Raw genomic sequence first — 72,089 nt, 5'->3', positions numbered from 1 at the left:
ATGATTGGTTCATTGTTGTATCTTACAGCATCTCGCCCAGATATAATGTTTGCAACATGTATGTGTGCTAGGTATCAAGCTGCTCCAACTGATTTACATTTTCAAGCTATGAAACGAATATTTCGTTATCTGAAGGGTACACCCAATTTAGGTCTCTGGTATCCAAGAGATACTGGATTCAATTTAACTTCCTATTCAGATGCAGATCATGCAGGTTGTAAGCTTGATCGCAAGAGCACTTCTGGTACTTTATAATTTTTGGGTGATAAAATTGTGAGTTGGTCTTCCAAGAAACAAAATTGTGTGTCACTATCAACAGCTGAAGCTGAATATGTGGTTGCGGCTAGTTGTTGTGCTCAAGTGTTATGGATGAAGACTCAACTAACTGATTATGGTTTGAAATATGATCATATTCCCATCTATCGTGACTCTCAAAGTGCCATTGCTATTGCAGTCAACTCAGTAAATCACTCTTGATCAAAGCATATAGATGTGAGATATCATTTTCTCAAAGATCATATTGAGAAAGGTGACATCGAGCTCTACTTTGTGGGAACTGACTATCAGCTTGCAGATTTGTTCACTAAACCACTGGATGAGAAAAGATTTAACTTTCTTATTTCTAAGCTTGGCATGTTAAATCTTGAACCTTAACTTATTTTGTTCTTGATACATTCTTGAAAAACAAAATAGAAAATTTGAAAAGACAAAAATCAAATACAAAAATATAAAATTTTGAAAAATAACAAAAAGATTTTCTTAATTTTTTCCTTTTCAAAGTGGCTTGCATATATTCTGTATGCAACCCGTTCCTCATTGAGCTATTTATTTCAAAATGGCTTTTGCATACTCTGTGCATAATCCGTTCTTATTTGAAATTATTTATATTTCAAAGTTGATATAAAATGTGTTGTTATACATATAGATTGATATAAGATAACGCGGAATTGAACGCCTTTGTGTATTTCCAAGTGGTCTTATATGAATATGTATGTGTAATGGCAATTTTTCATTTGATTGAAATTGCAAACAATTCTCTTCAAGAGTCTTGATTTTGTTGCAAACAACTTCAAATTTTTCAAATGAATTTCATGTTTCAAAAAACTCTCAATTGTTGATATGAGAAGCAAAGGATTGAACGCCTTTGTGTACTCCCGAGTTGTCTCATCTTGAACAATTGATTGAGTTAAATTTGTACTTAAATGTTTTATTTGCATCCCACTTGTTGATGTAAGATGCAAAGGATTGAACGCCTTTGTGTACTCCTGAGTAGTCTTACTATGAACATTGTTGTTGACGCAAAAATTTGTGTTCATTAAAATCTTGTTCACTTTTAGACTCTTTTTGACTTCACAAAAACCAATTTTTGCTCTACCTTTCTTTGAAAACTTTCAAGATCTACCTTATAGATTAAGGGGGAGTTTGTGATTTCAAAAATTCAAAACTTCAAATGTGTTTTCAAATCATTTTCTTACACACATTTGATGATTTTCAAATGATTTTCATCAATTGAAGTTCGGTGTTTAGTTTGCACTTGAGCGATTCGTTCACTTCATGAACTTCATCATCACCGATGAGTTCTAACCCCGGAGTATTCACTTCTTTCTTTAGATTGTAAGGGTATTTTGAGTGATGATGATTTCGTGCAACTAGGATGGAGGGAGTAAAGTCGAAAAGTTAGAGGTTATGGTGATATGTTGTGAGAAAAGGGTTAAAAGAATTGATACCCTTCCCTAAAACTCTCAAATCGCCGGGTAAAACACATTTATATCGGATGTCATTTGTTGATATCTTGATTAAGACTTCATAGACCCAATGAAGCGATGCACATCTTTACCTAACCACTCAAGTGTTTCTTAACAAATACTTGTTTTATTTCTCACGGAGATTTTCACATTTCTATTGACTCTTCATTTGGAAGATGTTGATATTGAATAAGGGCGACATTCTGCTCCGGTCCCCGACTTCATTTGATCACGTTGTGTCTAGAGCTATCTTGATCATTAATTTGATCATTTTTCATTTCCCTAAGACACATTCGAGTCATATCTTTGTGATATAGTTGCTTATCTATGTGATATAGCCGAAACATTTGTAGTGATATCTTAAATGATATTCCACGATGATCAAATGGAAATCCTACCAATGCTAACATCTTTTCCAACATTGAACGTAGGTCTCATAATTACATTTCTGTAATTTTTGAGTAAACGAGAAGTCTAACAGTGACCTCAGTTCTTACCTAAACGTCTTTAAGGATAGTAGATTGTGGTTATCGAACGCCTTAGGTGACACTGACCATGATTTCTATTCTTTGAAGCAATCTCGTAGTTGAAAAGCTACAAGATCGAACTATCTTAGAAAATTGCTTTGTGCATAATTCAATGATACATAGGAAATCCGAAAATAGTCATACATTTCTTTCGGTCATTTCATTAATCCTTTTGATTTTTGAACATGTTAACGGATCATCCTTATCCGGTCTTTCATTTCTTATCTCACAAACACAAAAACCACCATGCAAGAGGTTTCTTTTAGCATTTTATCAATCAATGTTTGCATAATGACATTGGTTCCCAACTTTGTCATTATGAGGGAGAGAAAAAGATTATGATTGATTGAGAAAGAAAAAGATTATTTGATGGAGTAAAGGTGGAATGAAATGAAATGTAATTGTGATTGAAAAAGAAGTGAATTTTGCCACTGAAATATGTTCTCTTGAAAGTTTTTTTGAAGGATGAGATCGAAAATAAGGATATTGTTCAAAGATGCTCCAAAATGCTTACACTCATGAATTGAGGGGGAGCATGATTAATTCAAAGTTTTGTTCAAAAGTTTACTCTCCAAAGTGTTTAAGTCAAAATGACAAAGATCAAAGCTACAAAAGTTGAAAAGATTGATTGGAAGATTCAAGACAAAGAAGTAAAACTTCGAAAGAGTCTTCATCAACATATTTCATTCAAGATCTTCAATGTCATATAATAATACTTGATCAAGAAGATTCAAGGCATATATCAAGGGGGTGAGTTTAATTTTTTTTTTGGATACTTCATTCCAAGGAAACAAATTTTCATTCAAGAATCGAAGATTGAAGAACCAAAGCCAAATTTATACCTTCCGTACTTCAAAAGACAACTCTGATTCACGGTTCAACAATTTTCAAAGATTCTAGACTCATTCATTTTATTCTCTGTTCAAACAGAACATTGAGAATTTCATCATGTTTTAACTACAAGAAGTCCAAGACCAAGATTGATTCAAGTTCTCCAGAGACAATGAGAAAGCTTTGAAGACTTGTTTCATCACACCAATTGTCTTCACCATCAGGCTCATCAACTTAATTCCTACAAGAAAAAATAACACGTACTTCATTCATTACAATATATCACTAAGGGGGAGAATGTTAGAAATCCAAAAATAGTGATAAATTATAATTTAAGTTAGTGGACGTTGTTGTTGTTAAGACATGGTGAAATGATTTCTAAGGATGAGGGACTAGGAGTGTCAATTAGCTTAATTGTAGATTTAGACTATAAATACCCTCAACTCCTTAGAAATCAGAAGCCTTTCACCATTTTCTTAATTAATTTCAATCATTCCACTCCAATTCTCTCTCAATCTTCATCCCCAACCTCCAAACACACACAAACACCTTTTCACACACTGACACCATAATTGCACAAATCGAGCTCAAATTTATACTTTACAGAAGTTGATTGGGAAGCTTATCTATCTTACTATTACCAGACCAAATATAGCTTATTCTGTTCAATGTCTTAGTCAGTATATGCATGCTCCTCTTCAGTCTCATTTTAAAACTACCTTGAGAGTCTTAAGGTATCTTAAGTCTTCTCCAGGAAAAGGTATTCTTATTAAAAGAAATAATTCAAAAGGTTTGGCTGCATATTCTGATGCAGATTGGGATAAGTGTTTGACATCTAGAAGGTCTATTTCTGGCTTTTGTATTTTTCTTGATGGTAATCTAGTCTCTTGGAAAAGTAAAAAGAAGTCTACTGTGTCTAGATCTTCAGCAGAATCAAAATATAGGTCACTTGCTGCTACTACATATGAAATTATGTGAACTCTAAAATGCTTAATGATCTTAATGTGAAAGAGTTGTTACCAATTAAATTGTATTGTGATTGTAAACCTGCTATACAAATTGCTGGAAATCCAATTTTACATGAAAGAACAGAGAATTTTGAAATTGATATTCACTTAGTTAGAGAAAAAATTGTTAAAATTGATTCTGATGAACAGCCTGCTGACATTCTTACTAAAGATTTGAATATTAGAGATCATCATTATTTGTGTAACAAGTTGAATCTAAAAGATATGTTTACTACATAGTTTGAGGGGGATGTTAAAATTATACATTTAACTCAAACTATGTATTAGAAGTGTAAAAGGATACTTATTGTGTTGCATAAGTGTATTTTCAGGTTGTTGAGAGACTGCTTCTGTCACAAAGGAAAGTTAAAGGAAGGTGATGGCAAGTATGAAAGCTGGAGGACCTAATTGGAGCTATGGAGTATATATATAGCTTATCAACCCTCTTTAGGGTTAACACACATATTTTATGTATTATTGTTCTTGATATTCTCTCTCAATTTTTCTGTATTCTTAATAATAATAATAATAATAATAATAATAATAATAATAATAATAATAATAATAATAATAGGCTCCATTAATCGGGCCGACTAAACTTGTGTAAACCATTATAGATTCGTACAGAATGGTCATCCTAGGGGGTTAGATGATCCTTGATTTTGTTCGAGTATGCCTTATATTACTTGAATAGGTCAACTTTAGTGGAAGACAACCATTGCAGCATGTTAGTAAGGATTTGTTATTGTTGGCCTAAGATTTGGAAGCATATATGGTATGTATTTCCTTGGGGATCATATCTTTGGCAAAATGTGTATGAACAACTTAGCACTATGGCTAAACGTGGTGAAAAAAGTGGAAAATGGTCGTAGATATACTTTAAGTTGTTGGAGATTATGCCGATTGACAATGTAAGTGCCACAAATACTTATTTGAACCGGTTTGTATTTTTATTTTGCTTAAGCACGATTTAGTATATATTTTTTATATGTTGATAGGGCATGGACGAACAGCTTCTCACATTAACACCTACAAAGGATGAGGCTAAGACAGATTGGTGGAAAGCTAGCAAGCGGTTTTTTGATGGGGTAGATGACATGGAACCCTGACATTTCAGGTTCAAGGTTGGGATCAACCCAATTCACCGCTACCACGATCACCACCTCCTAAAGATAATCGTCAACCCAATTCTTCACCATCATCATTTCATCACCGTGATCAACCCTATTCTCCACCATCATCATTTCTTCACTTTGATCGACCCAATTCTCATCATCCCCTACGAGACCGAAAAAGATGCCACACATGCATTCCCCTCCTCTCTCTCCACATGGCAACCATGTAACATCCACTACCCAAGATACATGCTTTGCGGGATGACTTACGTTCTTTATGCGAGATAGTGTCACCGTTACAGAAGGAGGTGATTGCCTTATGACCATTATGGGAAGGGGTACGTTCTTTACGGGAGAAGGGTTGTGCTTTGCAAGCAGACATCAATGCTCTACAGTCGCTAGATCACATGGTTTAGTTTATTTCAACATTTAGTTATGTTTTTATATTGCAATATACGTTTATTTTGATATTTGTTTATGTACTCGACTTTACATAATTGCAGGAAATGGATGACATTTGCTATAGTGAGCCTCACCAGCCGTTTGCATTCATTGTTTGTTCTGTACGACGGCATATATATCCCAAACGTGTTGGACAACAATTCTCATGAATAGATCAACATCTTTATTATTGCTTTGCATGTAAACTTTACTATTTTTCATATAAGTTAGCCACAACTCACTTTCAACATCTAAACTTAGTTTTTTTTGCCACACGTAAAATTAAAACTTTGTAAGTTAACATTTTAACGGGAAGTTAGTGAATGATTCAGAGATGTCGGTGCATACTCTAAACTACGCTCTCACGACCCTCCATAACACAAATCTATCCAAACGGTTCTTTCCATCATTAATTACTTATATGAATTCATAAGAATATTTAATATAGAATTTTGAAAGAGAAATGAATTAAAAATGAAAAGATAGAGGTGGCTAGGTTACTTTCTTTATCTTTTAAGTGTAACAAGTACATAAAATCCAGCAAAAAATTTATCCATAAACCTTATCCCAAAAATTCAAAATCGCAAATCTGATTTGCAATTTGGGTTTTCAATATTGTTGTATATTTAAAGTGTTTTTTTGCGTAACCAAGTTATTTTTTTAAGATAAAGATAAAAATTGACTAAAACTGTAATTATACCTATTGTATTTTCGTTACCTATTAAATAATTTTTTAATAGTAATTTCCATGTTTATAACCTAAAATATTATGGTCACGTATTCCATACGTAATTAATTAATTATTGAGAATTGCAATTATTTTATTTTCATAAAATATTTCCATATGTTTACAAGATAATTAATTAATCAAATTAAATTAAATATAGTTAGTTGATAAACCTAAGATAATAAAATTAAGAAACTTATCTTATAGTTTAATGAGAAACCTGTCATTTTAAAAAAACATCATATGTCACATTAAAAATATTACAATCCTATTTTAACAAATTGATTGATAAACTAACAATAAATAATTTTATACGAAGTATATGTTAACCTAAATTATTTATCTTGCTATCTAACCTCAATAGCCAGGTGTTTTTCATTCCCAATTATGCCCTTTTAAACATGTATAAAAATATCAATTATTTGAAAAAATTCCAAGACATTCATTAGAATAATGAATGGACAAGATTAAAGTTGTGGTAGGAATACAAAAAGATTTTTTTTATTATTTAAGCACGAGGTTAAACAAGTCATTGTACCAGTTACTATCACTCTTAAGTCACGCCAAAAGCCACTATTCCCCTGCGAGTCCGGACTTGGGAACCCCGGACTCGATTTTCGAGTTTGAGTCCGGTGTTGGCAATCCCGAAATTACTGGTTTCATAATTTTATTTTTTTCATGAAAACTTGTTTGATAAAATACTCATATAAAAGATGTTTGTTAAAATTTCGGTAAAAAAACCTCAATCATATATATATGCTATATAGTTGTTCAGATATATATATATATATATATATATAGGGGTGGGTTAAATTAGGGACTCCTTATTTTAGGACTGTTAGGGACTCGATCTATACCGTTCATTTTCATTAGATCTAATCACCATTGATCATCTCCGGCAACATCTCCGACTATATTCATTTCCAGTGAGACTTAGACATGTGTAAGTACAACTTACACATGTGTAAGTTGAATAAAAATTATTATTCGGAGCGAGCTTCGCCCTTAAGGATATTCATAACCAAAGCTAGTGGGGTTGATAGGTCATTGAGGGTGATAGGTCATAGTGTGATAGGTCATAGAGGGTGATATGTCGTAGGGGGTGACCGGTGATGGATGATCTACCTAAAAAAATATGTACTTAAAAAACATGTGTAAGTTGCTTACACATATGTAAGTCTCGCCGGAGATGGTCGCCGTCGCCGGAGGATCATGGTGGTGGTCGGAGATGATCATGGTAGTGGTGGTGGTCATCAGAAATGATGGTGGTGGTGGCCGGAGAAGGAGGTAGAAGGAGTCCCTAACAGTCCCTAAAATAAGGAGTCCCTAATTTAAATTTTCTATATATATATATATAGGGTAGAGATCCTGGAAGAAGGTAACTTAAGGAGAGAAGGGAGAGAAGGTCCTATGAACCAATCAGAACGTGACACGTGTCAAAATGAAAAAAATGCGTGGTGGCATTTTGGTAAATAAATCAAACTTTTATGAAGTGGTTGGCCTGGGTTCTGATCAGCTTGGGTCTGGGTCAGCCTGGGTTCTGATCAGCTTGGTTGGTCAACTTGGTCAGTCTAGGTTCTGATCAGCTTGGGTTCTGGGTCAGCTTGGTTGGTTAGCATAATCAGTTTGGTCAGCTTGAGGTCTGGTCAGGTTAGGTCAGATTGGAGTCTGTTCAGGTTGGGTTAGCTTGACACAATTTACACATAATCTACACAAATGTAGATTATGGGTTTTGGGTCAGCTTGGGTTCTGGGTTGGGTCAGCTTAGGTCAGGTTTGGGTCAGCTTGGGGTCTGGTCAAGTTGGGTCAGCTTGGGGTTCGGTTAGCTTGACACAATTTACACATAATCTAAACAAATGTAGATTATGGGTTCTGGGTTTTGGGTCAGGTTTCGGTTAGCTTGGGGTCTGGTCAGGTTGGGTCAGCTTGGGGTTGGGTTAGCTTGACACAATTTACACATAATCTACACAAATGTAGATTATGGGTTCTGGGTTTTGAGTCAGGTTTGGGTTATCTTGGGGTCTGGTCAGGTTTGGTCAGGTTGTGGTTAGGTTAGCTTGACACAATTTACACATAATCTACACAAATGTAGATTACGAGTTTGGGTCAGCTTAGGGTTTGGTTGGGTCAGCTTGGGGTTCGGTTGGGTCAACTTGGGATGGGTCAGCTTGGGCTGGGTCAACTTGAGGTGGATTAGGTCAGGCTAGGTTTGAAGTCAAAATATTTATAAAAATGCCACCGCGCATATTTTTTTAGAGGCGACGTATTATACTCTGATTGGCCAATAGGATCTTCTCTCCATTCTCTCCTTAACACACCTTCTTATTTGATCTCGCTCCTATATATATATATATAGGGGTGAGTTATTTTGAGAACTCCTAAAAGAAAAAGAACTCAAGACCATTCTGGACCACACATTTTTTTCCTCTTTCTCTCTTTTCAATTAAATAATAAAATTCACCCAAATCATTCAAAATGTTCTAACTCACAAACCGTAAATCGTTAGACGAAACAAAAAGCATGGGTAGTCTTAAAATTTCGTCATCTTTCATTAGAGATCCAATTCGATATACTTTTGACGACTTTTTAATTTTCGTTTTCTTTTTGGTAGTTACACATAACTTACACATGTGTAGCTTGAACTTACAGATGTGTAGGTTGAACAAAAATTATGATTCGGAACGGGCTTCGCCCTTAAGGATATTCATAAACCAAAGCTAGTGGGGGTGATAGGTCATAGAGGGTGATAGGTCATAAGGTGATAGGTCATAGAGGGTGATAGGTCATAGGGGGTGACCAATGAGGGGTGATCTACCTAACGGGCTCCGCTCTTAGTCGTTATTCCTCCGCCATGGACTGGTGGGCTCCGTCCTTTGCTACCATGGCTCTCCCATGGATTGACGGGCTCCGCCCTTGACCTTCATTGTTTTGTACATATCTTCATTTACTAATTTATATGTGAAAACAATGATCTTACACATGTGTAGGATGAACCTACACATATGTAGGATGAACCTACACATGTGTACCTACACATGTGTAGGATGAACGCGATGGGAAAAAAAAACGAAAATTAAAATATCGTCAAATTTATATCGAATTGGATCTTTAATGAAAGAGGACGAAATTTTAAGACTACCCATGCTTTTTGTTTCGTCTAACGATTTACGGTTTGTGAGATAAAATATTTTAAATGATTTTGGTGAATTTTCTTATTTAATGGAAGAGAGAGAAAATATAAGAAAATGAGTGGTCCAGAATTATTCTCGTTTTTTTTTTTATTTGTGAGTTCTCAAATAACCCTTCTTATATATATATATATATATATATATCTTCTAGCTTACCATACATCCATGGAAAAGAACAATAATTGGTTTGTTGTTTTAGGCTACAACTTTTATCTCTTTCTTTTTAACTTTTATCCAAAATAATGCTCTGCGGATGGATGGAAAAAGAATAGTTGTCCATGGTGGCCAACTATTTGTTTTTTTAAAAAAAGGCAAAGTGTTGTGAGTTGTGACGATGCATATCACTCCAACAGACTCGTCCAAATTAAATAGCAAATTTAGAGATATAAAATAGTACGGAGTAGTAAATAATTTTGAGTGTTTCTGCATAAAATAAAAATAAAAAGCACAATCCTTCTCTCTCGTTGTAATTCTGAGAGTTATACTCAAGGTTTATGAACCATGGAACCAAAGGAAACAAATTTTGCTGGTTCACTTAAGGTTCCAAACGTACAAGAACTCTCTAAGGAATGCCTTTCAAGTGTTCCTTCCAGATATATTCGTCCCCATCAAGACCCGCCTTTCATATCATCTGTCTCTTCAAATCCTCAACTACCTATTATTGATATGGAGCGCTTAATGTCTTCGGATTTTATGCATTCAGAACTTCAAAAGCTACATTTGGCTTGCAAAGATTGGGGATTCTTTCAGGTACTCGTATATTTTTATTTACTAGTACTAATACCCGTACGAGTACGGATTAATCATATATTGCACAACTAACTTTTTATATGAACTATAAAATTTTAATATGTGTCTTTAGTATTTGTGATGATAACCTAACAATGAAATACATGTATTACAAAAATATTGGTCATTATCTAATATAACTTTGAATATTAATGCTATGACTATAAAACGTGGTTATAAAATGTATTTAGCTTCGCGAATTAATGAACGAGAATAGGTTGAAATGAAAATTTAATAGTTTGAATATCTCTACAAATATATGTTAGATGGCGAATCACAAAAAAAAGCCAAACTTTAAGTTTACCAATCTTTTATGTTCGAATAGAAGAAAACGAAACGAATTACAGACGTTGTTTGTTTGAATGAAAAGCAAGAAAACCAAGATCGGAAAAAGCGAATCTCTTTCATGTTCTGTGTTGGCGGACGAACGTTTTTCATTTTTCGTTGGATAAAGATCAAATTGCTCAAGGATCTTGTAAATATATACAATTTACGCTATTTGGAATTCGAAAACATATTACATAAACTCAATTTGATATTGGAAACAAATTAGAAACACTGGGTAGACCGGGCTACGAGTTCGCTAGATCCATGTAGTGTAATTTTTTTTGAAAAACGATGTATTATTTATTGATGCTACGGGTCAAACAAATATGGGATACTCGTCAATGTAACTAATTCTAAACTTTTGACAGATTCTCCTAATAATAAAACTTATGAAGACATACTTATGTAATTAAATGATAAATCGAAACTACCAAAGTGCCAAACATTCTTGAAAATCATTAAAAATAGCCAAAAATCTTGAAAAATCATTAAAAATCGTAACAAGTTAGTCGGTATCGTTATTTTATGTTGTATAAGGTTTGTCATAAAAAAATTTTGCTACCCGTCCCTCTCAATCATGGGTCCGTCACTGTATCATAGGATATATTATATATACTAAATATGGATATTTTTAATAGATATAGACATAAACATATAAGGCAACTATAAATTAGAAGATTAATTTATTTAAAGTTAAAATTAATATAAAGAAAAACACATGCCGATCGAAGAAAGTGTCACATGTCAATCAAGTAATTCATCAATCATGTTTTATTATATTGGTTGATATGTATTAAGATTTAGGACAACAAGGCCTCGATCTAGTGGAAAATTTTTTGCCTTTAGATTAGGGTAATGTTGTCTAGCTATATCCCCTACACCATTAAAGATGGTATTGAGTCGGGTATTCTACTTCACTTGATTAATATTTTGGACAAAAAATATATAATGTCACAGATTATGTAAAAAAAGAAAGTATTGATTGTTGACTTTAATTATATTAGTAAGATTTGTGCAGAAAATACAAAATGTTAATTTATACGTATATAACATGTCGTTGCAGTTAATAAATCATGAAGTTAGATGTTCATTGGTGGAGAGAGTCAAAGAAGAGACGCAACAATTTTTTAAATTGCCATTACATGAAAAAAGTAAATATGAGCAGAAGGAAGGAGACCTTGAAGGACTTGGACAACATTTTGTTGTATCAGAAGAGCAAAAGCTTGATTGGGCCGACATGTTCTACATCTTGACTCTTCCTACCAATATTAGAAACCCACACTTGTTACCGAAACTGCCTCAACCATTTAGGTCATTATCCACATTCGTCCCTAAGTAACTTGTTTATATTTTGATCAAGTAGCTAGCTTATTTCATATGTATATCTAGCCTCATTCATAGGCTCTCGGTATCCAGTCTGAATACCAGTGATCCGGTCCTTCGCTGTTCTAAAAAAATATATAGAAAATCTAGCCTCATTTTATTAACAAAACTTTTTTCAAAAAACAGATTGGTGAGAATATTAAAATTAATAGTATTTTGTTCACAGTGAAAGAAGTGCCCCATGTTGATGTTCTTTATAAACTTATTGTATACACAGAGATACCTTAGATGACTACTCAAAAGCAATGGAGAAAGTTGCCTTAAAAACACTAATGTTTATTGGAAAAGCCTTGAACATGGAGGATGAAGAGATGAAATCATTGTTTGAGAATGGATTACAAATGATGAGGATGAATTATTATCCGCCATGTCCACAACCCGAACAAGTTATCGGTCTTAATCCTCACTCAGATGGCATGGGTATCACTTTCCTTCTCCAAGTGAATCACGTTGAAGGTCTCCAAATAAAAAAGGATGATGTTTGGATCCCTGTTACACCACTTCCAGGTGCTTTCATTGTTAATGTCGGGGACATTATACAGGTGGTCATTTATTACTAATTTGCTGATTTTGAGATAATGGATATACATAACTAATTAAATAATACGAGTTGTTCAATTTCAGATTATCTCAAATGGGATATATAAAAGCATTGAGCACAGGGCAGTGGTGAACTCAAACAAAGAAAGGTTGTCCATCGCCACATTCTTAAGCCCAAATCTGGAAAGCGAGATAGGACCCGCACTGAGCCTCATTACTCCCGGGACACCGGCAAAATTTACAAGGATAACTACTGTTGATTACATGAAGAAATTTTACTCAAGGGAACTCAACGGAAAGAGCAACGTTGAACAATACTATATATGATATATATATCTCCTCATAAAAGGTATTTCAAAGTTTAAACTATATATGTGAATGATTGGATGACGTTTATAAAATAAATGTATTTTGATATGGAAGATATAAGCTATGTAATCATCATTTTCCTAATTATATTGTGTAGCATCATGCGTCAAATTAAAATTATTATGATTATCGACCGATAGTGTATATATTTAAATAAAACAGTTGGTTTAATTTGTTGGATACCTAGATTGACTATCATATTTTTACCCTTAAGAAATCCTTGTTTTGAGGTTATGTGGGAGGTATAACCGAAAAAAGTGCGTAACTTGCACTGCAATTACAATATATACGAAGTTAAAGAATGCTGATACCATTTCCGTACAAGAGCGAGAAATAAGCACATATCATCATGTTTAGCATATAAATAGGTTATTTAAAGCAAAAATATTTATAGAGGTTTAAAATAGATTTAGAAGAGAAGGTTCACTACTTTTCAAAAAAGAAAAGAAGGGGAGGTAAACTTGTCGTGCAATGACAGGTGTTCAATTATTCAAAGATAACCGTATTCGATATTCAAATATTCAAAGATCAGATATCCAAAAATCTAGAGTTTTTTTCAAAGTATGTATAGTTTTAAAAGTATTTATTATTTTTGTTAAACCTTAATTTAATTTAACTTTATTTATTAGGTCGAAAAATAAAATAAAATAAATCCCTATTAAACCTTTTGTCTTCTTCAACCCCCAACTAGCATAGTACCCGCGTAATGCGGCGACAGTAATAGGGAAGACGGTCTGCTTTATTAGGGATTTTGGGTAGTTACGTAAAGAAAAAAAATAAAAAAAGTCCAAAGGCAAATAAAGTATTTTAAAGACAGAAATATTTAATAGGGGCTAAGATTTGTTTTATTAGGGAGTAGAGATATTATAATTCACCTTCAGACTAACAAAAACAAATATTACGGCCCACAAACATATCAATTTGAAGATTTATTTACAATTTAACTTTTGGTGATTGGCTTATGATAACAAAAATTAATATTACCTATCTATCTATCTTTAATTACGTAAACACATATCGAGCTACGAAATGGAATGGAATAGAATCGACATGAAAGATGGAAAAAAGTATACTTTTTGTGGAATGAAAAACCGGCCACAATCGAACAACATGTAAATCTAAGTCTTAAAAAGTGAACGCGTAATAGTTTGAGATGTTTTGACATTCTATTTGATGTTTAGTTGTCTTTGATATTTGAATACATTATGTTTTAGATGTATTAAGGTTGGCCCATGATCAACATAAAATTTTTATGTATTTTGTTTAACATGTACTGCCATTAGAACTTAGTATTATATTCTGCAATTCTTTAAAAACATTTTGATGATGAAGGTCACAAATCAAATGAAAGTACATGAGGGGACTAATTCCATATTTTTGTTTTAGCAATGTTATATCATATTATGCAAACTCATAGTGTTGTATCATATTCTGAAAATTCATAGTAAATGTTTGATCAAATAATCGCACTATGGCTCAACCGGAGGTATGAGTTGGGTTGTGGGTGTTTATCGGCGATTCCTTTACGGTCAGAGGGTCGGAGAGACCGCTTTACGCCGGATGGTTTGATGACTAAGTCGATTCGTTCGACTTAGGGTTTTGAAGGTTTTGTTTAGGGTTTATCCGGAGGTCGAATAAACTCGTGAGAAGGTTTTGGTGTATAATTCGTACTATGTATACAAATTGTGTGGATGAATATGAATATGTCGTGAGGCTCCTCCTCTATTTATATAGAGGGTAGATAACTTGGAGAGGAGGGTAAGAGAATTAGGGTAAATCTCTTCCTCCTTTGTGAATATCTTGTTTCCTTCTTGAGGAGATTTGTGGTAATCTTGTTACCAAGCCGTGTCCGAGTATATCGAAGCTTCGATATATATTTAATAGATTAATTACGGAATAGATTGTGTCCATCCTTTGTTGTATATCTCCTCGGAGCTAGGTAATTTTTTCTTTTAGAGCTCCGGAAAGATTATGCTGAACGGAGGTCAAGCTCCGTTATGTGTATAAGTAACTTTACCTGTACGAAGATGACTTCGTATTCTACTTCTGCTTCGGGTACGGAGCTAGAGCTCCGTATGGGTATATCATCAAGCCCCCAGTCTGATGGGAGGTTTTATCTGTAAAACATCGCATTAGACTTAACAAATCAAATGAAAGGGGATACCATACCTTCGAAGATAAAAGGAACGTGCTTCGTTGTTCCGTTTCTCCACTGCTCCATTGATCTTGGTTTATTATTTAGTTTCAGGTCATAATGACTTTTTATCCTTAAGTGACAACTTGTTGGCACATCTCTCAGGGTAATTTAATCACTGGGTAGTTATTTGTGATTACGACCCATATAAATACCAACTTTTGACCATAAGGGTTTTATTGTTGCTTTCTTTTGTTGGCTCTGCTCTTCATCTCTCTCTCTCGTTTTTCCTCGATCCACCCGAAGTTAACCAGGTACACCATTTTCTTCTCCTCTTTGCTTTCCATAATGTCAAAAAGAGGAATAAAAGATATTACTAATGTGCTCAGCCGCTCTGCCTATCAGAGTTTTGTAGATGCATATTTTTCTCAAAACCCTAACTTGGTTTTTGTGGGTGTATATGTAAAAGCTTTTTCCCTTGGTAACCTTAGGATCCCATTTTCGTCTTTCTTCTTTGATGTGATTGATTATTATCGATGCCATATATCTACTGTGCATCTAACTAGGATCGCAAAGATCATTTTTCCAGGTTATTTGCTATGCGAACCATATACTACCATCTGTTGCTTTGTTTAACTTCTTTTATAAGTTGAAAGAATCTGGGGATTAGGTTACTGTGTCAAAGAATGGTGATCATGAGCTGTTTATTTCTGGTGGTGTTGGGGTTAGAGACTGGAAAAATTTGTTTGTTTTTGTTGATCAGTTGTTGGTTCCTCCTACTCGTCGTGGCTTGTTAGATAGGGGTGGTTTGAAGTATGAGCCCGTAAGTTCCCCGAGTGTTTTTGGTGTTAGGCAAGCAGATGTAGAAGTTTTGTCATCTTATAAGTTGAAATTGTGTGTGTATCCGAAGGCTGTATTGTTTAAGTCCGGGGTTGCAAATTGTTGGGAGAATGGTACTTTGGATGTTGATATTGAGTTTGATGGTTAGGGTAGGTTGACTCTTTTGTACTTCCTCTTCGTTGCCATTATTTTCCAAAGTAGACACTGACGCTTACTTCTGTTTTATTTACAGAGATGTCGTTTAAACAACTTATTGATAGGCAACCTGCGTTGACTGGCATTGTCTTTAGACCGGTGGCTCTAGCTCCTCCGCCAATTGAGCCAATTGCTCCAGTGGTTCCTGAACCTGCTGATCCTACCATGGTTCATGAGGGGCATATTCTTGATGAAGCCCTTGAAGCATCTACTCCTGCAGCTGGTGAGCAGGTGGAAGATATTGTTGATTTTTGATGGTAATGATGAAGAGGCAGTTGAGGAGGTAGAGGCTCGAGGTAACACAGTTGGTGGGCGTGTGAAGAAGAGGAGAGGGAAGACCGTGCCCAAGGGACTCGGTTGCCATCGACCGAAGAGGGTAAAGGGGAGAACAAGTAGGGACCCTTCGCAGTCAGCATGTAAGTCCATTTGCTACTTGTTTATCTTTTAGATGATTGTTTGAGATTTGGTTATTCTCCTTGTGCAGCCTTTGACCCTTTTGAAGAGTGTTTGGATGCCTCTGTTTGTCACCGCGATCTTCAGAGCATTGCTCCTCCAGGATGGGTAAACGGTTTGATGAGCCTGAGTATTCCTGAGCTCTCATCTTTCTATAGCCGTTCTATCTTCTGCAGTGCCATCATTGGCAGTGTTATGGACTCAAGGTTGCGGGAAAATTCTATAGAGTCTGGTCCCTCGAAGGAGCAATATGAGCGGTTGATGTCAGAGAAGCTTGCTTTGGAGGCAAAGGTGACTGAGCTGGAGTTGGACTGCGGGGCCTTGCAATCAGAGCTAAGCGCTGCGAAGACTGATGCGCAAAGGATCATTGCTGAGAAAGAGAGGGAGTTGGAGTCTTTGGGAGATCAGGTGCGAGAAAAAGATGGCATGGTGAAGAAGGCGCAGGATGCTCTTGCAGATAAGGCGGGGAAGTATGGTAGACTGATTGTAGAGGTCATCCCCCATGTGTGCAAGTCCTTCATCAATGGCCCAGAAGTTGGCGATCTGCTGTCCAAAGTGTGTAACTTGAATAGGGTCAATGCGGAAGTGGGATTAATGTGTGTTCTAGCTGTGGATGGGATGATCAATCTAGAGGGCCGCAATATCCCCAAAGACACAACTGCTCGTCTTTATTTCGCGCTTGATGATCTTGCCACTATTGACTCCGAGTACCTTCGCAGGCTTGTAGCTGATCCTGATGCTTCTCCCTCCGATCTTTTGCAGGTTATCCCCTAACTCTTCTGGTCTTTGTGGTTGAATGAATTGAACAATGTTCTCTTAGGCAGTCTTTATTTGGTGGCCTTTGTGTCGTTTGAACAATTTCACCTTTTTGTCTCCTTCGTGCCTTTGAACAATTATTCTCCTTGGCCTCCTTTTGTGTTGGGGGAGGTCTTCGTATATACTTGGCATTTCCTACAATATATTTAACCTACCGTTAACTTTATCATGTGTGATGACTCTGTCTTTGAGTGGTTTTTTGGCCGTTCCCTTTTTAGATTTTGGGAGGCTCTTTATGCTTCGTGAATGTCTTAATGAGTGTCCCCTTAAACATTTACACGAAGTCTTTTAATTTTATTTTATTACGCGCGTTTATTATTGTTTGATCGATCTTAGAATTTTGTTGAAAGCTTTATTTTATTGAAAAATAATTGGCAGGAGGACATTACATAGTAAAGTTCCTAGCTGCTAGCTTCCTTTTTTGGGACTTATCTGGGTAGCTAATCCGGGCTTATCCCATTTGTCTTTTCAGGGAGTTTACTTTTTGACGAAGGTCTTCATGGACCTCCGTTCTTCTCCCCGAGTCTCTGAACTTGTTTTTCTTGGCTCCTTTGCTCTGTTTGCGTCCCTTTTGCGCAAGCGATGGTGCTCTTAGGGATCTCCGTTCTGGTGGATGGCGGAGGGATTCCCACTCTTCGTTCTCGGGAGAGCTTCGCCTGTTCCCTTGCACCTTTCTTTTCAGTAGGTTTGACGACAATGTTGTTATCCCTACTTCACTCTGGAATTTTATTTGCGAGTGGATCGTTGATGCCACGATTCTGAAACGCCACATTGCTTCCCTTCCGAGGATTGCGTTGTTTCCAGAGTTCGCTGTGACGATTAGGAACGTTATTTTTTCTGTTTTCCAGTTCGGGTATTCTCTTATAGTGAATTTTGTCCGGAGCTCTCCAATAGGCCATGTTCGTTCTCCAGCGAATCCTACTAGTGGCCTGTCTACCTTGCGTAATTTCTCTCTAACATTCTTCGGTAACTCCGAGAAGTATTTCTCGTAGAGGATATCGCATTCACAACCAGCGTCTATCTGAACGTTTCTTATTATTATCCCCCCGATGTTTGCTTCGATCATGATCGATTCACTGGAAGGAATTATATCCTTCATGGGGGGGAACTGATACAGTTCTTCGTGCGGAGAGTCTCTGCACACTTCGGATCGTATTGTGAGGATCTGCGCCGGTGTTGTTTTCTCGGATTCGTCCGGCTCGTTCTTAATTTTGGTTGCTTGTCTTATCCTTTTGACAAGGTGGTCCAGTTTTCCGGACTCCACGGCTTCTTCGATTGCTCATCTAAAATTTCTACAACTGTTTGTGTCGTGTCCGTGATCTCTATGGTATTCACAGTACTTCTCCATATTTTTCTTTTTCGTTATGAGCTTTGTCGGGATCGGGAAACTTGAAGCGACTCGCTCTGTGAGGAGGATCTGCTTCGGGGCTTTGGTGAGATTAGATAGGATATCGATCCCGCTATCTCTCTCTCTACTACCCCACTGGTTGTCTTCTCGCCCGTAGCGGGAAAATCTTCCATTCCCTCCATATTCCTTTCGCTTTCTTCCCAGGGAGGAGTCACCACTTGTCGTTTCCCTAGCATCTAGCCAGATGTGAGCTTTACTTGTTAACCCGTTAAAAGTTTCGAGTAGATCGGTGCTCAGGTGCTCAATAAGCTCTACTGCCCGCAGCCCATGTATGACTCCCGAGATCCTTTGGCTCTCTGTTAATCCTCGTACTTGTTGTGTCTCATTTGTGTACCTTACAATGAAATCTCTTGTTTTCTCGTTTTCTCTTTGCTTGATGTTGTGCACGGTTATGTGGGTCTTCCTATGCTTCTTCTATATACTGAATTGCGCTTTGAATTTATTTTTCAGTGTTTCAAAGTTTTCTATGCTGGTCCTTGGCAACCCATCGATCCATTCCCGCGCATCATCAGTTAACTAGTATGAGAATGCATGGCACGTAGTCGGCATATCCCATCTCTGAATCAGAGTTGCTCCGATGAATGTTTTAAGGAATTCCTCCGGATCGCTCTTCCCATCATATTACCCCAAGTGTTGTGGGTACTTCATTTTTGCCGGCAGAGGATGGCTTTGTATGGCAAGGGAGAATGGACTTTCTGGATTTACCAGGTGGGAGAGGTCGACTGGCTCCATGTCAACCTACTCATGGAGGTCGTAGTCCTGCCGGATTACATTTCTCCTGGCTCGAGGGAATCCCAGTTGGGTCCTCCTTGGCCTGTCTTCGTTCTGCCATGCTTCCGGATGCATCTCCGGGCCTCTGTTTAGTGAGCGTCCGCGGGGTTGCTCCCGGGTTGCCCTTTCCCTGTGAATCGTTGGGGCTGGCCTTTCTTCTACTCGTGCCTCTATCCTCCTGGACGGGGCCATGTTTGTTTGAGGCCCTTGCTCTTGTTGGGAGGTTATACCTCCGGTGGCCCTCCTTGGTGGAAGCTCTGCTTCGATGTACTCGTCCACTGAATCGGAGTCGTATTCGTTCTCAAGATTCCTGGTGACACCGCGGATTTGGCCAGCTGTCCTTAGACGATTCATGATTATACTTAGTACGTCAAAATATTCTCGTACCTATGCATCATTTATTTCATGTGTTGCAGATGTCGATGCTCCATTGTTCTCTAACGGAAGAACCTGTGTCCGTTAGGTTATGTGTGCGAATCCTGGCCTGCTTCGATCTGGGTCGTGCCTTGGAGATGAGTTGCCACGAACCCACTGTTTTTCGGAGGGGTGGCTGCGAACCCACTGTTTTTCGGAGGGGTGGCTGCAAACCCACTGTTTCCCGAAGGGGTGGCTGCGAACCCACTGTTTCCCGGAGGGGTGGTTGTTGGGCCCCTCGAATTTTGAGGACGTAACGGGGCACCGAACAGGCCGTGACTTTGTTGGGTTGGCCTCTCGACCCCCAAGTTTCACGATGAGGGTGTGAGTCCGCCCGCCCCTGTTGGAGATCCCTCATGAAGACGCCCATCTTCAACAGGACGTTCTTGGGCATGTCCTGGCATTGTAGTTCTACCGATTGTCTGTTCTTTTTCAGGGATGTGTCCCGTCACGCGGTCCTGTGACGGAGACCTGTTTTGGTGTCTTTCTGGAAATATCCTCTCGGATCTATTCCGATCTGGGCTCTGGAAGTCTGATCTTCCTATGGTGCTTTGAACATCCAATGTTTCACTAGGACCTGCACCGTAGCCGCCTGGTATGGTAGAGTGGTGACTTAGCCTGGGTGTATCGAAAGAGAACCCGTCTTGGGGATCCGGCCTTCCCTATGCTGATCTCGGTATCCCCGAGTTGGGTGTCATTGGGGATTGTTCTCCGTCGGCCATCCTGTTTTGATTATTGTGATCGTGGTCGGGGTTTCACTCTGCTTGTTTATGTGTCTGGTGGTCCCACGGATGGCGCCAATTTGTTTGATCAAATAATCGCACTATGGCTCAACCGGAGGTATGAGTTGGGTTGTGGGTGTTTCTCGGCGATTCCCTTATGGTCAGAGGGTCGGAGAGACCGCTTTACGCCGGATGGTTTGATGACTAAGTCGATTCGTTCGACTTAGGGTTTTGAAGGTTTTGTTTAGGGTTTATCCGGAGGTCGAATAAACTCGTGAGAGGGTTGTGGTGTATAATTCGTACTATGTATACAAATTGTGTGGATGAATATGAATATGTCGTGAGGCTCCTCCTCTATTTATAACTTGGAGAGGAGGGTAAGAGAATTAGGGTAAATCTCTTCCTCCTTTGTGAATATCTTGTTTCCTTCTTGAGGAGATTTGTGGTAATCTTGTTACCAAGTCGTGTCCGAGTATATCAGAGCTTCGATATATATTTAATAGATTAATTACGGAATAGATTGTGTCCATCCTTTGTTGTATATCTCCTCGGAGCTAGGTAATTATTTCCTTTAGAGCTCCGGAATGATTATGCTGAATGGAGGTCAAGCTCTGTTATGTGTATAAGTAATTTTACCTGTACGAAGATGACTTCGTATTCTGCTTCTGCTTCGGGTACGGAGCTAGAGCTTCGTATGGGTATATCATCAGTAAGGTTTGAGCGAATGAAAAAAAAATGCGAGTGAATAGATGCTACATAAGTGCTGACAGTTCCTTTTCTTTAATTGTTATATTTAATGTTTAATTAAGGTTTAACTAAAATGGTAAATATTATTAAAATTATACTAGTTTGGTAAATAAGTACGTTATTTAGGATGTAATATGAAATTATCAAAAATAAGTTTACCTAACACGTTATTTTAAGTTTCAAATCGCAATGTGTTTTTGATATCACATAAAAACCAAAAAAATTGTTCAAACACACTATAATTTGAAACTTAAAATAATGTATTTATTGGAAAACACATTGTGTTAAGTTTAGATTAAAACGTGTTTTGACCAGTTTTCTAATTTGAGCTAATTGCTTGCAAAGTACTTCAACTTTGACACTTTTGTTTTTGTGCGGCTCCAACAAAAAAAGGTTTTATTCAAAGGCGTGAAACCGGATAAAACGGCTTTAGTGGGGCTCCATACAGGTAGTCAGTCCGTTTTTAATTTCAATTAAATTTAAAATTATTTAAATATACCAAATTAATGATGTGTTTTGCCACCAAGTCATCACTCTGTACACATCACCTAAAACATCAAATCCTTTGACTTTACGTATAAAATGAAAATAACCATATATCAAAACTAAATATAGATATTCATCCATCTATTCAGTATTTACATTTATATCTATCAATCAGTATTTACAAACATCCATCTATCTCAATGGAATGAAAAAAAATAAAATGGATTTGATGTTTTAAAATCCACCACCTCTATATTCTTGATCTGAATGATTTTGTATAAGACAATGAGAAAAGAGCGAATAGCTTCCATACAAAGAAACCTATTCAAAATCAAAATTGATTTTGCGCATACATAGTGAAAAACCAATACAAAATCATATATGATTTTATGTATCACATTAAAATGAGTTGCATAAAAAGAAACCTGTTTAAAATCAAAAATGATTTTAAACATACAGTGTCAAAACCCTATACAAAATCATATATGATTTTATTCATAAATCTAGACAAAATCATATAGTTTAGGGTTTGAAGTTGTACGGTTAGCCGTTAGGCTAACCCTACGATTTCAAACTATAAACTAAAGCGCGGGGCCGAAGTCCCCCGTGATAAAGCTTTAGTTTAGAGTTTGAAGTGGTGGTTAACCCTACGACTTCAAACCCTAAACTAAAGCGCGGACCGCAGAATTCAGACCCCCGTAATCACACGTCCCCCTCGGATTATCTTTTAGCCCCCAAGGGTTTAGCTTTTAGGGTTTTAGTATGCAACTTTTCTAAAATGTATGCATAAAATCATAAATTATTTTGCATTGATTTTTAACATTATACATGTGAAATCATTTTTGATTATAAGTTAAGCTTTAGTTTAGGGTTTGAAGTTGTACGGTTAGCCGTTAGGCTAACCCTACGACTTCAAACCATAAACTAAAGCACGGGCCAAAGGCCCCCGTGATAAAACTTTAATTTAGGGTTTGAAGTGGTATGGTTAGCCGTACGACTTTAAACCCTAAACTAAAGCGCAGGCCACAGGCCCCCGTAATCACATTTCCCCCACTGATTAGTTTTTAGCCCCCAAGGGTTTTGCTTTCAGGGGTTTAGAATGCAACTTTTCTAAAATGTATGCATAAAATCATAAATGATTTTGCATTGATTTTTAACATTATACATCTGAAATCATTTTTGATTAGAAATTAAACTTTAGATTAGGGTTAGCATAACGGCTAACCTTACAACTTCAAACCATAAACTAAAGCGCGGGGCCGAAGGCTTTAGTTTAGATGTGATAAAACTTTAGTTTTGAAGTGGTAGGGTTAGCTGTGATAAAACTTTAGTTTAGATGTATGAATAAAATCAAATATGATTTCGTATGGGTATTTCACACTGTATGCTTAAAATCATTTTTGATTTTGAATAGTTGATTTTGAATATGTTTTTAGACTTTATGAGTAAAATCAAAAATGATTTTGAATAAATTTCTTTTTAAGGAAGCCATTTGGTTTGACTCAATGTGCTACACAAAATCATACTCCCTCCGTCCCAATTTAAGTGTCCACATTTGACTTGTTGAGTCTTTCTTCTCTAACTTTGACTTTAAGTATTTTTGTTTGTATAATATAATACTTAATGAAAGTTATATCAATGAAAAGTACATCCAAAGCTCAATCTATTCATATATTTTACATCAGTTATGGCTCAACACACACGAAACAATTTACGGTCAAAGTTACGAAAGAAAGACTTCAAAAGTCAAAATAGGACATTTAAATTGGGACGAAGGGAGTATATGATTTTGTATATTTTCTTGGCAATGTTTGCGTAAAATCATATGTGATTTTGTATAAGTTTTTCACACTGTTTGCATAAAATCAAAATTGATTTTAAATAGGTTTATTTGTATAGAACTCATTTGCCTTGTCTCAAATTTATACGTAAAATCATATATGATTTTGAATAAATTTTTATAGTGTATGCTTAAAATCAATTTTGATTTTGAATAAGTTTATTTGTACGGAAGCATGTACAAAGTCATATATGATTTTAAATATGTTTAATGATACCGAACTCATTTTTTTTTGTCTAAATGTATGAATAAAATCATATATGATTTTGTATAGCGTTTTGACACTCTATGGGTAAAATCATTTCTGATTTTAAATGGTTTTCTTTGTATGGAACTCATTTGAAGTCCGAAATATTTGAAGTCCAGTTGCAATGAATAGTTTATGCAACTGATGACTTCCTCCAGTTGAGATCTGAAGAACAACATCTGAAGATATTCCAGTTGAAGTCAAAGACAACAAGTGGAAGAAAGAGAAAGGCAATGGCAGTGAAGCCCAGTTGACTTTCTGATCAGATTAATCAACTGGAGATCCTCCAGTGTAAATGCTCTTACAAAACTTTACACTGATTACGAAGAGGACCTTTTACACTACATCCTTTTACCCGGATAATAATCTTGTCTGTGGATAAAAGTGCAAAGATGTAGAGTGGTTGAATAAAGTAACCTTTTGTCTTACTTTATTTAGCACATACACAAAGAATTATTTACTAATACTTTTGTGTGTTGTCAACCATATTTGTACGTCGAAGTTGAGATCCCAATGCTCAATCTTTTACTATAAATAGAGGTCCTTGCACAAGCTTTTTCACAACTTTGCAAAAACACATATACCTGTAATATCGTTGGTGAACCTGTGCATTATTCTCTCAATCGCTAAAAGGAACATTTCACAACTCTGTGTTTCGATTGTATAAGAGAATTTCCAAGTATAGATCAATTGTATTTCATAGGTTGTTAGGATATTTACATTCGTGTATTATCTTGGTTCCGCAACAACCTTGTATTTTATTTAACAATCTGTAAATAAAATATACTTGAAAAATTACATATTGTCTCACCAATTTACTTTACTTGTACTTTACATTATTGCTTCGTATTTACTTATTTGTATTGTCACCTTAATAAGTAACTTCTAGTTAACCTGGTACAATGTTCACTACAACTGGTCACGTCCAGATACAGTGAACGTGTTGCAAAGTAAACTCACCATCGATATAAAAGTGTCTTCAGTACTCATCTAGTAATAGTTGGGACTTACATAGGGGAATGAGATAATGTGTCAAGTTACAATATTACCCCTCTGCGTGTTTTTTTTTAAACATGGATCGTTTTATATCTTTTATTTTAAAACTTTTATCCCTAGTAATCTTTCTTTTTAAAGTACAATACTCTTTTACTTTCTCAAATTTCAACTTTTATCCCTTAAGTTTTAAATCTTTTAGCTTTTAACACCAAAAGTTTTATCTTCCAACTTTTTCCTTCATCAAGTTTTTGTTTTTGGTTATTAGACACCAAACTTTTGGTTTTCATATCTACATCAAACAACTTTCATACATTTACACTTTTACTTTCAAACATTTAGTTTTGATTAATTTCTTATATTTCATATATATAACGATTTTTAAGTTATAATAATTTGCATTATTTTTACATTTTATGTTCATGTAACATTTAAAGCAAGACAATATATTAAATCATTGACATGAGAGTGTCATTGTTCGCATTAATATAGTTATTATTTTGTTTTATGTTTTTATACATCTTATTATTATTTATATATCTTATTTTTATTGTTTCTACATGTATTGTTACACTGATACTAATATTTATTATTTGTATCCTAAATTTTATTATGTAAAATCTGTGTTCCGTAACGTGCGGGTAAAATGACTAGTTTGATCTGTAAACTGATTGGTATTTTTTATAAGGGAATTTGATCATAATTAATTTACTAGATTTTAGACCCGTGTCCAACACTGGACACGGGGTTTACAATATTATTAATATTAGATATTCATACATTTAATTTATAAAATCTTATAATTTTGAAGATATAAGGTTCTAAGTGTTATAATGTGCAAGTTGTAGTACAATAATCGCATTCTCGTCGCTGTCATTATTAGCTGAGACATATTCATATAATTGTTTGACGTAGTCATTCCACACGGCACATGCTACAATAATTTCCTTATTATAGAATTTTTTGAAACCAGTTGTACTTATAATGTGATATTATTATGAAAGATGATTTAAGAATTAAAATATAACTATACTTGTGATCTTGTACTTGACATTCAAATATATGTATGTGGTCATGATGCATGCTCTTTTTCAATTAGCCGTCTTATGGTATTTAGATAACAATTATGATTGTTTTCATTTTATTTGATAACAATTAGGACTCTTGATTTGAGTGACAATTGTAACTTAAAAATTAAATATAAATAATTTTTGTAACTGTTTATTGAAAATAAAAAAAAATATTCTCTCAAGTTGGTGGTTAAAAAATAAATTAAATTAAATATTGAGGGCTAAAAAGTGTAAATTGTTGATGGAAAACAAAAAAGAGTAAATTAATGAGACTTTTTCTACAAATTAATATAAATAATATTATAATAATATATTTGGATAATTATTATTAGGATTTTTAATTTATAATTTATTTAAATGATGACATAAGTGAAAGTCAATTTGATAAAATTAAACGATTTGATTGGTTAATAAGTTATTAGTTTAGCTGTCATATAGTATATATATTAAGATTAAGATTAAGATCTTTATCTTTACTAAAAGGCAACTGATCAAACATTAATTAATCAATCACAATTCTCAATTTCTCTAAATTATCAAATTAAATATGTGACTTTAAAAAAAATAAATTAATTACACTCGGGCTCAAAAAAAATAAATTAATTACCACCCGTAATTGACCCATATTTATTACTTTTGACTTTAAAAACATACACAATGTAACATCATTTTGCAAAACACTATCAATGAATCAATTATAAAAAGTTAAAGGGGAAAATTTATCACTCAAAATGTATATAAAAACCAAATTTGTCACTTATTTTCTATAATATATTAATAAACAAATTACTTTTTCCTTTTTCAACTCTCTATCTTTAATCTATCAAATATATTCTTAAAATATTTTGAACCCATGTTTATCCAAACTATTTATCTTCTTTATTAATTAATTTAAATATTTCCACCTAATATCTTTATAATATTCTTAATAAAGTTATTTACAAAAGATACATCCCTTAACCATAAAATAACTACACTACCATTTACGTCAATTACTTTTAGATTAATAACCACATGGTTACCACTATCGCCACTAGCACCACCCGTTGCCGCCACCGCCGCCGCATTACGCGAGTACCCATCTCACTTTTAAAAGATAAATTTAGCACTCAAAATACATGTAAATTGAGCCTGAAACGCATTTCCTTTTAAACGCATAGCATTAGATTTAACTTAAGTTTTAAAATGACAATTTTAGTGGAATATTCAGAAGGCATTAGCATATTCCCATGACTCTTAACACTATTAATCAAATCATGATCAACATTAAATGATTTTCCTCTAGTAAATAGTAAGGGAAATGACTAATTTTTCCAGTATAATTGTTTAAAAATCTTCTTAACTATTAGATCATGACATATGAAAAAAATCAGAGGCAAGATAAGAAAAAGATTTTTTTTTTTTTTTTTTGAAAGGTGTATTTCGACTCAGACGTGGCTGGAGACAATTTTAACCAACTATCGTTGAACTTCGCGAGATGCTGAGCATAAGCTGCACTCTCTCAGCCCCCCTCCTTGTGGAAAATTCCTAGATGGGAAACCCATGGATTGTGTGTGACAACCGTCATCTGAGCGAACTTTTCTGAAGTACTTTTCCGGTCATTTTTAGTTTATTTCGTCTATGTACGCCATTAGACCTTAAGACTTTATCATGGAATAAATGAATTTATGTTTGATTCGGGCTTTATGAGCATTTAGACTTTAGAAAATTGTACGTGGACTTGAGAACAGGAGGAATACTAGTTGTCTTGTGAAAATGCCAAATTAAGTAAAATACTTAAAATTAAATCAGTTTAGGATTTAATTATTAAATATGGTCGTGCTTATAGTCGTTTGAAAGCTATTTAAACGTTACAAATAATTATGACGACAAAGTAAACTAATGAGTCTTGGGTTTTCGTTAAGTGTCGGGTCAAACGAGTTTCTTCAAAGTCAAAGAAAGTCAAAATTGAGTCAAGGTTTGGAGGAACTATAAAAACCCTTAAATCCTCCAAAATCTCACAAATTCTCTACTTCTTTTCTTTCTCCCTTTCTTTTGGCCGTCGACTCCATCCCCAAATTCTCCAAAATTTTGATTATCACATTATCATCAAATCATCAAACTCTTCTCAAGATTTGTTAAGGTAATCAAAGGATTTTGATTTGGAATTACTTGTTTTATGTAAATCTCATCATATATACATATATATTACGGTTTTATATATAAATATATACATATTTTCGGTTTATATATATAAAAATATAGATATATTTGGAGTCATATATGTAATATATGTATACATATGTATTGATTTTTAAGAGTTTTAGTATAAACCTAGACTAGATACAATTGATATATGTGTTATGAATCTTAAAAAGGGATGTTGTTCTTCTTTTTCTCTCCTATAAGTCAATTAGGGTTCTAGGTAAAATAAAGTCTCTGTTCTTGAGGAATTTACAAACTCTTTGGATAGTTCACCAAATAAACTCTTCAAAACTTAGTTCTCTGGATCGTTCATGCTAGAGTTCTATGGTTAACTTCTCTACTTAAGTTCTCTAGATAAACTCTCTGTTTTTTTCCGAAGAACTTAATAACTCTCTGTCATACCGTTCGTGGCTTACAAATTCGCTGGAAACAAACTTAGATAAGTCTGTGCCATAAACTCTCCACCATATAAACTCTCTAAACAAATTCTATACAATAAGTTCTCTGTCTTTTAAAATAAGTCCTTCGCCTAAACTCTTTGAACAAGTTCTCCAAGGATAAGTTGTCTGGAAAATTAATTCTCTGTTTAAGTTCTTCAAATAAATTCTCTGCACAAGTTTATCAGATAAGTTCTTCAAACAAGTTCTTCACAATAAGTTCTCTAAATAAATTCTCTACCATAAGTTCTTTGCAATTAAGTCCTCCGAAATAAGTTCTCTGAAGTAAACTCTGTGAAAACTAAGTTCTCAATATAAATATACTCCTTGATTCAGTGGTCAAAGACAAAACTTTAAGTCGTCGACATTTCAAGTGTTTCAAGAACAACTAAGTTACTATATATATAATACGACATTATACAAGACATAATGGCATTTCTTAAGACACTAGTATAGGACATAGACGTGTACAATTGAGTGAGTACTTACCGGTTGACTTGTGGACAGTGTAGGACTTTTGGACAGATAGTGTACGTGTTTCGGGTGTACTTGACTGTTCGTGTTCTTGTTCGGTGATTTTAGTGTGCTTGTATTTATGCTGCTATCAGGTGAGTTTCGTAGCTCCTCTTTTTACAAGTTTTGGGGTGGAAAGTATACTTATTTTCAAACAGTTTTGTCGATTTCTGTTTTATGTTCAATACTGAGCATGTGCGTATAGAGTTACTTGTGCCATTTGACGTGCCTTGATCTTGTTTATATGTGTGTGATTATGTGTTTGTTTGTTGTGCTTTGGACGTACTTATTGTATGAGTTGAGACTTGAGACTTTGGACTAAGGTAGGTACCGTAAGGCCGGACTTTGAGACATTGAGGCGTTTGGACTTGTTATGGCGTAACTCTGCTCGTTATATATTGAACTATTACTTGTTTAGACTTAAAAGAATCGACGAAAGACTTATTTCTTTGACTAGACTTTTGACATAAAACCTACGAACTCACCAACCTTTGTATTCACACGTTTTAGTATACTTTTCAGGTGCTCAGGCTAATCAAAGCTAAAGACTGCTATGTTAGGCTGAACTTCGGAGATTAGTGCTCCTTATTTATTGTCAGACTTTAAGGCTACATGCCTCGGATTATTTCTTTATGAACTTAGTTGTAATAAACTATTTTAGCACTGTAATGACTTTGAACTCATGTTTTTGGGAATATATTTATTATATTCTATTTCATTTAGCAGTGTCTATGTAATCCCATGTCGTGCTGTACTTTTCATGACACCTCATGTTTCCGCCAACGGTGGGGTGGTACAGATTGGTATCAGAGCCGTGGTTGTAGAGAATTATGTGGAAAAGCCTAGACTATAACCTAAGAACCCCGTATAGTATTTATGATAAGAATCATAGATGCATTCTAGACGTGCTAACGTCGCTTATATTTTGAGTTCATATCCTGTTTAGACTTATTGTCCCTGTGTTTATTTTGACTATGGCTATTATTTGGTGACTGTGTGCTTTTGGTGTTATTGTGATTATTTATGTGTATTAGAGCAAGATGAAGTGATGGCACTAACTAGTATCGCATAACGATAATCATAGAAAAGCCTGATCATTTGTTCTATGATTACCGCCATGCCTTGCGACAGTTATTGACATCAGTGATTGCACTTGTAGTGAGAGTGTGGTAGCTACCCTGGGATGCTTAATGGGTGTTGGTTAGGTGGAGGGTTAGCCGCTGGTACACCCTGTATACATACCCGACCAATATCTAGAGGGCATACCAATACCGTGATCCGACCTTGCATTAGATGTACTAGGTGTGTGGAGGGTTAGCCGCTGGTACACCCTGTATACATACACCACTAGTGCAACGGATGTAGGTGTTAGATTCGGACCACATTTAACTGCGATTTAGGGTTATATATTAGTAGTACATGTATGTATATGTATATGTATTGCATTGACGTGTACTGCATGAATAGTTTAGGTTCTAGATAGCATTCCTTAGACCATAAGACGAGAGAACTTATTGAGTGTATCATATGATATTAACATCGTCGAGTGTATTCTTCTCGACTAACGATGCGTGGTTATAGGACAATGGCAATAACAAGATCTAGTGCTGGAACTAGCGGCGGTCGTGGAAGAGGCCGTGGTGAAAACGAAGACTCTGGTCAAGGTCGTGGTATTGGTCGAGGGACTGGACGGAGTGTAGGCCGTGGTATTGGTCGTGGCATTGGGCCTGAGGTAGTTCAAGGTGTTGGCCGTGGTACTGGTCGTGGAAATGAACAGGTTGAAGGTCGAGGTACTGGTCGTGGCTTTGGTCTTGGTGCAGGCCGCGGTGGCGGCCGAAGTAGTGGTCGTGGACGCGGTCGTGGTGGAACTGAAAATGAGACTACTAATGAGCAAGTTGGCATGCAACCAGACCCAGCCATGATTGCCATGATTACCCAAGTGGTTAATACTATACTTGCACAAAATGCTCAAAATGCACAAAATGCTCAAAATGCGCAAAACGCAGAGAATGAAGATGCTCAGTATGAGGATGCCCAGAATGATGATGCTCAGTATGAGGACGCAGGGGATGATCGGGATGGTGAATATTATGAAGACGTTGATCAAGGAATTCGTATTGGGATTGTGCCAAAGGGACCTAGAAGTGGTGTCAGGACTTGTACTTACAAAAACTTTAAGGATTGTGGCGTGCAAGAGTATGATGGTAGTGGTGGAGCAGTCAAGTTTATTCAATGGTTAGAAAAGATGAAAGCTGTGATTGGTATTAGTGAATGTACTCCTGAACAAAGGGTCAAGTATGTGGCAAACTCTTTCACTAAAGATGCTTTGTCTTGGTGGAACACTCAGTGCCGAATCAGAGGCAGATTAGCGGCAGAGGCGATGTCTTGGTATAACTTTAGAGAGTTGATGATGAAAAAGTTCTGCACAGCAACCGAACTGGTGAAGCTAGAATGAGAGTTTTTGGAACATAAGATGGTCGGTGCTGATCATGCTGGATATACTACCCGTTTTAATGAACTGTCAAGGCTTGTTCCACATTTGGTTGAACCTAAGAACAAAGGTATAGAGAAGTATCTTCGTGGATTAATTCCTCAGGTTAGGTCGACTATGGCTGCTGTTCACCCACTTACCCTAGAGGAGGCTATATTGAGGTCTGAGGCTATGACAGAGGAGTTAGTTCAGTGTGGAACTATTACCGCTGTTGGAACAAAAAGGAAGGAAAACAGTGGGACGAGTAATAATAAGAAAGTTTGGTGATCTGATGGGAAGAGACAAAACAGAGGCAAGGTATTTGCAGTGACTGATGCTGACAAAAAGGAATATGTGGGTCCTCATCCTAAGTGTACCAAGTGCAATCTTCACCATGCAGCAAATCAGAATTGCTTAACATGCTACAACTGCAATAAGACTGGGCATTTGGCAAATTACTGCTGGGAACCAAGGACTCAGGTGGCACCATTGAATAGAGCACCATTGAATGTCATACCATTGAATCAAAAAAGACCAACCGGAGCTCATGGAGGATGTTATGAATGTGGGGCCACTGATCACTATCGGAACACATGTCCTCAGTGGGTTGGGCAACAGGTTCAAGTGGCAGTTCATCCTAACCAGCTACAGATTACTGGACCCAATTAGGGGCAATCAGGCTCCAGCTGCTAGAGGTCGTGCTTTTGTTCTAAATGCTGCTGAGGCTCGGAATGACCCGAACGTTGTTGCAGGTACTTTTCTTCTAAATGGTCATTATGCTACTGTTCTCTTTGATTCTGGAGCTGATTATAGTTTTGTCGCAACTAGTTTCGTTCCTTTATTGAGTGCTAAGCCGAGCCCTATGTATTTATGTTTTGACGTAGAAATGGCTAATGGTGGGTTAGTCAGATTAGACCAGGTCATCCATTCGTGCACATTAGTTCTTAACAATCATGCTTTCTTTATTGACTTAGTACCTTTTGAAATGGGAAGTTTTGACGTTATTGTTGGTATGGACTGGATGTCTTTGGTCGATGCAACGATTCTTTATAGTGCAAAAATTGTTAGAATTCCCTTACCAAATGGCGAGGTACTAGAAGTTCAGGGCGAGGTATCTGATTCTTTTGAGGGTCGTGTCATGAGTGCGTCTGCTAAAGAGGTTAGCTTGATTGATGTCCCCGTCGTTCGGGACTATCAGGATGTTTTCCCTGATGATTTACCTGGCTTACCTCCGTCTCGATAACTTGATTTTTGCATTAGCCTTGTTCCAAGCGCAGCTCCTGTAGCAAAATCTCCCTATAGATTAGCAACAACTGAATTACAGGAATTGGCCACGCAATTAAAAGAACTTCAAGACAAAGGATTTATTAGACCTAGCCAGTCACCGTGGGGAGCACCTGTCTTATTCGTCAAAAAGAAGGATGGCTCTTTTCGCATGTGTATCGACTACCGTGAGTTGAATAAGTTAACAGTAAAAAAATCGTTATCCTCTTCCTAGGATTGATGCTCTGTTCGATCAACTTCAAGGTGCGAAGTGTTTCTCAAAAATTGACTTACGTTCAGGGTATCATCAACTGCGTGTACACGAGGACGATATACCAATGACTGCTTTTAGGACAAGATATGGACATTTTGAGTTCACGGTGATGCCTTTTGGATTGACCAACGCTCCAGCAGTATTCATGGATTTAATGAATAGAGTGTCTCGACCGTATTTGGATAAGTTTGTAATTGTGTTCATCGACGACATCCTAATTTACTCGAAGACAAAGGAAGAACATGCTGAACATCTGAGAAAGGTACTGGAATTACTGAGAAAGGAAAAACTGTATGGAAAATTTTCTAAATGTGAGTTTTGGCTTGATGAGGTACACTTTCTGGGACATGTCGTGAGCAAGGATGGAATACACGTGGATCCTAGCAAGATTGATTCAGTCAAGAACTGGAGAACACAAGAGACACCGACTAAAGTCAGACAATTTCTTGGACTGGCTGGCTACTATAGAAAGTTCATCAAGAATTTCTCTAAGATTACGTTGTCGCTTACGCAATTAACTCAGAAGGATAGGCCGTATGTCTGGGGTGAAAAACAACAGGCAGCGTTTCAAATCTTGAAAGATAAGCTATGTAATGCGCCGATTTTGAGTCTGCCTGAAGGATCAGATGACTTTGTAGTGTACTGCGATGCATCGGGTCAAGGATTAAGTTGTGTGCTCATGCAAAAAGGCAAAGTGATTGCTTACGCCTCACGACAATTGAAGGCTCATGAGAAGAATTACACAACTCATGACTTGGAATTAGGAGCAGTGGTGTTTGCATTAAAGTGTTGGAGGCATTATTTGTATGGGACCAAGTGTGTAATATACACGGATCACAAGAGTCTACAACATATTTTCAATCAACAAGATTTGAATATGCGACAACGAAGATGGCTTGAGTTACTCAGTGATTATGACTGGGACATTCGTTATCACCCGGGGAAAGCCAATGTAGTGGTCGATGCCTTAAGTCGTAAGAAAAGGATTAAGCCTAGACGAGTACGTGTTATGAGTATTACAGTGCAAAGGAGTGTTAGAGATCAGATCATACAAGCACAATTTGTGGTTGTTGGCGATAAAGATCTTCTTAAGAAGGAACTACAAGGAATGGAACAACATTTGGATATAAGAGACGATGATGGCTTGTATTTCGTGGACAGGCTATGGGTTCCTTCCACTGGCGATTTACGAACATTGATATTAAACGAAGCTCATAATACAAGGTATTCAATACATTCGGGCACCGAAAATATGTACTATGATTTGCGTGAGTTATATTGGTGGCCTGGAATGAAGAAAGATGTTGCTGAAATTGTAAGCCGATGCTTGACATGTCTACAGGTGAAAGCGGAACATCAAAAGCCTGCGGGATTACTCAGACAACCAGAAATTCCTGAATGGAAGTGGGAGAACATAACTATGGATTTCATTACCAAACTACCTAGGACGAAGGAGGGTCATGATATGATATGGGTAATCGTCGATAGATTGACAAAGTCTGCTCATTTCTTAGCCATTCGTGAAAAAGATCCCACAGAGAAATTGGTGAGGAAGTATGTAAAAGAAGTCGTATCGAAACATGGCGTACCAGTTTCGATTATTTCAGACAGAGATACTTGCTTTAATTCTCAGTTTTGGCGAGGGTTCCAGAAGGCCTTTGGGACTAGGATAGACATGAATACGGCGTACCATCCACAAACTGACGGTCAGAGTGAACGTACTATTCAGAATTTAGAAGACATGTTGAGAGCCTGTGTCTTAGATTTTGGTGGTAACTGGGATGACCATCTACATTTGATAGAATTCTCTTACAACAATAGTTATCACGCGAGTATTAATATGGCTCCTTTCAAGGCATTGTATGGACGGAAGTGTAGATCACCTGTCGCATGGTCTGACTTTGGTGATAGCCAGTTGGTTGGGCCTGAGCTTATTGAAGAGACTGCCGAGAAAATAATCCAGATTAAAGAGCGACTCAGACTAGCACGTGAATGTCAAAAGAAGTATGCCGACACCAGACGTAGATCCTTGGAATTCAGTGTCGGAGATTGAGTACTCCTAAAGGTTTCCCCTTGGAAAGGAATGGTTAGATTTGTCAAGAGTGGAAAACTTGGACCTAGATTTATTGGACCTTTTGAGATACTAGAAAGAGTTGGCGAAGTAGCTTATCAATTAAGACTTTCGGAAGAGCTTAAGGGAGTTCACGACGTATTTCATGTGTCGCATTTTCGAAAATGTCTAGTTGAAGAAGATCGTCATGTGCCTATGGACGAAATCCAGATTGACGATAAGTTGAATTTCGTTGAAGAACCTTTGGAGATTGTGGATCGCAAGGTGCGGAAACTAAAGAAAACCAAGTATACACTTGTCAAGGTTCGTTGGAATTCAAAGCGAGGACCTGAATATACTTGGGAACGGGAAGTGCATTTCAAGGCAAAATACCCCCAATTATTTAATGGGACTAGTGTGAGTTGAATTTCGGGACGAAATTCTTTTAACGAGGTAATGCTGTGACAACCGTCATCTGAGCGAACTTTTCTGAAGTACTTTTCCGGTCATTTTTAGTTTATTTCGTCTATGTACGTCGTTAGACCTTAAGACTTTATCATGGAATAAATGAATTTATGTTTGATTCGGGCTTTATGAGCATTTAGACTTTGGAAAATTGTATGTGGACTCGAGAACAGGAGGAATACTAGTTGTCTTGTGTAAATGCTAAATTAAGTAAAATACTTAAAATTAAATCAGTTTAGGATTTAATTATTAAATATGGTCGTGCTTATAGTCGTTTGAAAGCTATTTACAAGTTACAAATAATTATATCAACAAAGTAAACTAATGAGTCTTGGGTTTTCGTTAAATGTCGGGTCAAACGAGTTTCTTCAAAGTCAAAGAAAGTCAAAATTGAGTCAAGGTTTGGAGGAACTATAAAAACCCTTAAATCCTCCAAAATCTCACAAATTCTCTACTTTTCTTTCTCCCTTTCTTTTGGCCGTCGACTCCATCCCCAAATTCTCCAAAATTTTGATTATCACATTATTATCAAATCATCAAACTCTTCTCAAGATTTGTTAAGGTAATCAAAGGATTTTGATTTGGAATTACTTGTTTTATGTAAATCTCATCATATATACATATATATTACGGTTTTATATATATAAATATATACATATTTTCGGTTTATATATATAAATATAGATATATTTGGAGTCACATATGTAATATATGTATACATATGTATTGATTTTTAAGAGTTTTAGTATAAACCTAGACTAGATACAATTGATATATGTGTTATGAATCTTAAAAAGGGATGTTGTTCTTCTTTTTCCTCTCCTATAAGTCAATTAGGGTTCTAGGAAATAAAGTCTCTGTTCTTGAGGAATTTACAAACTCTTTGGATAGTTCTCCAAATAAACTCTTCAAAACTTAGTTCTCTGGATCGTTCTATGGTTAAGTTCTCTACTTAATTTCTCTAGATAAACTCTCTGTTTTACTCTGAAGAACTTAATAACTCTCTGTCATACCGTTCGTGGCTTACAAATTCGCTGGAAACAAACTTAGATAAGTCTGTGCCATAAACTCTCCACCATATAAACTCTCTAAACAAATTCTATACAATAAGTTCTCTGTCTTTTAAAATAAGTCCTTCGCCTAAACTCTTTGAACAAGTTCTCCAAGGATAAGTTTTCTGGAAAATTAATTCTCTGTTTAAGTTCTTCAAATAAATTCTCTGCACAAGTTCTTCAGATAAGTTCTTCAAACAAGTTCTTCACAATAAGTTCTCTAAATAAATTTTCTAACATAAGTTCTTTGCAATTAAGTCCTCCGAAATAAGTTCTCTGAAGTAAACTCTCTGAAAACTAAGTTCTCTATATAAACTCTTTGGAAGTTAAACTCTTCGATATATAAATATACTCCTTGATTCAGTGGTCAAATACAAAACTTTAAGTCGTCGACATTTCAAGTGTTTCAAGAACAACTAAGTTACTATATGTATAATACGACATTACACAAGACATAATGGCATTTCTTAAGACACTAGTATAGGACATAGACGTGTACAATTGGGTGAGTACTTACTGGTTGACTTGTGGACAGTGTAGGACTTTTGGACAGATAGTGTACGTGTTTCAGGTGTACTTGACTGTTCGTGTTCGTGTTCTTGTTCGGTAATTTTAGTGTGCTTGTATTTGTGCTGCTATTAGGTGAGTTTCGTAGCCCCTCTTTTTACAAGTTTTGGGGTGGAAAGTATACTTATTTTCAAACAGTTTTGTCGATTTCTGTTTTATGTTCAATATTGAACCTGTGCGTATATAGTTACTTGTGCCATTTGACGTGCCTTGATCTTGTTTATATCTGTGTGATTATGTGTTTGTTTGTTGTGCTTTGGACGTACTTATTGTATGAGTTGAGACTTGAGACTTTGGAATAAGGTAGGTACCGTAAGGCCGGACTTTGAGACATTGAGGCATTTGGACTTGTTATGGCGTAACTCTGCTCGTTATATATTGAACTATTTTTTGTTTATACTTAAAAGAATCGACGAAAGACTTATTTCTTTGACTAGACTTTTGACATAAAACCTACGAACTCACCAACCTTTGTGTTGACACGTTTTAGTATACTTTTCAGGCGCTCAGGCTAATCAGGGCTAAAGACTGCTATGCTAGGCTGGACTTCGGAGATTAGTGCTCCTTATTTATTGTCAGACTTTAAGGCTACATGCCTCGGATTATTTCTTTATGAAGTTGGTTGTAATAAACTATTTTAGCATTGTTATGACTTTGAACTCATGTTTTTGGGAATATATTTATTTATTCTATTTCATTTAGCAGTGTCTATGTAATCTCATGTCGTGCTGTACTTTTCATGACACCTCATGTTTCCGCCAACGGTGGGGTGTTACATTGTGTCAGCCAAGGCTCGAACCCACCACCTTAGGAGAAAACCTACCGGGGCCCCACATAGTGGTAAGTGTAAACACCCCTGCCCACTGGGGTTTAAGCCCATGGTTAAGAAAAAAAATTAGTAAATACCATACGTCATATTTTTATAGTTTTTGGAAGATTTATCATTTTCCAAATAGTAAATACACTAAAAAGTTAGCTATAAACTAGATATCATATGTACTATAACTTGACAAAACAAATACTATATCTTTATTTTATTTTATTTTTTTACAAGTGAATTTTACCTCAGACGCGTATGTGTACTAATCGCACAACGAAAGAGTCCCGCACTAAACGGATCTTAAATAATCTTTCTCACTATACTGTATCTTTATTTGATTGATACTTTGAATTATTTTTTTTTTGAGTTTTATTTAATATTCAAACAATAGACTATCCTAAGTAGGCCCTCCCTCATGCGTTGAAGACTATTATTACTCTCAAAAATAATTTGACTATTATAGTACGAGTAGTAGTTAAAAGTGGCTATCCGGTTTAACCCAAGTTACAGATTCGACTTTTTTGAGTGACATCTTTTGAATCACCGGTAACAACTAATGATCTACATCTCGTATTTTAAAACACGTACAAAGTTTCATCATTGTATGATGAGATGTTTTCTGATATTGAACTTTTCACTAAAAAATAAATAGCTAAAAAGAAAAATAAAAATAAAAGTTTTTTTATCCGAGTTATTTATTAAAAAAGAAAGTCATGACTAAAAAATGAAAATAATTTATTTTATTTTTTTCCAAAAATATATTAGCTGTTCCATATTTGATGGGAGAAAGTAACAAATCAACATCGCTGGAATTAAATATCATTTAATACAAAGATATTTATGAATCCCACACGAGTTGAAAAACAAGAAGTTGATTTTGCACCACTAAAAGCACTAAACCCTAAAAAGCAACTTATCAATAGAAAGCTTTAAGATAACTCTAAGTCCTTTAATTTATTATTCTTGCATATAGATTCATGTCAATTATATTACCAAAAATAAGTAGATTGTTGAATCAATAAAATAGCTAATAGTGTACATGGTTCAAAGCTCCTAAAGATAGAACTCATAACTATGTCAAATGACACCAAAAATTTCATTACAACAAATTTAGTACATACTAAATACAAAAAACAATATGATATCACAATATTCTTGGTCTTGAAAATTTAAAAAATTAAAGGCAACTACATCGGCAAGGATATGCAACTGGTGCACCAGATCTTCATGGTTTTATGCTAGCAAGGCACTAATAACCTTTAAAACTCTAGGAGTTGATCATAATAACATAAATAAGGAAAGGATTATCGGTTATTCAAGCGAAAAATTTGTCTATGCCTTTACAAACCCATGTCAAACACAACGAACAACCACAAATATCAATAAGAAAAAGAACACCAAAACATTCAAGCTTTTGTACTACAACATCTCTTATAATTAGCCCACTAATGATCTCACAGTGCCAACAATTCTCTTCAAGTTCAGGTTGAACCTGCAGAGTTGACATTAGATATTCATTAAGTAATCCATCCAAGTAGTTTAAGCTTTTTTTTTCGTGTTTTTTTTTTTTTTTTTGAATATTTATAATCTACCATAGAAAAGGTTCATAGGGAACAAAGCTGGAGGTGAGGTCATGGTGTTCATGAATCATGTTTCTGTCATGCATATGTTTAAATCATTGACCTTTTAGCCTGTATTTCCAGAAAGTTACAACTGATCATCCTTGGCTGACCTTAGATTCAGTAGAAGAACCAAAGAAAGGGAGGCAGGGTGGGTCATAACACATTTCAAATGATGGTCATTTCTAGTACGAGTGGAAAGGATCCAGGTTAGGTTGGATTGGGTTGACACATTAAAATCTTTTGTCCATTGATACAAATATTCATTATGATAACACGAATGATATCATTACAATAATACTAATCTACATCTCCAGAATAAACTAATTTAGAAGATTGTATACATTAAATATAGACTTAAGGTGACTTTCAAGTTGAAAGTGTCAAGTGAGTTGATCAAGTTGAAATTCTCAACTTGACACTTTGCTCTTTTAGCTTTTTTATACTAGTTTGAGATTAAAACACAACCGAAATAGACCCTTCATAAATAAATGGGTCGAATTCCCACCTATACAAGGTGGAATAACAATATATCTTATGTCCGAGCAACGACGCCATTTTACAACTTTACTCTCTCTCTCGGGATGACCAATGTAGCAATATAAATTAACTAAAGTTCTGATCATTGAAGGGGTAGCTATTTCCTTCAAGTTGTTCCTAATTTGGATTGAGGTTCCTTTTGTCATTGTAGAATAGTGTTAGTGTTCTTTTCATCATCTCATCCTCATCTATTACTACCAAAATCATGATATATATACATATAATGCATCAAGTAAAATTTCCAAAAAATGTACTAAATTGGCAGGTTTAGACATACAATAAACTATGAATAACAGCAGATGAATGGAAAAGATGAATTACCTCAGCCACTTTGTTGTCCAAACTGCTCATGCTATGGTAACAATATGAACATCATGACTGCATAACTTTGTTTTGTTTTACACAAGCTGGTGCCTTAAACGACTGGCACTTCCACAATGTGCCCCTCTCAACACTATTGGCAGAAGGCCCCGCGGATAACGGGCTCCTTAAAGAACCATCTTCTTTAAGGGTTGCTTGATCCCTATCATGACAAATGCTTAACGGAAGCTTCTTCTGCTTCATTCTTCCCCTCTTTCTACCTAAAGTAGTAATATCTTCATCACCAGATTTTGCCTTTGGCTCATTTTCTATGATTAACTTTGTCGTATTTTCTACTTCTTTATCATTGCTAGAAGGAGAAATCTTTACACCCGGTATACTTCCATTGCTAATTCTATCATTTCCGAAGAAAATCGAGCTTTTAAGCTTTTTTTGTTTAGGACTTTTTACATCAGAAGGCACGCCACCCTTTGTAATTCTAGGGGAACTATTTATAGCTTGATGCAATTTACGAGCTACTTCTTCATCATTCGCCTTACCATTACTATCTAACTTTGGTGTCTTATTGTTATACAACACTTGTAACTCAACTTGCTTTATACTTTTATTCTTCCTCATCCGTTCTTCAACAGACCCCCCTACCGCCTGATCACCATCAAGAGTTGCTACTACCTCCAACGCTTTCTTAGCAGCAGCCATAGCTTTAGCCGCTATCACCGCCTTCTCCTGAGCTGCAGCTCGTGCAGTCAACGCAACCTTGACCGCGACTTCAGCTGCAGCTCTTGAAGCTGCCACAATTTCCTCTTCTGACGGATTATCGTTACTCAAATGAGCTTTCAACAAATAACTAATCCGACTATCTAACTCATCCAAAACAGAATTTCCGTTTCCATTTCCATTTCCATACCCATTAACATTTCCGTTCCCGTTACCATTAACATCACCATTCTGTTTCTTCAAACCAGCTAGTAATCGTTTTCGTGGAGGCAATAGCACATCCGAATCTAAACGATTAACATCGCACACGTTCGATTCCATTATCTATCTCACATCAACAACTTTTTAACACAATCCCCTCTGCATATAAATTCTCATCAATCAATAATCAACCCAATAACAAAAAACTAAATCTCATTTCTACATAAATTCAAATTCACATAATTCAGATTCAATAAACATTAAATCAACAATCAAAATCAATCAACAATTGTATAATCACAAGCTTGATTCAATAGAATTCAAATACATCAAATCCAGCTGGAACATATATACAAAATAATTCAAATTAAGAGGATTTAATTAAACAAATATAGATTATATTAAATTAAACAACAGATTAAGGAAATGATAAATAATTAAGGTAATACCTGATCTTTGTTAACAATTGGGGTGGTTATTAAAATTAGGGTTTTGAGATGTGGAAGGAAAATGGTCTGCAAGCAGTTTTTATTTTATATATATATATATGGAAAGAGAGAATAAGAATGAATAAAATGTAAAAATATTGGTGTATATATATTGTCAGAAACAACTACATATGTGTCATTGGTTTGTAAGATAATTGGATGTTTGGTCAAGTGTGTGAAAGAAAGAAACTCCACAACCATTTTTGATGGATAATAATACGAGTTGAGTTGAGTAGAGTCGAACTAAGTTAAGTTCGAATATGAATTAGTTGAGATATTGTTGGATTATCTCAATAAAATGGAGCTTAAATGTTACGTATTTCAAGTTTTGTAAATTAAGATTAAGGTAGATCGTAAAACGGAAAAGGCTATTTATATCACAAGTGTTGATACATTTACTAAACACCTGCTTTATTTTTTTAGAACAACATATATATTATTGACACGTAGAACTCTTGGATTCATGGCATTCTAAAGTCGACACGATTTGTGGTACTTGTCAACGGATGCCCCACCGAAGAACTCAACTATGAACGTGGCATGGCATAAGGCGACCCCCTTTCTCCTTTTCTCTTTATCTTCAAAATGGAGGCTCTGTCGAATGTCATGCAAAGGGCGTCCTTTTTGGGCCTGGTATCTGGCGTTAAACTGCCCAATTTCGGCCAACAATATCCCATTTTTTATACGGATGATGCCATACTTATCTGTTCATGGTTTAAAACCCACATTTAAATATATCCAGAATACTTAGATGTTTTTTTATTTAGTTTTGGGCCTCAAAGTGAACCTTCATAAATCCAGCTTTTTTGGATTAAACCTCAGCCCTGAAGCCACTGCCATTTCCAACGAAATCCTCAGGTGTCAAACTGGCCTGCTTTCAATGACATACCTTGGTTTGATCGTGGATTCAAATATGAATCAAATGAAATATTAGGCACTAGTAATTCGAAACTTTGAAAACCGACTCTCCCAATGGAAAGCATTTTCCTTATCACATGGTGGAAGAATTACTCTTATTCGCTACGTTGTTGACAGTCTCCTGACCTACTACTTCTTGCTCTGTCCCGGTTTGTGTTTTTTCCAAATTAGAGTCTATACGTATGTCCTTCTTTTGCGGGTACGTCTTCTCGCAAAAAGATCCCATGGGTTTCCTAGGATGTGATTACAATTCCTTATGAATTGGGTGGTATGGATTTGGCTTATTTATACAGTAAAAATCTTTCTTTGCTTGCTAAATGGTGGTGGCGGTTTCGGCAAGACCCCAACTGTCTTTGGGGGCATGTCATCTCTGCCATCCACTCTTCAAAACAAAGTTTTTTTCCGGTTCTCCTTAAAAACAGTCTAGTGGGAGCTAAGAAGGTAATTGCCATGTTAAACTCCCACTTGATCCCTTTTGATGCCTCTTTGGAAGATATGTTTACAGATCAATTAGGTGATGGCAAGACATTCCATTTTTGGCTCGACAATTGGATTGGTAACACCCTTTTGTACATCTCTTTCCCTGCTTTCTTCACTTTGGAAAAAAAAAACATAGGATGTCTTGTTAGATAACAATGCACTGGCGGTCGATGTTTTTCAAAATGGGAGTGGCAATGGTCAAGACCCCCACACTCCCCCCGGAACTGCATCAACTAGATATGATGTTGTCCCAAATCTCTTGGTACAGCCTCACAAGCATGGAAGACACTTGGATCTGGAAATAAGACCCAATCAGACAATTCATTGTCAAATCCCAATTGGGATATATAACAATTTATCAAATCAAATCACAAAGCACGCAACAGAAGATAGATCTGTGTAGTTAATTGATTAACCAAGAAAGAAAGCATGTACCTTTAATTGAAGATGAAAAATAAGAAACTTTATGAAGATTTGAAGTAAATCTTTCTACGTTTGCACACACGACACAAGGATGTATGTATGCTAGTACTTGATCACGAACCGGCAACGATTGACTTCTCCTTTTACTTGCTTTGATCGAATCACCAAGAACCCTAAAAGAGGGTTGAGAATTTTCGGCCACTAGGACCGAAAAGGAGAGAGAGGGAGAGAAATTTAGGGTTTTGAGAAATCTTTAGAATTGTGTGTGAAAAACAATTAGGTTAGGCCTCTATTTATAGGATTAGGTAACTTGTTTACAAAGTTTAGGGTTTTCAAAACCCTTCTGTCTCCTTCTTGTGGCCGTCCCCCTAGAACATTCTAGAGGGTTTCCTAATTATTTTCTTAATTACAATCTTCTCCTCCGTTAAGTCCGTCAGTTAAGTACCGTTAACTATTAACATTTAACAAACGACTGTTAGATTTCCGTGATCTTAATATATCAATAAATTACATTAATTATATCAATTAATTATAATTACATTTGTGTCGAGACGTGTGACCCCGTAGGCTTAAATACTTTCCGGACTTACGTTCATTTTACATGATCATATACTAACAATCCCTGAGAAAAAGACTCTTGTGCGCCACATATGATCCCCATAATTGCCCGCTTTGTCAAAACCATCTGGAAACAGTGGAGCACCTCGTTTTACATTGCCAATTATCATCTTCATTATGGTATTTACTCCTCTCCTTGTGCAAATTACACGTAACCAAACTAGCTGAGATTAGGAAGTTATTGGAGACACACAAAGATGCATGCCCCCGTCCTGAAGTAAGCTCCCTCTTCAACTACACAATTCTCACTTTTTGCTGGGTCACCTGGAATTCCAGGGACGATTGCATCTACTCAAACAAAACTCTTTCCCTGTGATATGCTTTCAAGGAGCTCAAGACACTAAGCGTCCAATGGTTAACTAACAAATCCCCAAAACATAGAATAGATTGGTCAATATGGAGTAATTTCAAATGTTTATCTCTGTCTTTTTTCTGTTTTGCTCCATGTACACTCTTCTTGTACTACTCGCGTCTCGCTGGCTTTCCTTATGATAAATAAAAGTTATACATTTGAAAAAAAGAATCACTTGCAATTTATTATTGAAATTCAACCACACACTTACTTTATTAACTTGTATTGTTTATTATAAGAATTGTATTGTGTGATAAATATATCAATAATTGTGACAATTATATCACTTCCCATTTGAAATTAGTTCCAGGATAACTCGAAGTAGACTTATTTATCAATTTAAAACTATTTACTTTTTTCCATATGATATATCAATTTAAAACTATTAGCATTTTCCTTGAACATTTTCCATATGACATATATATGTATATAAATGTAAGACTAGTTTAAACTTGTTAAGTTGACAGGCTTAGTTAAGCTTAATTGTCGATGCTCATACTTCACTCATTAATTAAAAATGGATTAAAATTCTCTCTAAGTTGTCAAGTTGATACGTCATCACTTTATCCTATTAAGCTTTTGATAATATTTATTTTTGATTAAAAATAATAAGCTCAAACTTATTATTAGCTTAGCTTGACTTGTTTATATACTTAAGTTGATGTTATCGCATACCCATGAAAGTATTTAGGTACACCGAACCGAGGTTAGGATGAAAATGGGATGAAGGTTATTTTGAGTTCGTTCGTTGGCGATTCTCCGAAGGTAGGGTTCTGGCCTCTTTACGCCAATTGAACAAGATGAGTGTAATATATATATATATGTTTGTATGTGTATGTTGTATTGTGCCTTGGAGGTCTTTTGATTTCCTATTTATAGGAGAGAATTCGAGCAGGAAATAGTTGGCACCAAATGGACTTTTCCCTAGGGTTTCCTAGGTCTTCGATCCTCCTCAACCATTTCCTTAATTATCTGCTTGTAAAGGTGGAACTAAAACCCTTTATTTATGGGTGATTAGTTCCTTTCCCTATTATCTTATGCAGCGTCTGATATCCCTTTGTACCAGAGCGCATTCTGTTGATGCTTTGGGCGGCAGGTTATGCGTATCGCAGGAGGGATATACCATCAAGCCCCCTGTCCAAGGGGACGAGTTTTTGCAAAAGAATCGTTGCCTTGGACTTTCCTTGTCCGCTTCCGCTTTTTCTAAGGGGGTTTTATGTAAAAATTTTCCTGACACCTAATTTAAATTGATTTGAAAGATATTTAAGCGTGGTAGATGGGCACGTATCTCAAGGTGACTCAATCGACGGTTCCGAAGCGCATGGAGCCATATATATAAATTGACTTTCTTCCTTTTTTCTATTTTATTTTGACCGTCTCGAAAAAAAACTTCTCTCCCTCTCTCTTAGGCTTTCTGGCGCAATCCTCTTCAGATCACTCCTTTAGGTACGTTATTTTCTGCTTGTATCTTTTTAACTTTGCCATTCTTGTAATCGTTGCGATGTCAAAAAATGGCATTAAAGTGACTGAATCGACCGTAATCCGGTCGAAGTTAGAAAAATTTGTAGAGAAATATTTTCTTGGTAAAATAGCATCGTTTAGACGTCCTGTTGATGGTGAGACAATTCTGACCCCACCGGTGCGATATGTCGGTTTCTACATAAAATCAATGTTGAAGAAATGTGAGATATCCCTTTTCATCTTTTCTTCTTGAGGTTTTAGATTATTTTGATGTGCATATCTCGACTGTTACCCCGTTAGGTTTGTCTAGGATAGTGGCCTTCGAGGTTATGTGTAAGGCCTATGGTGGGGAGCCATCGCTTGATCTTTTTAGGCATTTTGTGCAAACTTGTTCTTCTGGTGAATGGGTTACAGTGGGGAATCACTCCAAGAGTGGTTGCTTTCGCAGGGGTGGGTTAGATATTCGTGGTTGGAAGAGCAATTTTGTCTTTATAGAGTCTTCCCTTTTTCATCCTGGTTATGATTCTGTTGTGGATAGAAGCTTATTGTGTATTCATAAGCTTATTGTGTATTCATTTTGTATAAAGCGAAAGTGCTTGGTTTTATTCCTGGTGGTGTAGACATTGATGGTTAGGCTTATTGTTGTGTTTTTGCTTGAGTATTTGGGTTTTTAGTTTTCATGTTTTTTTGTTTTTTGCTTTTCAGACATGACTTTCAGAAAGTTACATATTTTATGAAGCATTATCTGGTCTTTTTACTGAATATTACACGCATTTGATCATGAATGAATGTATTTTAGATACTTATTATTTGCATAAGTGTCTTGTAGGTAAAAATAAAGATTGAATAAGAATTGGTAAAGAAACGGATCAAAAACAAGTCAAACGGAAAAGAAAGTCAAAACTACACTAAAGGACAAAACAGGAAGGACCTCGTTAGAGGAGGACCTCGACAGAGGGGGGTAGACCTCGATAGAGGTCGACCTCGACAGAGGACTTTGGACCTCGTTAGAGGGACGTGCAGATTCAAGTTTTTGGAGTTAATTTTCTTATCTGTTACGTATGATTTGACAGCACTACACTCAATGGAGCTGGTGAAGAATAGTATTATTGCTTTTAATGAGGAACATGCTACCCCATCAATAATGTCAAGTCGATGAGGCTCGTTTGCTTTCCGTGGCTATAACACGAAGACGTAGATGAAGATGAAGAGTGTGCACCTGGGATCCAAAGTTACTTACAACTCCCATTTCTCTTCAGTTTCTGCACCAAAACAACCATCCTTCACAACCCACAAAGCAAGTTTACGTTACCGTAGTCTAGTCACCAAGTTACCATTAACATACGCAAGTTTTCGGTTTCGCCTTGGTTACGTTTCACAAACACCAACACCTTAACTTTTATTTTCAATCACAATCAGTTCCTAAACACCGCCAAAACATTTACTCAAAGTCTCGTAAAGTTTCGTTGATCCATATTTAAGTTACCATTAACGATCTCGAAGCTTTCGACTTTGTTTAAACTCTTGTTCCCAAAACACAAACACCTCAAATCACTTTGTTACTATATTATTAAGCATTTAAAGTGTGTTGTAATGTCCATAAGGTTACTTTGTTAATTCTTGTGCATCCGCTTACAACAAGTTTACGAAAGTAAACATGGTTCCATTTGTATGATATTTCCACGTAAAAGTTGTGCTATAATAGTTGTTATATATTGGGTTTTGATAGTTCTATGTCCAGGAAAAGAATCATGAAGTTTCGTTACTGTTCATTTATACGCATGTAAGCATGCGTTGTTTTCTCGCAAGGTTTTCGAAATAGTCTACAGAGTGATTATTAAGATTTCTAGTTAATTCAAGTAGTTAGATAGTTAAACTGGGATTTAGTCTAGTTGTGTTAAGAAATATAAGCATTATTAGTTGCGACAATAGCTATTTTGAGTGACATAAAATAGTGAGTTTGATGCATATTTGAAGTAGTAGAACATAAAGTTGCAGAATAGTTTCTCAAAGAAGAAAGAATGGTGTCTCATACTTATGTTGACTCCAAAAAGTCAATGTGACTACATTAAGTTAAGTCTTATTTCATACAACTCATTCTCTACGTATTTAGCTTAATAATTGGCATGACAACCCAATTATAAAATAGATTTTGTGTAGAAGTTAAAGGTCAAAGGTTCAAAATGATTTAGAAACTGCTAAAAAGGATTTTCAAAGATTCAATGACAATATTAAATTAAACAAGTTTAATTATTGTAAATCTTTTCAAATGGATCACAAGTAGTTGATAAGCAACGTGACAACTCGGTCATAAAACACCCACTTTTCTAGATTAAACATAATACTTTTATTAAGATTGATAAATAAATTAACGCTTTCCCTGTGTTTGATCCTGGACTTACTGGTAACTATATTATAAACAACAAGGTACACTGCATGTGTGTAATAGTCTAGATATTAGTATAGCCTAGTTTTATAAATTTAAAACTTGGTTGATTTTCATGAGCAAAAAGATTAAATAAAAGTAGAGAGAAAATTACACATCAAGTTTTTGGCGCCGCTGCCGGGGAAAGCTCTATTTTGCCAATCTTTATTAAGGTACTATCTCTAATCGATCCTTTTTAGAAATTTAATTTCTAAAAAGTTATATTATTTTGTATTGTTTTATGTTATCTACTGTACCACAATCTAAAAAAAGAAAGAAAGAAAGATAAGTAGTTAATATTTTCTTTTCTTGTTATATATATAAAAGACAATTAGTAATTATTCCGTAGCTTTGCATTTATGTTAGTTGAAAAAGACAAGAATTAAGAATATTGAGAATAAACCAGCAGAAGTTACCATAAAACTAATCCAACCCTTGTTGTTGATTAGATCACCAAGGATGTAGGATAATTTATGGATAACCTGACTTGAGCTTATTCCGATTCATGACCTTTGAAATTCAAGTGGGATTACTGGACTGTTGGACTGAGGACTAATAAACCTTTAATAATTAAATTAATATATAGTAATATCATAGAACATAAAAATATATATATTAGTTAAAAGGGCGTATTATTAATTGTTGTATATTTATTTTTATAGAGGGTTAAACAGGTACTTTTCACGGTTTTATTTGTTTTCTTTTTGCAGTCTACAGATAGATGGATGAACACGAGATCTAGTAAATTACCACTTACAAGCCCTTCTTCCGATCCTAGAAAAACTGTCCTAAAGAAGAAAAAGAAACTTTCAAAGAAATCTGAAACTTTTACATCATCTAGTAGCAGTACTAGTAGTGTTAAAGTAGAACAAACCGTTTTTGAACCATCAAACCAAAATTCAAAACAAAAACTAAAAACCGAATCAAATTCATCAAATCCAAATAACAATATAGGGGGGGGGGTAGAGAAATAAATCCTTTCGATATACCCATGATTGACCGAATCCGAACCATAACCATTACACCGAGTTCGGCTATCCGTGCTCCAGCTGTTGGAGTTAATTTCACTGTCAAAGGACACCACTTAAAAGCAATTCAAGATGATTTATTTGATGAGAATGTAAAAACAGATCCACATAAACACATAGCCACATTCACAGGGCTATGTAGAATGTTCAACTATGGAGATGATCAAGAAGATTATGTAAAGTTAAGTTTGTTTCCATCATCTCTCACGGGAGAGGCTTTGGCTTGGTTTGAAGATCTGGAAGAGAATAGCATCGAAACATGGGCGCAGTTAAAAGAAGCATTTGTGTCTGAATTTTTTTCACTTGTTTTAGCTAGAAAGCTAAAAAAGGACGTTAGAGATTTTAGACAAGACGAAGAAGAAACTATACCACAAGCTTGGAAGAGATTGAAAAAGATGTTAAAAAAATGTCATGGCCATGGTATTGAACGTGATGAAATCATAGAAATTTTCTATGATAGCCTAAGTGAGCAATCTCAGAAGGAATTAGATTTGGCTGGAGGTGGAATTTTCTTATACAAAATAGCCAATACTGCATATAAAATGATGGACGATATGGTGCGCGTAAGTCTTACAAGAAACACAATTAGTAAAGATAGAAGTTCGCGAAGAACTGTTGCTCTTGCTGAAAGTAGTGGGAGTAATTTAGATGTTATAGCAGTGAGTTGACATCTGCTGAGAGGGCTAAAGAGAGAGCCACTGTCCTGGACGAATTTGCAGCAGAGGGAAAGTGTGATGTCAGGTGCAGAGCTGATTATGTTGCTGATTCTGCTCACCAAGTGGACCTTGTGGACCAGAAGTGGAGAGATGTTGTCTTTCCTTTCTAGGCTAAGGTTGTTGCTTACCCAAATGCCCTGTGGATGACTTGATGAAGATTGTGCATGATGCTATTGTCTCTAAAGTTAATCCCCAGTAAAAAAAAATAACTTGTTGGCCTGCGTGCCGTGGTCTGGCGTTTGTGCCATTTTAAACATCTTTGTTAATTATGCAGCTTGTGATGCTGTTTAAACAATTTACTTTGCTGTGTTGTGCAGTTAGGTGGCTACGTTGTGGATATTTTTCATGCTTTTGTTTTGCAGGTGGACATCTTTTGGGGGTTACTATGAACTAAGTATGTGAATTAATTTTAGTTGTTTGGTTTGCTAATATTTTTGTTTTTTTTCTGCTTATTTTGCAGGTGCAACCTTTGTATGGCTATATTGCCTCTTGGGCGGATTATGACTGCATGATGTCGGCACTTTTTGTGCTCTCTTTTTTTGTACAAATACCTACAATTGTGAGCATGCTTATTTATGGATATATATCCGGTGGTGGTGTAGATATTTACAATAGGACTATATTTTGGAATTCCTATGAATTCTTGTCCTCTCAAATTTTTTCTCCGGAGTTCTCAAATTATATGGGCGTCCCCATTTGGGTGCTCTTGGCACATATTATTTATATTTTCCTTAAACAAACGAGCCTTTATTTAATAAAGAGGAGGTTACAGACCATAGCCTCTAGGCTTTTTCATGATAAAAATAGAAAACGAATTTCGCGGGATAGATATTACGCATTTAATCGCTCGAGGTAAGGTCCTTTGCTCCACGAGAGCCACTGCGGCCCGTCCTGTCCTTCTTCGGTTATCCTTTTTGCCTTCGTTGATAAGGTTCCAATTCCTCCGTCCGACTGGTACTTGATCATTCCATACACCACGGAGGGGGTCATATCAAACTTTTAGATTCCAGGTCTTCCTAGGATTGCCTCGAAGGGAGAATCCCCTTGCACCACGAGGAATGATATTTTTTCCGTGCGTTCCCATCGTCTTTTTCCAATGGTGACTTTCGCCGTTAGTTTTCCGACGGGTTTCTCGGTTCCTCCTGAGTACCCCTGGACCAGAGCATCAGTTCTTTTGAACGTCACATTCACTTCCCGTGTCCTCACATATCTCTTTCACTTTTGAAATTTCGAGCATTGCTGAGGTTATAAGGGAGTCCCGGAAGATTCGGGTGTTACAGATTGAGGGGAATGTGATGTGCATCATGTTCCCCTATATGCCTTCGGGAACAGACATTCTTTCCCTGTTTACTTTTTGATGATTGTGTAAATAGTTTCTTTCGGTCCTTTTTTCTTTTCTTCCAAGTCATCCTCCTTCTTTTGCTGTTGTCGCACGATCTTGACCAAATGTGATAACTTTCCTTCATTGATTGCTTCCTCGATGGCCCTTTGGAGCTGCCAGCAGTTGTTGGTGTCGTGCCCATTATCCCTGTGAAACTCACAATACTTTTCTGGTTCCCTTATGTTCCTTCCGCTCAACCTGGATGGTGTTGGGAAGGTCTTCGCGATGGACTCGGTTAGTAAGATTTCCCTGGGACTTTTATACATTTCTGGAAGGTTAATTTTTACTTGTCCTTTTTCTTCCTTGTAATAGGGGTTGTACCGGGAGGTCTTGTTATCTTTGTCATTCCCCCATTTCCTTTTTCATCCCGCAGGTGACTCTTTGTCCTGTAGGGAACTGGTGTTTCCCTTCGAAGCGGTGTCCTTAGCATCAAGGTATACGTATGCCGTTTTCTGGGCTCCGAAGGCCATGCAAAAGAGCCGAGATCCTCTGGGACTCAGGCAAGTCCATTATGTACTCGATTTCATGAGTGAACCGATCCAAAAAGGTTCTACTCCCTTAGCATCTCCTTGTTTTATCCCATGAGTGGCTACGTAAAGTTTTTTGTGCTTCTATTGTTGGCTGAAACGTGCTTGGAACTTTTCTTTAAGGTCATCGAAACTGGTGATGGATCCTTTCGCCATGCTCTTTAGCCATTCCTTGGAATCTCCCTTGAGGAGATGTTTAAATGCTCGGCATGCAACGGGTACGTTCTAGACCTTCGCCTCCGATACTCCTTCGAATGCTTCTAGGAAATCGTCAGGGTCGCTATTTCCATTGTATGTACCCAAGTGCGAAGGATACTTCAGATTCTTCGTGAGGGGTTAAATTTGTATCCATGCTACGAACGGAGAGTCTTCGACATTAAAACTAACTGTCTATAAATCCAGAGGGTTCTGAACGACCTGGATACTTCGTCTCAATGGTTCATAGAGTTCCGAGTCAGCTACGAGTCTTCTTATGGCACAAGGACGTTCTGGGATCAAAGTAGCATAGCCTTGATCATAGTCTTGACGTCCTCGCAGCCTTCCCTAGGGGCGGCTTCCCAATGACTGCGCGTTGTACGCTCGAGAGCCATATTTGCGGACGTCTTCCTCATGGAGCAGGTCTCGGAGATCCAGGTATCCTTCCGGTCCACGAATAGTGTCACCCCTTGTCATGGTGGATCTCATCTGCAGATCGCTATCTCGGGGGTCCCCGAGGCTTGTGCGTCCCCGAGGGTCTCTAGGAGGTGTTGCTTCTCTCGAGAGGATGGCCTTTCGGATCTGGGGGCTTCGTTGTTCTGAGGAGACCTTCGGTTCGAAGGAGTACAAATCCGGAGGCCTTCGCTATTGACTCCGAAACCATAGGTGTTTCTTAACCCGTCCTGGCGAGCCTTCTGAGTTCCCTTGGAGGCGTTATCGGGTCGTATTTGTCTTTCGTTGCTTCATCGAAGTCAAGTACCCTGCTAGTGCTACCAAGGGCCCCGATTCTTCTCAGGTGCCTCATGGTTTTTTGGATATGATCATAATTTCAGAGAATGTAACCTGGGTCGAATAACGGCGGGTCCCTGCGAGGGGATCCTATCGAAAATGTCCCTCGATCTCCCCCCGTTTGAGTCGACCGCTCAGAGTTCTGATTAGCCTGGTGATCAGTTTACTGATTGCCGTCGCGGGGTACTTCGGTCATCGGTCCTGACTCGGGTGGAGTGTTTCTGGCTGGGACATTTTCAACCGTGTATTTTGTTCAGAACTGGGTGGAAGAGAGTTTATGGTTTTAGGGATTCGAATGTCGGGTCCTACAGATGGCGCCAAATGTTTATACACCGAACTGAGGTTAAGATGAAAATGGGATGATGGGTGTTTTGAGGTCGTTCGTTGGCGATTCCCCGAAGGTAGGGTTCTGGCCTCTTTACGCCAATCAAACAATATGAGTGTAATATATATATATATGTTTGTATGTGTATGTTGTATTGTGCCTTGGAGGTCTTTTGATTTCCTATTTATAGGAGAGAATTCGGGCGGGAAATAGTTGGCGCCAAATGGACTTTTCCCTAGGGTTTCCTAGGTCTTCGATCATCTTCAACCATTTCTTTAATTATCGGCTTGTAAAGGTGGAACTAAATCCTTTTTTCTATGGGTGATTAGCTCCTTTCCCTTTTATCTTATGCAGCGTCTGATATCCCTTTGTACCGCAGCGCATTCTGGTGATGCTTTGGGCGGCAGGTTCTGCGTATCGCAGGAGAGATATACCATCAGTATGGATCACGTGTTTGACTTAACAATCAGACTAATAGCGATATTGGTTACAATTATGTAATTAACAACCTTTTATATAAAATACACACGGTTATATTTGTGAACACAATTTTTAATTTGTAATGTGATGATTTACAGTTATAGTTTATGGTGGTTGTGAGGTTGCCTTACCCACTTAATTTCAAATTAATTAATTATTTTTTCTTTATTAAAGTGATATTAGCATATCCTTCGATAGAGAAATAAAATTAGTTTGTCCTTGTTTATTATACGATATTAACAATTTACATGCTGTATTCATGTGATATAACTTAAATTTTAATACAACTATTTCATTGGATTTGACGTTTTTAATTGATCTCTCCATCTAAAGGTGTTTATTTGGAATTTATTCAGTTATAAAAGGACTTGAGAAGTTTGTGCACAAGTTAGTTTAGAATGCCAAAATTAAATAACTTTATTGGGTCTGGACCACGATCGGTGTATTTAGCTTGGTTTTTGCTTAAAACTAAATATGGATAGATTTATTTATTTTTTTAAAATCTTTCGGCATAAACTTTTTATATATATATATCAGTGGGTTGTAATCATTAAAAACCTTAAATATTGGTGAAAGCCAAGGGCCAAATCTCAGCACTTGGATCAAAAGTGATCAACGATCCATGTTAAAAAAAAAAACACATAGAGGGGTAATATTGTAATTTGGCACATCATCTCATTCTCCTACTATCTCTTCCAAGATCCAAACACACACACACACACACAAACACACTGATCTTTCTTTCTTTCTATCTTTCTTACCATCGGTAGGAGCACCATAACCACCACCACCACCACCGTGTTTAGGTCACCATCGAGTTCTAATCGAAATGGTACAGCCATCGTTGCCTTCATCATCAATTGATCTTGAAGATGTTGATAAAAATGGAGGATATGTTGAATATGAATCTATGGTTGTTTTTATGTAAATTTGAAATAATCAAATGTAATTAGATTACATGTGATTAGATCTATTCTAACATTTGGATTTGTTAAGTTTAATAGGTTATTTAATTGACTTTGTTGTTTGGTATAATATTGCCTACAAAGTGTTTGATAAAATGTGTAAAAGAAAGTTTCTTATGTATGATTTAGTATCAAATCACATTTGAGTGAGTATTGCATATAAGGTGTTTGATGAAACGTTTTAACCAAAGTTTGATAAAACCTTTATGATTCTAAATCAAATTTGATTGTATATAGGTTTGTTGATTTAAACCACATTTGTTTGTGTTAATGTATGAATAAAATCAAATTTGATTTTGTATAACTTTTTAAAACTGTACGTATACAATCAAATTTGATTGTGTATAAGTTTGTTGATATAAACTCCATTTATTTTGTGTAAATGCATACATAAACTCAATTTTGATTTAGCTTCCTGAAACTCATATGTATACAATCAAATATGATTGTGGGTTTGTTAATATAAACTCAATTTGTTTGTGTAATATACAAATAAAATTAAATTTATTTTTGTATATCTTTTTCAAACTGTACATATACAATCAAATTTAGATTGTGTATAGGTTTGTTGATATAAACACCGCTTGTTTGTTTAAATGTATGAATAAAATCAATTTTGATTTTGAATAGCTTCTTGAAACTGTACTTATCAAATTTGATTGTGTATAACTTTGTTAATATAAACTCCATTTGTTTTGTGTAAATGTACAGTAAAATCAAATTTGATTTTGTATAGCTTATGATTTGTTGGTTTGTACATTCACATGTGGTTGAATACAAAATCATTTGTGATTGTAGCTTATGTCTGTGTCCAATCACATTTGATTGGGTGTTCTAATCACATTTTACAGAAAACTAAACACATACAAATATAAAATAAAAAATGATCGACTAAGTTAATCAAACTTGATTGGTCCATTTATACACATTTTCATTGTAGTATACAATCAAATTTGATTGATTAAGCCAATCAAAATTTTATACTTGGATGATAGTTTTTGGTTGATCATTTGTTTATAGATTGTGTTCTTGTTTGACAAATCAAATTTGGTTGTGAAATATGATCAATTCTGTTTAGTTATGTTTCAGATTTAGATTTGTAAAGGTTTCTTAATATGGATTCAATTTGTTTTTCTAAATGTATGAATAAAATCAAATTTGATTTTATATAGCTTGTTAACACTGCCCGTATCAAATCAAATTTGATTTTTTTTAGGTTTCATGATATTGACTCTATTTGTTTTTCTAAATGTATGAATAAAATCTAATTTGATTTTATATAGGTCGTTAACACTGTCTGTATCAAATCAAATTTGATTTTGTTTAGGTTTCATGATATTGATTCTATTTATTTTTCTAAGTTGTTTTTCTAAATGTATGCATAAAATCAAATATGATTTTGTATAGCTTTTTGACACTGTATGCATAAAAATCAAATTTGATTCGAAGTAAAAGATTATGACAACGGGGCCTTCGCCCACTTGATATGTCGTATTTTATACCCATTTCCCACAACGAATATAGTTGTTTTAGCATGTTTAATGAGTCGTTTTTGTATACAATTGGTGCGTTTATGGTATTTGTTAGTGTTTCAGGTTAATAACAGGTACTTGAGCGTATTTCTGAAGAAGACGACATTCTTGAAGTGAAATAAGTGCTTACGGATGATTACCGGGTCGTTTGGATGAAGTTTGGTGAAAGTCAACAAAAGTCAAACCTGGAATCAAGAATAGCTGAGCAGCAGCTTATAAGCTGCGCCGCAGCTATGAAACAGAAAGCCTAAGCTGCGGAGTAGGTTAGTAAGCTGCACATCAGCTCCTCTAGTTTTGTCCCATGCGAAGTCAAGGAAAGTCAAAAAGTCAACAACGGTCAAAGGTAGCTGCGCCGCAGCTACTAAGCTGCCACGCAGCTTAAGGTCGAATCTGTGCAAAATTTAGGAAACATATAAATAGCTTGTTTATTCATTCCAGAACCCTAACTTAGTTACTCCAACCGATTTTTGCATCATTCAAGGAGGTTTTTCATCAGTTTATTCATCCTTGAAGATCAAGATTACGATTGGATTATTCTCATCATTCTGTATTAGATTTTTAGTCATTTTTGGAAGGATTTCTACATTCGGTACATTATGTTTGCATATACTATTGTTTGTTTTCATCTTTTCATTATGAGAGGCTAAATCTCTTTACACCCGCTTAGGTAGTAAACATGTCATAGGGTCGTTTTGAATGTTACTTGCAATCGTTGGACAAGATTTCCATGTTTAATCGAAGATCCATATTTATTTGAGTTTAAATATTGTTTTTATCTTTTATATTTATTGATTGATAATCGTAATTAGAAGTTTGGAAGAAATCTATGTCATTTTCAATTAGTTTATGAAAAGGTTAATCGGTCTATAATTAACCTAAAATTGTTGGAGTTCGGAAGAAACCAACGGTAAAGATTTTAAACAATTAAATTCATTTTGAATGTGTAAACACTTATGATAGAGGAATCTGATTAGGTGAATAAGCAATTCGGAAGAAAGCTTTTATAGGTTAAATCGTGAAAATCAACTCAGGATCTTAATGCTTCATTGTTTTTGATAGAAATTAAACGCGGAAGCGATAACTATATTTTAAGCAATTAAAGTGTCAAGTGTAACGGAAGTTCGTCTTGTTTATCTTTTGAGTCGTTCAACAAATGCAAGTAATGTTTAGACCCGATGATTGGCATATGAGCTGATCCTAGTGGGTGTCCTTTTAAATTATTGTTTGAAATTCAACAACAAAATATTCTCTTGCGATTAATCCTACGGGATTACTGACTTATTAACTAACTCTTGCAATGTGGCAATTCAAAACTCCCCATTTTACTTGAATCACTCAATAGTTACAATTGCTTATAAAAGTCCTTGTGAACGATCTCGGCTTACCAGTTTTTACTATACTGCATGCGATCAGGTACACTGCCTGTGAGTGTGTAGTAGTTAGTCTTTCGGTAAATCGTGTTTATAAATTTAAAGCTAGATTTCACACATCAAGTTTTAGGCGCCGCTGCCGGGGACTTAAATTAAGTAGTTGTTAGTTTTGTGATTCGATCCTTCCTTGCATTCATTTGTGAAGAAGTTATTTGTTTTTAATAGATAGATTTCATTTTTATTTTAGTTTTATTGTGTTAGTTTCTGGTGCGGTTAACGGTATTTCTTGTGGTGTGTGTGCAGATGCTTTGTAGTTGATGAACACAAGAGCCTCTGGTAGACCTTTGCTTAGTCCTCAATCTAATCCAGGGAAAGCCAGACGACGCTTACTTAGATCAAACAACACGGAGCGCTCAAACACCGACAACATAGATTTGGATCAATATTACTCAAAGAAAGGTTCAACGTCCGAGGTTCACTTAAGTGCTAAATTCTCCGAAGGTAGTGGTTTGTTCAAAACTGGTGATAGCTCAGAGGAAGAAGATAATAGGGATAAAACTCATCAACCGGATTCAACAGAAATTCCTCGAGTAAATCTTCAAGTAACTCAACCAGTTAGAAATAGGAGAATGGGTGATCAAGAACTGGTAAACCCCAATAACCGTCTTTATGGTGACCGTAGGAGAAATGTACCCACTAATAGGGGCACTCCTATTCGCCTTCCAACCACCGGAGTTAAATTTTCTCTCAAAGGAAGTCATTTGAAAAGTGTGGAGGAAGAGAAGTTTGATGGAGTGACAGGCATGGCTCAAGGAGCAGCCAGACGATTTGTATACCACTTGGGATGAGCTTCGTGTTGGTTTTATTGATGAGTTCTATTCTATAAGGACTCAAAGACAGTTGAAAAACAAGATCCGGTCATTCACTCAAGATCCAGGGGAAGATGTAGTAGATGCTTGGAAACGGTATAAGGAGATGATCAGGAAATGTCCAGGAAACAATCTGAACACGGAAGCAGTGGTTGAAATTTTCTATGATGGTTTGCTCAAGAGAACTCGAAGGGAATTAGCCGGAGCATTTGGGGGTAGTTTGAACAATATGACCCCAGCTGAAGGGTACAAAATCCTAGATGATATGGCTAAGGAGTTTTCGGATCGTGGAGAACTTGTAAGTAAGAGAACTGGAGGTAAGACTGTTGCAAAAGTGGAAAGTGGTGAGGAGTCTAGTTTGGTTGCTAAAGTCAAAGCACTCTCGAAGCAGATGAATGAACGACTACTGTGGAGACATGCACTATTCAGAAGATTGTCCGGATAAGCCGACTCAGGAAGTCAATTATGTGCAAAATCAGCAAGGGAACTTCAACCAGAACACCGGTTATCAGAACCGGGGATCAGGTACTTCTTTTTCCTCTTCCTCGTTTAATAATGCTAATAATTCTGGTTTTAGTGGAAACAGGTTCATCAGGTTCAACAGTCAGCAGAATGCGAATGCTGAATTAAGGGAGATCATGAAGGATTTGGTTGGCGCTCAGAAAGCCACCAATGAGAAGGTCGAAGAACAGAACAAGAAGATAGCTTCCAAATGGGATGCTATGACTACTAGGTTGGACGGGTTGGCTAGTAAGCTGGAGCAGAGTACAAAGAGTACTCAAGCAATAATTCAGGATATCGAGGCTAAGCTTGAAAGGCTAGGAACATCAAATAGGCAGCCCGGTACATTACCGAGCAATACTCAGCAGAATCCTAAGCCTCAGCAAAATAGCCAAGGATCAGGAGCCAAGTATAGCCACCCGAACGTTAGAAACGAGCAAGTCAACGCGATCACAACAAGAGCAGGTAACACTTATAAATCTGGAAACCGTTGCCTAATGTTGTTACTCCTCTTGTGCAGGTTGAAGCCGATGAAGCCGTTGATGATGAGATTGAGATGGAACCGGAACCAGCCGTGAAGACACCGGCCGTTCCATCCAAGACTGTTGAGAAGACTACTGTTGAGAAACCACCGGTTAAACCATATCAGGCAAAGATACCTTTTCCTCAACGATTGAGGAAAGCGAAGATCAAGGAAAATTTTTAAAAGTTAGTTGATTTGATTCAAAATGTTAACATTACTGTTCCTTTAGTTGATCTTCTTGCAGGTATGCCAAATTATGCAAAGTTTCTCAAAGATCTCATTTCGGATAGGAAGAAGTTAGAAGAGGCAAAGACAACTGTAATGAGTGTTGAGGTGTCAGCTATCATCAAGAATGAGATTCCTCCTAAGTTGGAAGATCCAGGGAGTTTTCTTATCTCTTGTGCTTTTGGTGCTATATTGTATAAGGCATTAGCCGATCTAGGGGCTAGCATAAATTTAATGCCTTATTTTGTTTACAAAAGATTGTCTTTAGGTGATTTGACCCCTACCCGCATTAGCATTAGGCTAGCGGATCGTTCATTCCAATATCCCATGGGGATAGCGGAAAATTTGCAAATTAGGGAAGGTCACATGATATTCCCGGTAGATTTTGTTGTTCTTGAAATGGAGGCGGATATTAATGTCCCTCTAATTCTTGGCCGACCGTTCCTCATGACCGCGGATGTTATCATCCGTGTTAAAGCTAAGGAGATTTTCTTAGGGTTGGCGATGACCGAGTTGTTTTTAATATTGATAGAGCTATTAAGCATCCTTACTCATATGATGAATCTTGTTTCAGGATTGATGTAGTCGATGAAGAAGATGCTTTGGAAAAGGAGCTTATGGATTTTTTGGACATGGAGGGAGATGAAGCATTTCTAGTTTGTAGTGAAGAAGAACACGAAATGATTGGTGAAATGGTGCAGGAGATCATGGCGTCGAGTGTTGATGAAACGCCACCGGAAGATGAAACATTTGAAGAAATCACTGTTGATGATAGAAGACGAGTGCTAACTTCGGTAGAGAATCCTCCTACCGATTTAGAACTCAAGCCACTTCCGGACCATCTAGAATATGCTTATCTTGAAGGTACATCTTTCTTGCCCATTGTCATTTCCTCCTCACTTTTGGAGGATGAAAAATCTAGACTTATGACCGTCCTTAAGGCCCATAAAAAGGCCTTTGCATGGAAAATTTCTGATATTCCGGGTATAAGTCCAGAATTTTGTAAGCACACCATAAATTTTATTGATAATTTTAAACCGGTTGTGCAAAGGCAACGTAGATTGAACCCGAACATGAAAGATGTGGTGAAAAAGAAGATAATAAAATTACTTGATGCGGGAATCATATTCCCCATTTCGGATAGTTCATGGGTAAGTCCGGTGCATTGTGTACCGAAAAAGGGTGGGATGACCATAGTTTTGAATGAAAAGAATGAATTGATTCCCACTAGAACTGTCACGGGGTGGAGGGTATGTATTGATTATCAGAAATTGAATGATGCATCCCGCAAAGATCACTTTCCCTTGCCCTTTATTGATCAAATGCTCGAACGGTTAGCCGGAAACGAGTATTTTTGCTTTTTGGATGGGTTCTCCGGGTACTTCCAAATACCCATTGACCCCAAAGACCAAGAAAAGACCATGTTTACTTGTCCCTATGGCACTTATGCTTATAGGAGGATGCCATTTGGTCTTTGCAATGCTCCCGGGACTTTTCAAAGATGTATGATTGCCATTTTTCAAGACATGATCGAGACTTCCATGGAAGTTTTCATGGATGATTTTTCTGTTTTTGGTAGTTCGTTTGAGAGTTGTTTAGAAAGTCTTGATAAAATGCTTGAAAGATGTGAAAAGGCACACTTAGTTTTAAATTGGGAGAAATGTCACTTTATGGTAAAGGAAGGGATTGTGTTGGACATAAAGTTTCTAAATCAGGTCTAGAAGTTGATAAAGCAAAAATTGATGTTATCGCTAAATTACCTCCACCTACTAATGTCAAGTCGATTAGAAGCTTTTTGGGTCATGCCGGTTTTTATCGTAGGTTCATAAAGGATTTTTCAAAGATAACCCGACTAATGACCAAGTTGTTAGAAAAAGATGTCCCGTTTGTGTTTGATGATGATTGTCTTAACGCATTTCACTTGTTAAAGAAAGAATTGATTAATGCACTAATTATGATTTCACCCGATTGGTCATTACCTTTTGAGTTAATGTGTGATGCTAGTGATTATGCCTTAGGGGCCGTTTTAGGCCAAAGGGAGGATAAACATTTCCGTCCCATTTCTTATGCTAGCAAGACTTTGAATCCGGCCCAACAAAATTACACTGTGACTGAGAAAGAGTTGTTGGCCGTTGTGTATGTTTTTGACAAATTTCGTCGCTACTTGGTTTTGAATAAGACTATTGTTTACACCGACCACTCCATATTGAGGTACTTGTTTTCCAAACAAGATGCCAAACCCCGTCTCATCCGTTGGGTTTTGCTTTTGCAAGAATTCGACATAGAGATCAAGGATAAAAAGGGGGCGGAAAATGTGGCGGCCGATCACTTGAGTAGGCTCGAAAACCCTCACTTTGAGGAGCTGCAAGGGCATGAGATTAATGATTATTTTCCTGATGAAGATTTGATGCAGGTACAAGGTGAAGAAGAACCGTGGTTTGCAGACATTGCTAATTATCTTTGTGCTATTGTTCTTCCTGAAGAAATGACATCTCAACAAAAGAAGAAATTCTTTTCTGAGATTAAGCATTATTTTTGGGAGGAACCGTATTTGTTTAGAATGTGTGCAGATGGAATGATCAGGAGATGTGTTTCCGGTGCTGAAACTCGTGAGATTTTGGATGCATGCCACCATGGTCCTACCGGTGGTCATTATGGACCATCTGTGACGGGTAAGAAGGTATATGATGCAGGGTTCATTGGCCCACCATTTTCAGGGAAGCAAAGACTTTGGTAGAAGTTTGTGATGCATGTCAACGTCAAGGTAATATCACTAAGAGAGACGAAATGCCTCAACAAATGATACAGGTATGTGAGGTTTTTGATGTATGGGGGATTGATTTTATGGGTCCTTTTCCTCCGTCACATAAGTTTCTTTATATTTTGGTAGCCGTTGATTATGTGTCCAAGTGGTCCGAGGCTAAAGCTCTTTCGACTAATGATGCTAAAGTTGTAATTGAATTCTTGAAAAAGTTGTTTAGTCATTTTGGTGTACCAAAGGCCTTAATTAGCGATCGCGGGTCCCATTTCGTGAATCACCAGCTTGCTAAGGTTTTAAAGAGGTATGGGGTCACCCATAGGTTCTCTACCTCTTATCACCCTCAAACAAGCGGCCAAGTGGAAAACACAAATAGGGCTTTGAAATGGATCCTTGAAAAGACCGTGCAGGATAACCCCAAAATTTGGGCTAAGAAGCTTGATGATGCCTTGTGGGCGTTTCAAACCGCCTACAAGACTCTAATTGGTACTACCCCTTATAAGCTTCTTTATGGTAAAACGTGTCATCTCCCGGTTGAGATTGAACACAAAGCCTATTGGGCTTTGCAAAATTGTAATATGGATCTAATCTTGGCTGGTGAGAAAAGGTTTTTGCAGTTGCACGAGTTAGATGAAATGAGGTTGCAAGCATATGACAACTCCATGCTATACAAGGAGCGCACGAAAGCTTGGCATGATAGTAAGATCAAAAGGAAGGAACTCAAAACCGGTGACAAGGTACTTTTGTTCCAATCCAAGTACAAGCTTAAGGCACCAAAGCTCAAATCAAAATGGACAGGTCCTTATGAGGTTAGGAAGAGTTTTTCATCCGGTTATGTGGAGTTGATTGGTCCAACAAACAATTTTATTGTAAATGGACACCGTTTGAAGCATTACCATGAAGAGGATGAAGAGAATGCGGAGGTGTTCCAAATTGGCTTATATGCATCAACAAATGAACCGAAAGGACCTAGAGTCAAACTAAAGACTCGTAAATAAATTAAGCGCTTCGCGGGAGGCAATCCGTGTATTCTCGTTTTTCTTATCGTTGAACATTTTATTTATTGCTCGTTGGTGTTGTGTTTTAATAAGAAATTGCAGGTAGAAACCGCTCACGTGCTTTCCGGTAAGTCGTTTCAGGAGTAAACGAAGGTAAGTGTGGGGGGATGTAGCTGTCCCGCAGCTTACTTAGCTCAGCAGCAGCTACTCTTTCCTGTTTTTAAGTTGCTCCGCAGGTATGTTGTTGCTACGCAACTTGTGTCGTTTTGAGAAAATTAGAAAAACCCAAAAAAAAGGAGAGCTTGGATGCGCCGCAGCTATCTTGGATGCGCCGCAGCTATCCAGCTCTGTTTCGGAACTGCGCCGTAGCTAGAGTTAAACCGAGTCAAACATCCTTGAATAATAAAAAAAAAGGGGTCAGTTTTGTTCTTTTCACATAAACTTAGTAAGGGTTTTCGAAGATTTTCTTTTCCTTCCCTTGTGTCTGTCGATCCATCCCTCCTACATCTCAACAATTTCTTTAACTTTTAATCTTAATATTTCTTTAATGAAATCTTTAATCATCATCACAATGACGAGACAAGGAAAGGTATGTGTTATTTCTCTCCTTCTTTTCAATTTTTAATACTTTATTCTATGATGTTCATGGCTGATTTCGAATGTAGATGTTTTTAGGCTTTATGTGTGTTTTCCAATTCGAAATTATTGTTAGGAAGGGTAAGAACAAGGTGGATTCGGGTGTAATTCGATGATGAGTCTTTCTTTTTAAAATAATCTAGTTAGGGTTTCATTAATAAAATGTCATTATGCTTAATTCGATGATGAGTCTCTCTTTTTAAGATAAACCCAAGAAGTAAAATTATGATTTGAAGTTGGAAGGGGGGTTCTGTCTGGTCTACTTGGCCGTGTCTGTTATTCAGCCTGTCATCACGCAACTGCGGCGCAGCTACCTTGCTGCGCCGCAGCTCTGGAACAGAGGGGTTAAGCTGCGCCGCAGCTTGGTTAGCTGCGCCGCAGTTGGCCTGTTTCAGTTCCTGCCTTCAGTTTACTTTCGTATACGTGTGAATGTTAGTTCGGGTTTGAATGATTTGATGTTTTCTTGTTGTGTAGGACCCTGCCACTTCCAGCCGTGCAGGACGAGGTGGTTCTAGAGCCTCGTCTGCTACTGCACCTACTGTTGACCTAACTCCCGAGGCTGTTGCTATGGGCGTTCCAACCCATCCGTGGCTTCGTTTTCCACATTTGACTCCAAAGAACAAGAATAAATGTACCAATCGTTTGGCTACTTTATATAATAAGGACATAACTGAGCCAAAGTTCATGGAAAGCAGTATGCTGAGGAGTTTAGGTGTGAGGACTGATATTAGTGATTTTTTCAGTCTTAAGCATGGGGGAACCGATCCTGATGGGAATCGAATTGATAGAAGCTTTAGCATGTGGTTTGATATTTTTAGTAATAGGGAGAAAGTATATAAGGAATAGTGTTTGGAATTTTACTCTACTATCTCTGTTGATGATATTGATTCAGTTAAGAGTGTGTTTGAGGGAGAGGTGATTCATTTTAGATGTGGAGGGTTAAACAGGCATATGACTATTGCGGAATTTGGAGTGTGTACAGGAATGTACACTCGGGAAATGCTAGATGATCCGTTTTTCTGTAACCTTTTGAAGCATGCTGCTAGGACTACTACAGGGTTTCCTCAGGGTTTAGGGGATGCGCGAGATTATTATACTCGCATCTCTGGTGGTAAGACTTGGAAGGCGGTTTGTGGGGCGAACACAATTAAGTCGCCCCTTTTGAGATTGCTCCATAAGATACTCGTTCATTTCTTTGTCCAGCGGACTAATCACCCGGACAAATTGTATGTTGAAGATTTATGGCTTCCCTATGTGCTTGCTAAGCACATGGGAACAAAGGGGGTAAAAGACTCGGGGTTGGTTTGTGGCCACTTTGTCACAAAAATTGTTCAACATTTTCAGTTGGAAGATGATAGAGCGAATATAGGTGTTAATTTGAATTGGAAAATTATGAAAGCATTTACTTTTACAGAATTGACTCGTTTTGGTTTGCTTCGCCCGAGAAAGAGCAGGAATGATAGTTACCAATTGATTGCTTATATAAGTCCCAACTCAAGAGATGGTACTAACTGAAGACACCTCTATGTCAATGGTGAGAGTTCTTTGCAATATAAACACTGAACTGGAGACGATCAGTTACGGTGATTGTATACCAAGTCCTAGAATAGATTACTTAGTAGGTGACAAAGAGAAAGAAAATGCAATAAGTAAGTAAGTATACTAAAATAAAATGGTGAGACCAAGTTGTAATTTTCAAATGTATTTTATTTATTGGTACTAAATAAAATACAAGGTTGTTGCGGAACCAAGATAATACATAAATGTAAATATCCTAACAACCTATGAAATACAAATGATCTATACTAGGAAATTCTCTTTTAACAATCGAAACACTTAAAGTTGTGAAGTGTTTCCTTTTACGATTGAGAGAATATTGCACAAGTACACCAAGAATATTGCAAAAGTCTGAATATGCAAAGTTATCTTCTTGTTGTGCAAAGACCTCTATTTATAGACAAAGTTGGCATTGGGAATCCAACTTTGTCGTATAAATATGGTTGACAGCATTTAAGGAAACTAAGTGAGTTCCTTTGAAATGCTTGATAAGGTAAGTCAAGACATTACTTTATCTAACCTGCTTTATGCACTTTTGTACTTTAATCATAGACAAATGATATTGTCTGTATAAAGCTGCATAAAGCAAAAAGGTCTTCCTCGTAAACAGTGTAAAGCATTGTAAAGGCTTTAAACTGATATTCTCCAGTTTCGATCTGAGTAGAATGCCAACTGGGCTTTGCTGCCATTGTCATTCTCTATCTTCCATTTGTTGTCTTTGTGAAGTCCCTCACCGATGGTTTAACCCACGAGTGTAAAATACAACAAGTCAAGTATGCACTAGATGAGGACTAGTATTTACGTAAATATAAATACACGAATATAAATAAGTAAATACAAGACTTAAGCAATAAATAAGCAAGTTAAATAAAGGTGGAACACGAAAGTAATTTTCAATGTGTATTTTATTTATTGATGTATAAACAATATACAAGGTTGTTGCGGAACCTAGATAATACCAAGGTAAGTATCTAAACAACCTTATGAATTACAAGTGATCTATACTTGCTAAATAATCTCCTTGATCGAAATACTTAAAATTGTGAAGTATAACTGTTGGGATCGAGAGTATTTAGACAAGTTCACCAAATTGCAAAAGTTATTTGAAAGAGAAAAATGACTTAGTATTTATAGGCAAAATAATCTCTACAGTGATTATTTTGCCGTACAAATATGGTTGGGAGCATTTAAGGAACTTTGGTATTTTCTTTAAATGCAATACTAAAAGTACAAGGATAAAGTCACATTGATAGTGACTTGTCACCTTTTAGCCAACCACCTTTACACGCGTGTAAAACCTTTACAAGGGACAAAAGAGATATCCGAGTAAAAGCGTGTAAAGGCATAAAGTCAATTCCTCGTAATCAGTGTTCAGACTTGTAAGGTCTAGAACACTGACAAGGACTCCAGTTGTTGATCTGGTAAGCCTGCCAGTGGGATCCGCCACATGTCAGTCTTCTTCTTCAAACTTCAGACTTTGTCTTCAGTGAGAATGTTCTTCAGTGGAGTAGATCTGGACTGGAGTGAAGTTTAGTAAGCAAATCTGGAGGACTCCAGATTTCCTGTACAAGTAGACGCTTACTGGACTTCCATAATTTCTGGACAAATCTTCAGGATTACTCCAGTCTTCAAGTCTGGAGCTAGTCCAGTACAAACTGGACCTAACAGTCTTTGACGTCAATTGGAATGTCTTCTGTTCTGATCAAATCTCAACTGGAGGAAGTCTTTAGTTGCATAAACTGTACGTTGCAACTGGACTTCAATATATTTCTGGACAAATCTTCTGGTCTCCAGATCCAACTGGAGACTGGCCAGTTTGGACGAAACTGGTTCTAACAAATTCCCCCTATTTGTCCTAAAATATTGCCAAGTCTGTTCAAGTTTTTGTAACTATACAAGTGTGAACTTGAAAGAATTGAGTGACTAAATCTAATCTAGTTTCCAAGGCATTTTTATAGATCATTAAATTCCTTGATTGTTTGTTTTTTTTTGTTTGTTAGATTTAATCTGTTATCTATCTTGTGGTTACAATCTGGTAACTTGTATATACACGATAAAAATTACAAAAGTTACAAGACAATAGATAAAATTACAAAACAGATAACTGAAAAAGATCTCAAGCTAATCTTCTCTTTGCAACTGAAGAGATGGGTTGTCTATCTTCAGGATCAAAGTTCAATCTTTTCTCAACATCTTCTTTGAACTTGATCAGACTTTGAAGCACATAAATCCATCCCTTCTCAATCTTATTCTTGTGCTTCCTTGCCTCCAGCAGATTTAACATTTCAACATGTTCAGAATGTCCATATTGATGAACATCTGGATTCTCCGTTGTGAGCTGTGGTCCCTTGAAGTATTGAATAGTTACCACAAATTGCCTTCCTCCAGGTTTGATTGCAACTTTGATTCCATTGATTTTTCCTGGATAATATCTTCGCTGGAGAACTTCATTTAAGTATGCACGTGCGTCAGACTCATTGACCAGTTTAATTTGGGTAGTGCTCAGTTTTTGTACAGCAGCTCGAATATCTTCAGTAGATGGCTCATTGGGTTCCACCCAAGTTCTCAAATTTGCATCCCTTGACAAAGGTTTAGGCTTTGACTTGCTCTTAGACTTGGGTGGTTTCAATACTTGTTTGACCTTCTTCGATATTTGCTCAGTTCGTTGGAGAATCCCCTCAGTTCTTGCTTCCTTTGCCTTCTCCACTGATATATTTAAATTTCTGGCATCATGCTCAGCTTCATCATCAGGATAGTCTTTGTCCAGATGGACTTCAATCATGTCATTCACAAGTCCCACTATCCTTGGGTCACTCTTGACCTTCCTATATTGCTCCAGTGAGATGCCCAACAGATTAACATCATTAACATCAAGTATGCCTAATCCTTGCAGTTGAACCCTTGAGACAAGCAAGTTGGCCTTCTTTTGTTTCTTCCTTTCATTAATTGCATTACCAATCCTGGCCAATCTCTTGCTGTTAGATTCAGTCACTGGAGGAAGCTGATCAGGATTTCCAGTTTCTAGTAAGGGTATATCAGTGGCCGGCTGGGCAGATTCGTCAGTTGCAAGTGCCTTGCCCTTATCCTTCTTCCCCCTATCACCAACATCCTCAAATTCTTCAATAACTTGCATACCAGCATCAGTACTGGCAGCGACAACCAACTCTTTTCCAACACTTGAACTTGGAGTTTCAAAGTGAGTGCTGGGGATGTTTACAGATCTTTCCCCCTTGGCAGCTTCTAGTCCTTTTCTAATTGCATCAAAATCTGAGGGTAAGCGATCTAGAGGCTGCCATGATCCCATGTTCTTGCACTCCTTGAAAACTCCACATATCATTCGAACTGTCCTCCAAAGATGATTGACCTCTTGTGACTGAACCAACACATTGCCATTTGTTTCAGTTTGGCCAGCCTGAATAGCTTTAAGTATAGTCAACTCATCTGGGAAGAGCCCAGTTGTACCAACATTCTTCACCATTTCCTCATCTTTTTTTTTGCCAACTTCAGTCGTCAGATTCTGTATTGCAGTGGAGTGTTCAGATACCTTTGTGGCCAGAGTATCTAGACTGCACCTCAACTGATTGATCTCAGATGTAATGGGAGTGAGATCAACCTGGGGCGCTGCAGTCTTGGTGATCTCAGATATCACCCTTTCCATAAAGTGTTGTTCTCTAGCAGCCAAGGTGTCTTCTATCTTTTGACCAACTGAAGTGGCCAACTGGTTGCCAAGCTCAATCACATCCAGACCAGGCTTTTCAATAAGTTTCTTAACCTGTCTTTCAATTTCGTGCAAATCAACCTTTGAAGATTTAACAGTTGTGTTCAGCAGGTTGGTAATGGATGATGTGACTCCAGATTGAGTAAGTGCAAAAGCCTCCCTTAAAGATGTTGCAAGTAGATTGGAGGAAGTTACCAACTCATTGAGCTTGTTAAATACCAAGTCCTCATTTGCAGAGAACTTATTAATCCCCAGGTCAACCACTTTGACATTAGTAATGTGTTCCTTCTGGTACCTGGAGAGGGACTTGGTATTATTGTCAAGTACCTTTTGAATATCCGCAACCCTTGTAAGGAGGTTTTGGATATCAGATTGAACAGAGACAAACTGGCTATACAGTGACGGAAGGGAAGGTGTCACTGGACCAGTTCGAAACGCTACAGGTACAACTGGAGGAGGTGTTACAAGTGTTGATCCTCCAGATGTAGTAGCTCCAGATGAAACAAGAGGAATTGTTGAAGAAAGAAGGGGAAGAGATTCAAGTTGACGTACAGGCTGAGAATGCTTAGGTATGTACGCCGGCGACGGTGGGGTTAGAATGTGTCTATTTCTAGGCACATTCATGGAAGAGGGGAGTTGTCTGGAGGCGAATTGAGGAATTTCTTGTAGTGAGGAGAAGTCAGAAGGTGAAACTGAAACTGGTAGATCTAGGGGTTGACCAGAAAAGGAAGGAAGTTGATCAGGTGCAGATGCATCAGCCATTTCCTGGTCAGAATGTGTCTCATCCGAATATGAGGATTCAAGCTGAAACTCACCCACACTCATGCCTAGATCCATGAATGATAGGGGTGGCCGAACAGGCTGTTCAGACTCCTGGTGACCAGTTCCAGTTGCCTGGATGGTTTCACCAGTTAGGGGATCCATTACCGAAGCATCTTCTCCCTGGAAAGAGGTCACTGGTGCCTCAACCACAACTGCTCGATCCTTAGCTGTAGTATCATGGGCCGAAGAGTCTAGAACCTCGATCTCTAGCTGTGACTGACCAGAAACTTCGTCAGTTCGTGCTGCAAGTGTGTCAGAAGTATGGCTCTGCAAGTTAAGTGCTGACACCGACTCTAAGTTGGGCTGGGCTGACCCAATAACATCTTCACCACTTCCTCCTACAGCATGTTCGGAAGTGGTTGCCTGTAGTTCACCCCTTTTACTGTCTCCAACATCTTGTTGTGAAGAGACTGGAGGGATGGCAATGGTACTATCGTCAGTGGCACGATCTGACAGTCTCCTAAGGCGTCTTTTTGATGAACGTTTTGCCTTTGGAACTACCTGGACACCTGTTGAGAGGTCTCCAGGGTGAGATGTTGGTGGAACTGACATGCTGGAGCTGGTGGGGAAAGACTGCTACCCAGGTTCGGCAATCGTCATAGTACCAGCAGACGAACTGGTGGATCCCTCATTATTTTGTGGCCCACCCAGTAGTCTTTCTGACTCACCTTGGACTGGTGCATCAGTTTTTGAGAATGCCAGCTGCATTCTACTTAGCATCTGGACCTCTGCAGGTGAGGAGCAAAGAGAGTCTAAGTTTCGAAGCATCTCTGGGACAGTGTAAAGTGACTGAGTATTGTGATAAGCATCACTGCCCAGGATTTGAAGAAAACAAAGAGACAAGAATCTGGAGAAGGGTATGCCTAATCCCCTGTTGCCCTTCAACTTCTGCACAAAACTTCTGAAAATAATTTCAGCAAAGTCCACTCTCAGACCATTCCACAAGCAATAAATCATGTCTGCTTGGGTAGAGTTAATCTGGTCAAGTCCACCAGAACTGCCTCCCATACTTTCCACCAGATGAATGAAGAAGTATCTCCACAAGGGTGTGAGTCCCTTCAACGTCATGGCACCTTTGGTCTTCAGCACCCATTCTCCAAACATTCCTTATTACCCATGTCAAGGAGTACCTGGCGATAGTTGATGTTTTGAGAAATGACTACTGGAGTCTCACCCTCCCTCCAGTAGTTGAGATGCAGAGCATCTCTCACAGTATCTACTGTGATGGTACACGCAACTGTTCCATCCTTGAGATAAAAAGAAATGGATGAACAGTCATCAGCGAGTTGTGCAGTGTACCAGAATTCACACAAGTAGTCATGGTACAACTTGTGTGGATTGAGAGAGAAGGTCGCACCAATGGGAGAATCCAGAAGAAAATGTTGGATTCT

The 72,089-nt window shown here is 36.9% G+C and overlaps 2 protein-coding genes across 2 annotated transcripts; one reads left to right on the top strand and one right to left on the bottom strand.

Moving 5' to 3' along the window:
* The first annotated feature begins 9,941 nt into the window (after window positions 1-9,941).
* Window positions 9,942-13,044, top strand: LOC122579043 (protein SRG1-like). The gene is made up of 4 exons (XM_043751131.1): window positions 9,942-10,331; window positions 11,761-12,008; window positions 12,298-12,622; window positions 12,705-13,044. The coding sequence occupies exons 1-4, from the start codon at window positions 10,083-10,085 to the stop codon at window positions 12,945-12,947; spliced, it is 1,065 nt and encodes a 354-aa protein (XP_043607066.1). The 5' UTR covers window positions 9,942-10,082; the 3' UTR covers window positions 12,948-13,044.
* Window positions 13,045-39,513: 26,469 nt separating this feature from the next.
* On the bottom strand, window positions 39,514-42,178 carry LOC122578998. The gene is made up of 3 exons (XM_043751076.1): window positions 42,068-42,178; window positions 40,701-41,777; window positions 39,514-39,712 (listed from the first exon to the last, which is right to left on the bottom strand). Exon 2 carries the CDS (start codon window positions 41,736-41,738, stop codon window positions 40,752-40,754), a length of 987 nt encoding a protein of 328 aa, XP_043607011.1. The 5' UTR covers window positions 41,739-41,777; window positions 42,068-42,178; the 3' UTR covers window positions 39,514-39,712; window positions 40,701-40,751.
* Window positions 42,179-72,089: the final 29,911 nt, after the last annotated feature.

This window comes from Erigeron canadensis, chromosome 8, assembly GCF_010389155.1.
Source record: "Erigeron canadensis isolate Cc75 chromosome 8, C_canadensis_v1, whole genome shotgun sequence".
In the NCBI taxonomy this organism is placed as follows: Eukaryota; Viridiplantae; Streptophyta; class Magnoliopsida; order Asterales; family Asteraceae; genus Erigeron; species Erigeron canadensis.
Note: the sequence above shows the minus strand (reverse complement) of the source record. Positions and strands in the feature narration are given on the sequence as shown.

Coding starts and splice junctions, on each gene's coding strand:
- LOC122579043 (XM_043751131.1), top strand. CDS start 10,083: ATGGAACCAAAGGAAACAAATTTTGCTGGTTCACTTAAGGTTCCAAAC. Junction 10,332..11,760: donor AAGATTGGGGATTCTTTCAG/GTACTCGTATAT, acceptor ATGTCGTTGCAG/TTAATAAATCATGAAGTTAG. Junction 12,623..12,704: donor ATGTCGGGGACATTATACAG/GTGGTCATTTAT, acceptor GTTCAATTTCAG/ATTATCTCAAATGGGATATA.
- LOC122578998 (XM_043751076.1), bottom strand. CDS start 41,738: ATGGAATCGAACGTGTGCGATGTTAATCGTTTAGATTCGGATGTGCTA.